This window comes from Typopeltis vanoorti, chromosome 2, assembly GCF_054136105.1.
Source record: "Typopeltis vanoorti isolate ZY-2024b chromosome 2, IOZ_Tvanoo_1.0, whole genome shotgun sequence".
Classification (NCBI taxonomy): Eukaryota; Metazoa; Arthropoda; class Arachnida; order Uropygi; family Thelyphonidae; genus Typopeltis; species Typopeltis vanoorti.
In genome coordinates, this window is record NC_143550.1 from 184,548,540 (window position 1) to 184,620,628 (window position 72,089).

Genomic DNA, 72,089 nt, shown 5'->3' on the forward strand with positions numbered 1-72,089 from the left:
AATATCCCAAGTGATACCACTGAAGCAAGATACTCCAGAATGAAGCCTAAACTTGAGATGAAAGAAAAACCTTAAAGACTCTTGATTGAATGTGTGATATAGAGCCTCTGTAAGTTATATCGTTTTGTATATTTTCTCTTATAATCTAGGAGATATATTGTATATGGACTGTTAAGAGTTAGTTTATTAGTAATTAGACATGTCCATAAGAGAGTCAGTTGGCACGTTAAAAGACTATATAAAAATCTGTAAAAATAAAATAATTTAACAGAGTTAACTACCTCTTTGTGAGTAAACTCTAAGTTTAATAAGTTGAATTTGTAAGCAGAGAGTAAATAAGTGTTTGAGTTAACACGTTCATTGCCAAGCTGAAAATTGGAATTTCGTGTGGAGGCCAAATTTTTTTAAATTAGTTTTTATCATCATCATTATCATCAATTTCCTGCCATGTACCCTCAAGGGGTGTACAGGATATGATAGTACTAGATGAAACAATTACAGTATTACTAACTTCCTATCTACAATTTTCCTCCAAATCAGTCTGTTACTTGTCAAGACTCCAACAATATCAGATCTTATATTTCTATCGTCTACCGCACTTTGTACCGTATCAATCCACCTATATCTTGGTCTTCATCTGGGTCGTTTTCCTGCCAACCTGGCTGAGAACACTTGTTTTGCTAATCTTTCTTCGCCCATTCTATTTAAGTGACCATACCACCTGAGATTCGCTCTGCTAATCCATTCCTGGATGCTGACAATGTCAAGTTCTTTCCTAATATCCTCGTTTTTAATATGATATTGCCATTGATGCCATCTGTTCATGCCTCTAATCTTTTACTTGACCAACGACTGCGGTCTCTAGTCGTTGGTCAAGTGTTTTACTTCTGACCAGGCTCTCAGAACCATAAGTTAAAACTGGTTTGAACACTGTCTTGTATACAGCTAATTTAGTGTTCCAACTAATTTCTCTCTTATTCATATGAATTTATTCAATTGACTTCCCACCATACCAGCTTTGTTGATTCTGTTGTCTATTTCTAGATTCAATTTAGCATCTTCACTAAAAATCGTGCCTAAGTAGCTGAAATGTTTTACTTGTTCCATAGGTTCTCCATTCACAAAACAGTTGACATTTTCACTGATTCTGCCTATTTTCATTGTCTTTGTCTTTTTATTGCAGACTTTCATACCATATCTATTACAACAGTTATTCAATTTAGTCAGAGAATCTTGCAGACTTGTAGCGGATTTATTTAGAAGTATAACATCATCCGCATAAAGCAAAGAGCTGACATTAACATCTCCAATTTTGATATCATGTTTAATACCACTTTCCTTCATAATGTGATCCATGTAGATAATGAATAACAGATGGGATAATGTACATCCTTGTCTGACACCACATTTAACATTAAACCATCTTCCTGTACTTCCTTCAATTCTAACTGCTGACTTCCAACTCAAATAAAGACTAAGTATTGCTTGATATAATGCCCCATCGACACCATATAACTTTATCGTACTGAATAGCTTCTGTCTTGGCACCTTGTCATATGCCTTTACCAAATCGACAAAACTTAAATACAGATCTTTGTTATATTCCCATGCTTTCTCAACTATTTGTCGTAAAGTGAAGATCTGATCCTGACAGCTTCTATTTGGCCTGAATCCAGCTTGTTCTTCACCAAGCTTTTCTTCCACAATTCTTCTCAAACGTTTCTCAAGTATAGTTGCATAGATCTTGCCAGGAACACTCAGTAGAAAAATACCTCTGTAATTCTCACATTCAGTTTTATTTCCCTTTTTATATATGGGTACTGTGAGAGCTCTACTCCAATCATCGGGAAATACCTCTGTCCAGGCTTTCTGAACTAAGCAGTGCAGCCACTGTAAGACTTTTATACCACCATAGTTCAGCATTTCTGGTCGAATATCATCCACTCCCGCTGCCTTTCCACATTTTAAGCCTTTGATGGCTTTTTCTACTTCAAGTATGGACATGTATTCCTGACTGCATGTCTGTTCAGTGTTTTTTACCACTGTGCTGTCATCACTGCTTCTTTCATTTAGCAGTTTTTCAAAGTAATTACTCCATACTTCAAGGATATCCTTTTCTTCCATTTTCATGTCACCATTATCATCTCTAACTCCTTTTGCAGCACTCTTTCCTCCATTCCTAAGCTTCTTCAACAACCTCCAGAATATCTTACCACCTTCTTGATATTTATTTTCTATATTCTTGCCAAAGTCCTCCCATGACTTTTGTTTAGCTAGTTTTACACAGTGTTTAGCATTCTTGCATTTGTCTCTGTATTCTCTAAGAGCACAAGCTGACTTATTTGCCAGGAACTTTTGATATGCTTTCTTCTTTTCCTTCACTACCAATTTAGCTTCCTTTGTCCACCATTGAGTTCTAATTTTTCTATCCTTGCAGACAACTTCACCACATGCCTCTCTAGCTGAGTCAATCAGGGCTTTCTTCAAGGCTTGCCACTGAATCTCCATGGTCTGATTCCTGTTCTCAAACTCTTTCATTTTTTCTTCAATAATCTTTGTGTATTTTAGTCTACAGTTCACATCTGAGAGCTGCTCAACTTTTATTCGCTTTAAAACTTTCTTACATATTATTCTTTTCAATATGAAATTCAATTTTATCCTGCTCAAGACTAAATAGTGATCACTTCCAATTTTAAATCCTCTGTACACTCTGCGTCCTGCACCAGGGAGAAAACATCACTATCAACAATAACATAGTCAATGAGACTTTTCTTATTCCTTGCCTCTTCTCTCCATGTGAATTTGTGCACATTTTTATGTTGGAACATGGTGTTAGTAATAACCAGTCCATGACCTGAGCAGAAATCCAACAGATATTTGCCATTATTATTAGCTTTGCTCTTTTCTCCAAATTTTCCCAAAATATTTTTGTATGTCTCACAATCAATTTAGTTTTTATTGTGCTCAAAATAAGTTAAATATATTATTTATATGCTTTTATTATTATGTACATAGGATTTATGTACTCTAAATATCTATTATGCGATATCGCGTGATATGTAATTCGGTCAAATAAGTTATATATTTTACAAATAAAAAATATTTAAATAATAATTATAACTTTAATTACCAGTCTTTTATAATCACATAGAATTTTTAAAAATAACGTACAAATAGAAAAAAATAATTATTTTTTCGCTGTGGCCACTATTCTATTCTGCTTAGAAACTTGATAGCGACGCGACGCGATAACGCGTGATCGGCCGACCGGTGAGAACTCAGACCACGCGATATCGCGTGATTGGCAATGAACGTGTTAAAGAAATTATTTACTGTTGAAATAAAAGGTTTCTAATTTGTGCTAAAGAATTTTTATAGATGGATAGAGAAAGCAAACTCCGTATTGTTTAATTGTTGTATATTTCATAGTAATGTAAATAAGATGTGCTTAGATTTTTTTGTTAAAGTAGTGCTGCCTGATTGTTTATTTTTACAACTGCACTGTTCCTAAATAAATCGGACTTGTGAACAGGAAACTAAGTGAGATAGTCAAAGCGTAAAGTAAGTAAAAGAATAGACCACCACTGTTTGTGTAAAGTTTCATTGAAGAATTTGTGTTAGAGAGAGAAATCTGCCAGCTGTATTATTGAGTTTTATGCTAATTAAATGATATCTCAGGCATAAGACTCGTAGTGCAAAGGGTAGATAAACATAGTACGCAGTAGAGTAAATGAGAAAGGATGAGAGAGAGAGAGAAAGCTATAAAGAATTAGGAATAGAATAAAGATAAAAAGAAAAATATTTTAAGAATAACGGTACATAAGGTATAGAAAAAAAATAAAGACACTTAAAATAAAAAGATATTACATCATCATCAATTTCCTGACATTTACCCTCAAGAGATGTACAGGATATGATAGTACTACATGAAAAATTTACATCATTACTAACTTCTTACCTACAATTTTCTGCCAAATCAATCTGTTACCCGTCAAAGCTACAACATTGTCAGATCTTATATTTATATATCTATCTTCTAAGGCACTTTTTACCATATCAATCCACCTATATCTTGGTCTTCCTTTGGGTCTTTTTCCTGCCAACCTGGCAGAGAAAACTTCTTTGGCTAATCTTTCCTCGCCCATTCTGTTTAAGTGACCATACCACCTGAGATTAGCTCTGTTAATGCATTCCTGGATGCTGACGATGTCAAGTTTTTCCTAATATCCCTCGATTTTAATATGATATTGCCATTGATGCCATCTGTTCAGGACTCTCATATCAGCGGCCTCTAGTCTTTGGTCAAGTGTTTTACTTCTGATCCAGCTCTCAGATCCATTAGTTAAAATTGGTTTGAACACTGTCTTGTTTAACACAGCTAATTTAGTGTTTTGACTAAATTCTCTCTTATTCCATATAAATTTATTCAGTTGACTTCCTACCATACCAGCTTTGTTGATTCTGTTATCAATTTCCATATTTAATTTACCATCTTCACTGAAAATCGTGCCCAAGTAGCTGAAATGTTTTACTTGTTCCATAGGTTCTCCATTCACAATGCAGCTGATATTTTCATTATCTTTGTCTTGTTATTGCTGACCTTCATACTACATCTATCACAACAGTTATTCAATTTAGTCAGGGAATCTTGCAGGCTTGTAGCAGATTTATTTAGAAGTATAACATCATCCACATAAAGCAAGGAGCTGACATTAACATCTCCAATTTTGATATCAGGTTTAAGGGGTGCTTAAGAATCAAAGCTGTATAACTGAAAGGAGACCTCTACATAGTCTTTAAAGGAATGTGGAGAACCTACCAGGATACTGAATGAACGAGGATGGTCTGGCAATTTGGGATTTAGTCAACCAAATTGTATTCTTATTGGCTTAAACCCAATATTAAAAGATATTACATATATAGGCAAAAAAAAATATATATATATATATATACATACAAATTACAATGACACAGATAGCAGTAGATTTTACACAACATATAACATCAATGATTAAAATTATGGTAAATTAGCTTTACAGTCTGTATACTAAATGGAAACAAAAGCTAAAATAAGTTCTATAGTGAATTTATTTTACTTAGTGTAAGTTACAATAGATGTAATGAAATACTGCAAGTAATGATTATTGTGATAATGAGTGTCATGTCTTCATAGGTTCACCAGCAGCAGAACCATCTACTTTAAAGTTCCGTTTTTCCAGCTCTGTTCTGAAACAAAACAAAAAATAATTAAGATATCCAATTTATAACATTGCATTTTAATTACAATGCCACTGATTACTAATAAATTACAAATACTAAAAAATATGAAAGACATCATACAATTGACTCTTGTTATATCAAGAACTATTATACAAATACTGAAATATCCTGATAAAATATTGCTTCGTAGATGCAATATTTTAAAGAAAATTAAAATAAAAAAATCATTTAACAAACTATTAAGGGTAGTGTCATAGTCCCTATGAGTCTGATATAGAAAGAGTTTAACTGGATGCAGTCTATTCTCTTTATTGCAATGTAATATATCGATTCACTGGCTATAATGAACAAGTGAAAAGTCATTCCTATAGAAACAATCCTAATTTAAAGGACATTCATTATAACAAGTTTCCTTTATAATATATATATATATACACATATATTATAATTTATAATAAACTGCCTTTAAATCTTCATGTTTATTGTGAAAATGAACTGTACAAATACATGTCAATTAACAATAATACTTCAAAAAAGTATTCTTATTATATCTTAATCATATAAAATATGCCTTATCCGTTTGTTGATAATTGATAACAAACTTATTAGTATTAGGAAAATTTAATATTGCCACTTCTTTGGTTTCTTTAGAAACTGTTTTTTTCAGCTCCCATTGTACCCAATCCAAAATATACAAGAAAATAATGTAGAAAAATCACCAGATGACAATTCATTCGGTGATTCCTAGTTTAAATGTTTATGTCATTCAGTGCAAATATCAAGAGTGATGTCTGCCCTAATTACATTCACTCTCCAGCTAACAGACTGCAGGGTTCAAATAAAATGGCTTGATGTTTGGTCTCTAGAGCAAGATTTCCAGATTATATTTAAAAAAAAATTTTCTCTTAACCCAGCCAATGGCATTGATGTACTACAGGTTTACAATGCCATTGGCTGGGTTAAGAGAAAATTTTTTTTTCTCTTAACCCAGCCAATTCTCATCCTCTTTCATTCCAGGAAGTGGAATGAAAGAGGATGAGAAGTTAGTTGAGTAGATTTGAAGCTCTGGCAGTAAATAAATGTGGACCAGCAATGTTTTAAAGGCTTAAAGGAAAATGGAGAGATGATGTTAGCCAGTTCCCCACCTGCACACCCATTTACAGAAGCACAAGACAGGAACAAAGCACCTCTAAGAAAGTTACAGACCCTGAGAGGATCCTCAATTAGATTTCCCTTGATAGTACACAAGACCAAACCTGATAATAATGCATCAAGAGGCTTCTCAAGCGATTAACACATATTTCTGATACCATCTACTCAACCGAATTATAACTGAAGAGGGTCAAAGCAATGTGTTCAGTCATTTCTTAGGTCAAGATATAGCAAAGAGAATGGGTGATCTGTGTATAAGCAGCATATTCAAGAGTCTTCCTAATGCATGCCATCTATTATCTTTCCACCTTGATCAATTATGGAAAAAAAACCTTCAAAAAATAACAAAAAAACAGAATACCCACACTTAACCACCTTAAAATTAATTTCTATATTTATGGCATTAACTAAAAAGGTAATGATACATCACCAATAAGATCAGTTTTTTTTTTTTTACTGCCTACACTTTAATATAAGTTTTTTTTTTTTTTTTTGACACAAGAATGTGCCATTCTAATTTAGTGTTTTGAATAATTTCTCTCTTATTCCATATAATTTATTCAGTTGCCTTCCTACCATACCAACTGTTGATTCTGTTGTCTATTTCCATATTTAATTTACCATCTTCACTAAAAATTGTGCCCAAGCAGCTGAAATGTTTTACTTGTTCTATACGTTCTTCATTCAAAATGCAGTTGATATTTGCAATGCTTCTGCCTATTTGCACTGTCTTTGACTTGTTATTGCTAACTTTTATACAATATCTATTACAACAGTTATTCAATTTAGTCAGGGAATCTTGCAGACTTGTAGCAGATTCATTTAGAAGTATAACATCATCAGCATAAAGCTGAGATTAACATCTCCAATTTTGATATCAGGTTTAATACTACTTTCCTTTATAATATTTTTCTTATTTTTAATATATCGTAGTTGCTTGAGCTAGTTAAAACTGTCTATAGACTTTAATTTCTAGTTCACGCATAAAACTCGCAATTAACCTTAATGCTTAACTTAGGAAAAGCCTCTGGCTGGAGCCAAGTCCTTAATCTACTTTGTCATATTTCACTTGTATTGATCCTTAATTTTTTTTTATTTTTTATTTTTTTTTTACTGCACTATTACGGATCGTGTAAAAGAATTGTTATTCCTCCCCTTACATACAATAGAAATATTCAGCTAAGCACAAAAATAACTCTTAATTTTACTCTATTTCAAGCAACTCCTATTAATTAATCAGTCGTGGCTATTACTACTCATAGGTCACACAGGTTCGGTATTTTTATGAGAAGTGTATTGGCTAAACAAGATCATGCAAGCTATTAACAAAAACAACATGTTTATTCTTACCAAGACAAATTATATACAACATTCAAACAACACATATCACGTGTCTGGTTCTAACTAAGGCAACAAGAGTACACTGGAGACAATATTTCTCACCTAACTCTCCACAAAATCAATTAAGCATTTTGCTTAAGCTTTAAGACAAAGAAATCATAATTACACATAACTTTTCAGACCCTTGGATGATACTTAACACACTTAACTTTCTCTCACGTTGTAAACAATAAAAGGCAAAACTCAAACCACACTCACTCTTAGCATTACATAACATAGGAAAATCTGTAGATATCTGTATTCAACTATTCACACTCAAACTAAAATACGACTTTCCGATTCTTTCTAACACCTTCTATGCCACTAAATAACAGAACCAACATTTGTCATTTGAGCTTCACAATCTAGAATATTACTTGAAATATTCTACTTACAATCTTTCTAGTTCATTACGCAGTCCTAGATCCTAAAGGCTTACGGGCACGTTTCACTTCTTCCTAGCTAACTTTTGATCGGGTACTAGGACATGGCTGTGATAATTCTCCCGACCTTGTGCTTCTTCTCTAAAGTTCACTGGGTTTACTGGAGGGTTTTCTCCGTCAGCCATGCTATTGCTGGGTTTTGGCGGGGAAAACTCAAAATCCTGTGACCTTCGCGACAGTTTCTAGCCTTAGGTCTCCTGGCCTAATCCTGTCTGAGCTTAATTTTAGTTACAAATCTAGTGGTTCTTATTCAAATATTTTAACATTTAGTTACATTTATCTCAGTACAGTGAGTTATACATTCTTTTACTTACAAGTATAATATGTAATCTAAATTGGCCATGTAAAATCAACATAAAAAAATATTTCTATTCTTTTTTCTATAAGAGATTTTACATTTCATAATGTGACCCATATAGAGAATGAATAACAGAGAGGATAACTTACATCCTTGTCTGACATCAGATTTAACATTAAATCATCTTCATGTACTTCCTTCAATTCTAACTGCTGACTTACAACTCGAATAAAGATTAAGTATTGCTTGATATAATGCCGCACTGACACAATACAAATGTAGTGTTTTGAATAGCTTCTCTCTTGGCACCTTGTCATATGCCTTTTCCAGATCTATAAAAAAACTTAAATACAGATATCTGTATATAACAGATTGAGAAATCTGTTATATGATTTCTCAATAATTTATCATAAAGTGAAAATCTGATCATGACAGCGTTGAACCCAATTTTAACTTATGGATCTGAGAGCTGGGTTAGAAGTAAAACACTTGACCAAAGACTAGAGACTGCAGATATGAGAGTCCTGAGAAAGATTAGGGGGCATGAACAGATGGCATCAATGGCAATATCATATTAAAAATGAGGATATTAGCAAAGAACTTGACATTGTCACCATCCAGGAATGCATTAGCACAGCTAATCTCAGGTGGTATGGTCACTTAAAGAATGGGATAGGAAAGATTAACAAAACAGGTGTTCTCTGCCAGGTTGGCAGGAAACAGACCCAGAGGAAGACCAAGGTATAGGTGGATTGATATGGTAAAAAGTGCCTCAGAAGATAGAAATATAAGATCTGATAATGTTGGAGTCTTAACAGATAACGGATTGATTTGGAGGAAAATTGTAGTAATGATGTAAATATTTCATGTATTACTATCATATCCTGTACATCCCTTGAGGGTACGTGTCAGGAATTTCATGATGATGTGCCATCCTACACATTTGTAATATTTCATATTCCATGTAGAACACACATAACCTAAATGCATTCTTTTTGACCTCAATGGCTTAATGTTGCCTTACTTCATCTTTAACATTTCTGATGTAAAACTTTCCAAATTCATTATTCCTAGGTAATTTTAATATCAACTATTCCTAATATATTCCCTATTTGAAAATCTACCATACAAAAGTATTTGCTTTTAGTAATGATCTAATGCAAGTCCTCCTTATCAGTGAGAATGCCTGATAATCCTCTCCACTCTCACAAACACCCTAATCCTTTCTTAACCAGTTCTCTTTTCAAGTATACTGTAGAAGTCACATCATCTTGCAGTAACTCAGACTATAATTTTGTACATTTCCCTTCCTACAGAATGTCTTTTCTCATAGTCATTCTTAACCCTGTGTCCTATGATACTACAATTGGCAGTTGTCAGGGATGACCTCTGAGGCTTTTACTATTCTTTTGCATGGCCAGACCACTGTTTCCACCCAAGCTTGCTCTTGAGCAAGTTACAGAAATCATATGGCAGGTGATGGATTAATTTCACTCTGTGCAAGATCATCTTATTTATTGAAGTCCTGATTTGGGTTTCAAAAAGTTCCATCTTTGTCTCAAGAAGAAGGCTATCAGATTATCTGTTAGTCCACCCATGGTAATAATGTTGAAAAGTTTACAACTTTTTGCAGATGGAATTTAGATTAAAAAAAAAAACTCACTGAAATGGAGCTAAGCAGGCCGGTGGCACAATGGTAGCGCATCTGACTCCCAATCAGAAGGTTGTGTGTTCGAGTCACGTCTGGCTCATTAATTTTGCCAGCCTGGTTGGCCAAGTATCCACTCTCCAGCCAAAAGGCTGTGGGTTCGAATCCCACTGTAGGCATGGATGTTCGCAATTGTAAAAATAGTAGTGGTTCTAGTGGGCAGTAGATGGTGTTGGTGTAGTTGTGACTCATTGGTAGATTGAGTGATGGAGACAGAGATGTAGAATAGGTTACCTCCATTGATGAGTCCTTAGACTCCCTGGAGGTGTCACGTAATAATAATAATAATGGAGCTTTTCTTTTCCAGGTTTAACTAACTATGCTATGGAAAGTGTCAATCAATACAGAAGCTCAGTATCAGATAAGCCTCTGTGGTGTTGGTACTGACAGATATCCTTTGGTTACAAAGAATCTTTATAACAGCTTTGCAACTGCAGATGAATTACCGTATTTTTCTGACGATAAGACGCACCCTAAATCTATGAGATGATTTTCAGAAAAAAATATTTTATTATATAAAGATATTTACAAATTCTTATTTATTTTTATTTATTGTTACAATCATTTGTATTAGCAATATTCAGTTCATCTTCACTCTGGGTATTATCATTTGTCTCGTTAACGTCACCGTTCGTATTACTTTCGTCTGAACTATTGTTGTCACTCCCTTCAAAAACTGCATCATCTTCGGTACCATCCATTGCATTACTAATCCCGCATTTCTTAAATGACTTTATAATCATCTCTTCTTTCACAGCTTCCCATGAATTTTTCACCCAGGTACATACTTCTGAAATTTTTTGCCGTTTCATACGTCCTGTTGCTGTAACATTGTGATTTGGCTTTGCCATCCATTTGTTCCACTCTTCTCGCATAAAATTTTTGAATGGGTATTAATAGATCCATCCAAGGGTGGTAATTAACTTGTAATGCCTCCAGGAATGACAGCTAATTCTGTATTCATTTCTTTCAGAAGTTTCTTTGTTGATTCTGTTTTATGCGCTCTAAATTGATCCCACACTAACATCACAGTCTTTTTAAACAACGTACCTGGACGTTTTGCCCACATCTTTTGTACCGATAATTTCAATCCTGTTTCGTCCATCCAGCCTTTATCTTGAACGTGGATAATAATGCCACGAGGAATTTCATCTCTCGGTAATGTTTTTCTCTTGAAGATTAAGATGGGGTAGTTTTGTTCCGTCCGCACAACAAGATAAAACTACGATGTAGTGAGTTTTTTTGTGACCTGTTGTTTTGATCACTATTGATTTGGTTCCTTTTGAATCTACTGTCCGATTTGAAGGAACATCAAAAGTTAGAGGCACTTCATCCATGTTCGCAATTTGATTACACTCAAAGTTAAATTTCCTTCTCTCTGATATGACAAATCTATGGAATTCTATAATTTTAGCTTCATAGTCAGCCGGCATTTTTTGGGCTAGAGTGGTTTTTGTACACATGCATAACCCGTGCCTTTTCATAAATCTAAAGCACTAACATGGTGATCCGGTAAAATCTAAAATTCCATTAGCAGTTGCCCATCGTTTTGCTTAAAAAATTATTATTTTCGTAGAAACAGATATTCCCATGTTTCGATGATTTGTTACCCAATTTTTCATTTGTACTTCTAATTCTGGCCATTTTTCTAGGTGCGAATGGAATGTTTTCTTGTGTTTACATAGCAGTTTTAATTGTTCCTCTTGTTTTCTCCACTCACGAACCATTTTTTATGTTGGTAGACCAAAATGTCTTTCTGCTGCTGTTTCCATATTGTTTTGCATCATTTATCACATTCTAAATCGGTGATTCACCCACATGCAGCGAGATAACTTAGGTTATCTCCTTCAGTGGCATACTTACTAATTTTATTAATATATTGCGCCAATAATAGAACTTCGCTAACAGCTTCGGTACAGTGTATAGATTCATATTTTAATGTTACTTTCGGACCATAAGACTCACTCCAATTTTCAGTCAATTTTTCTATGTAAAAAGGTGCATCTTATGGTCCGAAAAATACGGTAGCTAGTGTATTTAATTAGACTAGATATTCTCTGTATAATGATCCATTTAACCCATATATAACTGTAGTGTTTTGAAAAAAAAAAAAAAAAAATTAATGTGAACTCCTTGTACCATCTACAAAACTCAAGTACAGATCCTTGTAATATTCCCATGATATTTCAATTATTTATTGTAAAGTGAAAATCTTGACAACCTCTATTGGGCTTGAATCCAGCTTGCTCTTCTCCAAATTTCACTTCCACAATCTTTCTCAAGTATGCTTGCATAAATCTTACCTGGAACATTTAGTGGAAAAATCCCTTTGTAATTCTCCCATTGTTTTATACCCCCCCTTTTCCCTCCTTCATACATGGAAACTATTGAGCTCTACTCTGATCTTCTGGATTATGCAGCGTAGTCGCTGCAAAACTTTTATACCTTCATACTTGAGCATTTCTTGTTCAAATATCATCTGCTCCAGCTGCTTTTTCAAGTTTTGATAACTTTTCTACCTCAAGTAATTTGAGTAATTCAACTGCTAATTGTAGTATCAGAGAACACAGTTAAGAATGACTATGAGGAAGGGAAATATACAAAATTATGGTCTGAGTTCCTGCAAGATGATGCGACTTCTACAGTATACTTGAAAGGAGAACTGGTTAAGAAAGGATTAGGGTGTTTGGGAGAATGGATAGGATTATCAGGCATTCTGGCTATTAAAGACAACTTGAATTAGATCATGACTTAAAGCAAATACTTTGGTTACTCATAACTCATTGCATCCAAAGAATTGACAAAAATCATCCCTTTCTTATGAATCTCTTGCTTAATAAGATTAAGCATCAATTTGACTCCTGCCCTATTTATTCTTCGAACTCTCAAGACACAATTTGATATCACATCATGTAAGTATTGTTTAAATGCTTCCCATGCACTGTCAATATTCTTCTCATCCAGTAACTGATCCCATTCCACTGAACTCGGTATACACTCCTCAGTTGGTCAGAATTTCCTGCTTTGTAGTTCAGCATACAACCTTTTCTGAATGGAACATTTATTAACTTAGTCACTTCCCAAGCGAGTACTGCATGATCACTGTCACCAACCAGAGGCAGAATAATTACGTTTTTAACTGAAACGCCCTCTGACACTAATCAAATCTAACACTATTTGATCTTGAGTTCCTTCTGTTACATGTTGCTTGAAGAAGTCCCACTCAATAAATTCATTTTCATTCTTCTCATGAAATTCTATTGCTACCCAGTCAATATTTGGATAATTAGTCACCCATTATGATTACTCTTTTCACACTCATCTTTTCTATTCGGCAATGCATTTCTTCATCACTAGCAACTGATCCACCAGGTCTGTAACAACACCCCACTATGTAATTGGTCTTGTTAGATTCCACCTTGCACCAGATGGCTTCAAACTCACTGCCACATGAAATACTGTTAGTAGTCATACTACAATCATAGGACTCAACTCTGACTGGATTCAAGTCATCCGATATCACTAGCAGCATGTCCCCTCCTCTCCTCTCTATCCTTCCTAAAAATACTGTACCCTTACACTCGATACCAGTTAGTATGTCTGATTCTGATAGCCAGGTCTCGCTAATGCCTACAATCTGAGGTCCTGACATATTGACCAAGGCAACAAACTCTACCCCTTTGTTTCTGATACTCCTAGCATTTTTGTACAGACATAATAATCTACCTGCATGTTCTTTTGTATACGCTTGTCTGCATGACACTGTTATAGTTTGCCATTATAACAATCTAAGTGGGATAGCCTCCATTTCTATGCCTCATCCACATGGCTGTGTTTTTGGCTTTCCAACCCATATATACTCTGAATGTATCACCAAAGTAATCCTTACTGGCAACATACATTCCCCACACTACTCTGAACTATATCCCTTAACTAAGCCCTGGTTCTCCAAAAGATGTGCCAAGACTGCACAAAAAAAAAAAAAAAAAAAAAAAAAAAAAAAAAAAATCAAGCATACCACAACTGGCTTACATCAAGAACTCCATCCTCATTTAGTGATTATATTCAAGTCCAAAATAGACGCAAGAACACTATCAATGCTACCAAAAAACAGAATTTGCATTAACCCTAAACATTCCCCCAAACAATAGCTTTCCCTCCCTTTTACTCTTTTGAAAAAGCAAAAGGCATATAGTAAATGTGCAGATAAACACACACACAGTAAATGCCCCTTCTGTCCTTTCACCTGAAAGAGATCAGAAAATTATTGTACAAATTAGACATAAAAAAAGTCTCCTGGATCTGATGGCATTCCTCCAATTTATTCCTGAAGGTTTGTGCACTAGAACAGACTCCTATCCTATGTTTATTCTATTCCACAGCCTGGAAATTGGCCTATGAGGGTGGTCTGAAAAGTTCTTGCCTCGAACATAGGTGGCAACACTATCACCATGATTTTTTTATAAGTTGGTACATCTGTCATAAGCAACCATATGAAATTGCAAGTCATTCTATCAAGTAGTTGGTTTTATACGGCTGTCTGAAGCAAAAGTGTTGTCTGTATCTATTGAAATGGATAAAATTGAGTATCGTGTAGTTATAAAATTCTTTGTGAAAGAAGGTTTAACGCCAAAAGAAATTCATTAGAAATTAATAAAAGTTTATAGGCACTCTTCTCCTTCAGTTTTGACAATTAGAAATGGGCAGCTGAGTTTAAACATGGCCGTACCAGCCTTGAAGATGATCCATGTGAAGGAAATCCAAAAAGTGTAACACCAGAAATCACTGATCAAGTGCATATTGGATGACCGGTGAGTCAAAGGTGTGTGAAATTGCTCAGACTGTAGGCATTTCAAAAGAACATGTAGGATATATTTTGCATGAAGAATTGCAAATGAAAAAGCTTTGTGCAAGATGGGTGCTGTGTTTGCTCACAGTAGATCAAAAACGCACTCGTATGAAAATCTCTGAACAGTACTTAGAGTGTTTTAACAAGAATAAAACTGATTTTGTTACAATGGATGAGACTTTGATTGACCATTACACATCAGAATCCAAACAGCAGTCAAAACAGTGAACAAAAGCCATTTGTTCAGCACCACAAAAAGACAAAGTTGGTTCCATCAGCACGAAAGGTCCTGACTTTAGCATCTTTAGCATTGTGACTTTAGCATCCAAAATCACATGGGTGATTTTGGATGCTAAAGGCATTTTGTTTATTAATTATCTTGAAAAGGGTAAAACAATAACCGGGGAATATTATTCCGAACTTTTAACCAGACTACACGAAAAAATTCATGAGAAAAGACCCGGTTTGCAGAAGGGAAAAAACCATCTTTCATCAGGACAATGCACCTGCCACAAAGGTGTTTTGGCAATAGGAAAATTAAGGGATCTGTACTGTGAATTGTTGGAACATCCACCCTATTTCCCAGATTTGGCTCCCTCTGACTTCTATCGCTTCCAAAACTAAAACTCTTCCTCGCTGGTCAACGTTTTCCTTTGAATCAAGGGGTGATTGCAGCTGTAGAGGGATATTTTGCAGATCTTACTGAGAACCACTACAGGGACGGATAATGATGCTGGAGCATCGCTGGAATAAATGTATTAGTTTTAAGGGAGATTAAGTTGAAAAATAAAAATAATTTTGAATTTGAAAAAAAATAAATAATAATTTATTTTTTTTTTGTTAGGTCGAGAACTTTTCAGAGTACCCTCGCATGTTCAACCCATCTCCAAGAAGGGTGATAAATTAGTGCATCAAACTACCATCTATCTTAGTCACCTCGGTAATGGAGAAAACTCTCCATTACCGAGGTGACTGAGAACCATCAATTCTCAACTCCTACACTAACTTGAATGCACTCAGCTAATAAATGACTACCATTATGGATTCTGTTACTGAACAATCGACAGGAGATCTACTCATATATCAGCCATCTCGGAACAAATGCAATGGAGAAGTCTGGTGAATCTCAAGTGGTTGCATTTGATATCTACAAAGCTTTTGACTGGGTCTGGCACAAAAGCCTACTATGCAAACTTGTTTGGTCTCTCCCATGACCTTCTGTAATTGGATTGCTAGCTTTCTGACTGGACACATGCTATGTTTGATGGTAGATGATTATCTATCCTCTCACCATTCGATTAATGTTGGGGCTCAAAAAGGTTCTGTTCTCTCAATAACCCTCTTCCTTCTATACATCAATGACCTACTTTTGACCTTCAACCCAATACAGTTATGCTGATGATAGTACATTACACTCCTCCCTTTCATTTGACAAACCTTGCTCTACACAAATTGCCTCAACCTACAGAACATCAACCACCACTGCCCTCAATAGTGATCTCCATGCCATCTTTAAATGGTGTTCAGATAACCTCGTCTATTTCAATACTAGCAAAACCCAGTTCTACCTTATTTCCCACGAAAAAGAATCATTTTATTCTAGTATTATCCTTGACAACACTCAAATTTCTAGACAAGATGAGGTTGCTCTTCTTGGAATCATCTGACATCAAGTCTCTCCTGGCATAAACACATTACAACCATCGTCTCCTCGGATTCCAAAACACTAAGATTTCTCTTTCATTCAGAACATTACTTCACTGCAACAAATCACAAAACCACCAGGCTATTGAATACTGCTCTCGCATTTGGGATGGATCCCTAAAATGCTTGACTCATTTTGCAATAGACTGATTAATAACCTATCTCTTACCAACTCACTCTTAACTTTCATAGAGGCATTTGATTTCTGCAACATGTGTTGCAGAAATCGACAGTGCTATTGCTGTATTGTGGAACAGTCTTCCAACTTATGTGTTTCCTAAGGAATGCAATATACAGGCTTTTAAATGAAATGTAAATAAGTTTCTCTTTCTACTTTCACAACCCACTACCCATGCATGGTATTAATGTACTATAGGTTGATTAACCAACCTCTAATGTATGGACTCAACATAAAAATGTGCACAGTTTGGAAATTTATTTATAAAAAAAAATCTTTGTTAACTCCTTCATTATATTCTGGAGAATCACTTAAAAATGGTTTCATGCAAAATCAGTATTTCAAAATTACATACCAGAGACTTTCATTCAAAATAAATAAACTGGAAACATGTCATATAGGAGAATTAAATTTTCTTTGATTAATGAAATCAACTGTTTTAATTAAAAATTTATAAAATAAAATTAAGTACAACGTTCTAGGATATTATGCTCTCATAGTACACATCTATTTATATATAAAAAAAGGAAATAAAGCAATGAGAAATACAGAAGAATTTCCTGATAAGATTTATAAAAGCAGACTTGAGAAAAGGCTAAGAAAAATTGTGCCGAGAGAGAAGCTGTTCGAAACAAGTTATTTCGTATAAATGGGACACATATCAAGCAATATACAGTCTATATCTCTGCTGTATATCTTGCAACTCTAATATTCGAAGCAGTCAGTCTGTCCAGCGCTTTCTTGATCTACCAAATAGTCTGTGTATTTGATTTCCAGTCTTCTGCTAGTTTAACTATTCTTTTTGGGTGCATCCTATTAACATGTTGATTCCATTCTAATCTACTCTTTTTCATCCATGTGTCCATGGGTTGCAGTTGACATTCTTCACAAATTTCATTTTTTATTCTATCAAATTTTGTTAATTTTTCTTAATGTTTTCATTTCACATGTTGTATTTATCAGTTGTATTTTTGATGTTTCTATCCTTCTTTCACATGCATACATCAATACTGATCAAACTACTGAATTATATAGTCTTACTTTTGTTTCTTTTGTTAGATCTTTATTTTTCAATATAGTTGATTAGACAAGGAATAAGAAAAGTCTCATTGATTATGTTATTGTTGATAGTGATGTTTTCTCCCTGGTACAGGACACCAGAGTGTACAGAGGATTTGAAATTGGAAGTGATCACTATTTAGCCTTGAGCAGGATAAAATTGAATTTCATATTGAAAAGAATAACATGTAAGAAAGTTTTAAAGCGAATAAAAGTTGAGCAGCTCTCAGATGTGAACTGTAGACTAAAATACACAAAGATTATTTAAGAAAATATGAAAGAGTTTGAGAACAGGAATCAGACCTTGGACATTCAGTGGCAAGCCATGAAGAAAGCCATGATTGACTCAGCTAGATAGGCATGTGGTGAAGTTGTCTGCAAGGAGAGAAAAATTAGAACTCCATGGTGGACACAGGAAGTTAAAGAGGCAGTGAAGGAAAAGAAGAAAGCATATCAAAAGTTCCTGGCAAATAAGTCAGCTTGTGCTCTTAGAGAATACAGAGACAAATGCAAGAATGCTAAACACTGTGTAAAACTAGCTAAACAAAAGTCATGGGAGGACTTTGGCAAGAATATAGAAAATAAATATCAAGAAGGTGACAAAATATTCTGGAGGTTGTTGAAGAAGCTTAGGAATGGAGGAAACAGTGCTGTAAAAGGAATTAGAGATGATAAAAGTGAAATGAAAACGGAAGAAAAGGATATCCTTGAAGTATGGAGTAATTACTTTGAAAAACTGCTAAATGAAAGAAGCAGTGATGACAGCACAGTGGTAAAAAACACTGAACAGACATGCAGTCAGGAATACATATCCTTACTTGAAGTAGAAAAAGCCATCAAAGGCTTAAAATGTGGAAAGGCAGCAGGAGTGGATGATATTTGACCAGAAATGCTGAAGTATGGTGGTATAAAAGTCTTACAGTGGCTGCACTGCATAGTTAAGAAAGCCTGGACAGAGGTATTTCCCGATGATTGGAGTAGAGCTCTCACAGCACCCATATATAAAAAGGGAAATAAAACTGAATGTGAGAATTACAGAGGTATTTCCCTACTAAGTGTTCCTGGCAAGATCTATGCAAGTATACTTGAGAAACGTTTGAGAAGAATTGTGGAAGAAAAGCTTGGTGAAGAACAAGCTGGATTCAGGCCAAATAGAGGCTGTCAGGATCAGATCTTTACTTTACACCAAATAGTCGAGAAAACATGGGAACATAACAAAGTTCTGTATTTAAGTTTTGTCGATTTGGAAAAGGCATATGACAAGGTGCCAAGACAGAAGCTATTCAGTACGATAAAGTTATATGGTGTCGATGGGGCATTATATCAAGCAATACTTAGTCTTTATTTGAGTTGTAAGTCAGCAGTTAGAATTGAAGGAAGTACAGGAAGATGGTTTAATGTTAAATCTGGTGTCAGACAAGGATGTACATTATCCCCTCTGTTATTCATTATCTACATGGATCACATTATGAAGGAAAGTGGTATTAAACATGATATCAAAATTGGAGATGTTAATGTCAGCTCTTTGCTTTATGCGGATGATGTTATACTTCTAAATAAATCCGCTACAAGTCTGCAAGATTCTCTGACTAAATTGAATAACTGTTGTAATAGATATGGTATGAAGGTCAGCAATAAAAAGACAAAGACAATGAAAATAGGCAGAATCAGTGAAAATGTCAACTGTGTTGTGAATGGAGAACCTGTGGAACAAGTAAAACATTTCAGCTACTTAGGCACGATTTTTACTGAAGATGGCAAATTGAATATAGAAATAGACAACAGAATCAACAAAGCTGGTATGGTGGGAAGTCAATTGAATAAATTCATATGAATAAGAGAGAAATTAGTTGGAACACTAAATTAGCTGTATACAAGACAGTGTTCAAACCAGTTTTAACTTATGGATCTGAGAGCTGGGTCAGAAGCAAAACACTTGACCAAAGACTAGAGACCGCAGATATGAGAGTCCTGAGAAAAATTAGAGACGTGAACAGATGGCATCAATGGCAATATCTTATTAAAAACGAGGATATTAGGAAAGAACTTGACATTGTCAGCATCCAGGAATGCATTAGCAGAGCGAATCTCAGGTGGTATGGTCACTTAAATAGAATGGGAGAGAAAAGATTAGCAAAACAAGTTTTCTCTGCCAGGTTGGCAGGAAAACGACCCAGAGGAAGACCAAGATATAGGTTGATTGATACAGTACAAAGTGCCTTAGACGACAGAAATATAAGATCTGATAACGTTGCTTGACAAGTAACAGACTGATTTGGAGGAAAATTGTAGATAGGAAGTTAGTAATGATCTAATTTTTTCATGTAGTACTATCATATCCTGTACACCCCTTGAGGGTACATGGCAGGAAATTGATGATGATGATGATTGATTTAGACATTCTGATATTTTATTACCTTTCAGGGATTGTTCTTTTACTTCATCACACATATACTTTCACTTTTCACAGTTATTCCTAAGTATTTAAATTTCATTACTTGGTCTAATATTTTTCAATTCAGTCTAATTTGCAACTAATCGGTCCTTTTGCAATTACCACTGTTTGTCAGCAGAGCTGTAAATCATCAATTTCCTGATATATATATACCTTCAAGGGGAGATGTCAGGCTACTATTATCTGACACCTCCAGGGAGTCAAGGACTCATCAAGGGAGGATATAAATCACCCAAACCAGCTATCATACCTTCCTTTAAATTCATTCACACTAGATGCACTCACTACCCGTAAGAGTGAATTATTGCACTCATTAACTGCTCTCTGGGAGAAAAACCTAGCTCTTACCCTTTCTTGACTGCAAATAAATTTAATATCCATGAATGCCTCCCATGTTCTCTCCCCACCTTCCATATAACGAAAAATTCTATCATTTGATAACCTATAACACCCATTCAAAAGTTTATAGACCTCTATCATATCATCTCTCTTTCTCCGGTTAACAGAGGCTGCAATCCACATACTCGCAATATGTCCTCATAATCTAGATATAATCATTGTAACTCTTCTTTGCACCCTTTCCACAGATTCTTTATCCTCATGGAATCCAGGAGACCAAATCTGCACTGCACACAATAATCAAGGTGTGGTCTTATCAAAGAGGCAAAATGACTTCCTTATCATTACAATGTCTGCTTCAACATCGCAATTATACTCTGAGTTGTATTTGCAATTATTGCTATGTGACCTTTAAACTTTAAATTCCTATCCACCAATATGCCAAGATCCCTTGCCTCTTTAGTTTCTTGTAACATAATCCCACTAATATGCTGCTGGAACTCTAATCACAAAGTGCATAACTTTACACTTACCAATATTAAATTGACAGCCATTTTTGTTTGCCCAAATTTGCAGTCTATTCAAATCATTTTGTAATTGCTCAACATCAGTAGCATCCCCAATTGCCTTCTTATCTTCACATAATCTGCAAACAATTGCACATCTGATGTCATTAATTTATAGATTAAACAATAATGGCCCAAGGACTAAACCTCGAAGTACACCACTGGTCACCTTAAATCTGGCAGATTCACACCCACTGTATACCAGTTTTTGATATCTGTCTGTCAAATATCTGCTGATCCAAGTCAAGAGTATATCCCAATCTCACATTCTAGAGTTTATGAAACAGCCTTTCGTGTGGCATCCTATCAAATGCCTTAGAAAAATCCTACATTACCATAGTGCAGCATTTCCCAAACTTTTCCTAAAACGGAACACTTCACAAATCCTGAAATTTTAACGGAACACCTTGGTCATTTTGTAATATATTAATTAATTATTAACACATTTCAATATTAATAATTAACTATGGCATAATCATAAAGAGTATTAGTACACTTATGTATATGGTGTGACATGTTGACAAATATAAATTACATTTAAATTAGTTATCAATCACTGGACTAATGAAATCTTGTAACATATTGTAGTTCCCACAGGCCAACATCATTAAATTAATTTGTGCTGATTTTCATTGATATATCCCATTCTAATCACCAAAAATTTATATTATAAATACTTATGAGTGAATGCAGACTTTCTCTCCTGTGTGCTAGATGTTTTCCCCTCCTTCTGTACATCCTGGAGATCGCTTCACAGGCTGATGGTGAATGAATCGCTATCTGTTGCATCACAAACACCTTCAATAAAACACCTGATATTCAATTTTGGTGTTAAGTGATTTCTTAACACTAAAATTAAACAAAGTCTCTTGTCTCTTATCATCATCATCATCATCAAATTCCTGCCATGTACCCTCAAGGGGTGTACAGGATATGACAGTACTACATGAAAAAATTACATCATTACTAACTTCCTATCTACAATTTTCCTCCAAATCAGTCTATTACTTGTCAAGACTCCAACATTATCATTATTATTATTATTATTATTATTCCGGGAAATTCCAAGGAGTCGACAGACTCATCGAGGGAGGCCCTAACATCATGTCAAGAACAACTATTCAACATTCACACAGTATCTATCATACCTTGCCTTGAACTCATTCACGGTCGTAGCACCCACAACAGACTCTGGAAGCTTATTCCACTCATTTACCACTCTCCAAGTAAAGAACCTAGCTCTAACACCCTTGTCAACCACGCTCTTGCCCAGCTTCCATGCATGGCCCCTAGTCCTCCCACCACCAGTCATATTTTCAAAAATATCTTCTGGATCAATCTTATAAAAACGCTTCAGTAATTTGAATGTCTCAATCATATCACCCCTCCTTCGCCTATCGTCCAATTTCTGCAACCCACAAATCTTCAACCTATTCTCATAAGGTTCATTCCACAGACCTGCTATCATCTTGGTCACTCGTCTCTGGACCCTCTCCACTTCCTCCCCATCACGAAGAAACCCTGGTGCCCATAGCTGGGCACAGAAGTCCAGATGGGGTCTTATCAAGGCTCGATACAGAGGAACAACAACTTGTTCGTCTCTGCATGTTAAAGTATTTTTCAGAAGCCAAGTGATTTGGTGAGCTGTTTTAGTTACTTTTGCAATGTGCCCCCTAAACTTCAACTCCCTATCCACCAACACTCCCAAATCCCTGGCCTCATCAATCTCCTGGAGTATGATTCCACCAATGCGATATACTGCTGCTATTCTTTTCACCCCAAAGTGCATAACCTTACACTTTGCCACATTAAATTCACATCCATTTTTCCTAGCCCAGTCCTCCAAACTATCCTGTAAAATTTTGACATCTTGTGCACTCACAATTGCTCTACCCAACTTTGCATCATGATCAGCAAACAAGTAAACACTTCCTCTCAGATTCTTTCCAATATCATTGATGAACAAATTGAAAAGCAGTGGTCCAAGAACAGAGCCCTGTGGCACTCCACTAGTCACAAGACGTCTTTTAGACTCCACTCCTGAATAAACCACTCTTTGATATGTCTCCTTCAACCACCCTCTTATCCATCTCACCAACCCTATATCTATACCCATCTGCTCCAGTTTACTGATTAGGGTTCCATGTGGTATCCTATCAAAGGCCTTGGCAAGGTCCAGTAGTATCACTGTAAACCCATTACCCCTATCCAGCTCAGCCGTCACTGTGTTATAAAATGTGAGCAAGTTACTGAGGCATGATCTACCCTTCACAAAACCATGTTGTCCCCCATACAATATCCCATTTTCATCTATCCAATCCTGTATTCTTTTCTTGGCTAATTTCTCTAAGACCTTGACAATGATTCCTGATATGCTAATCGGTCGGTAATTTACAACAGCAGTCTTGGAACCACCTTTATGCAGTGGAACTATTTTCCCCTCTTTCCACCCGCTCGGGACTAACCCAGACCCGAGACTCAAATTAAACAAAATGGTCAAGGGTACTGACAATTCTTTAGCTGCTTCTCGTACAACACGAGCTGGTATACCATCCAATCCCACAGATGTATTGACATTCAGGTTATGCAATAGACTACTCACCTCCACTTCATTAACCACAATTCCCGTATAAGCTACTGGTTTATTCGTTTCTGCAATGTCACCACCTGGATGATATACTTTTGCAAAGTGCTCACTCAGTAACTCAACTATCTCAACTGATTCAGTTACCTCCCTACCATCAGCATTCTTTAAAATCAATCTGCCATGTACATTTTTCCTTTTACTTGCTACATATCTAAAAAACTGTTTAGGATTCTCTTTAGCCTGCATGTCCAATGTTCTTTTGTAATCCTTTTTTGCTTTTCTTACCACACTTGTTACCCTTCTGGCATGCACTTTTTACCGTTCATGTGCCTGCCGGTCACCTTTCTCCTTAAATTCCCTCTATATTTGTTTCTTTTTTTGCAACTCAAGCTTAATGGTGTTATTCATCCATTTAACCCCTACTTGATTTATTATTCGGACTCTAGGTATACAGTCAGCCATTGCTTCATGCAAGCACTTCTTAACTACCTCCCATGCACTATCAACTTCTAGTCCTTGCAGTTGTACATGCCATGGCACTGAACCAATCAAACTCCTAAGCATGTCATACTTTCCAGCCCGATAATTGCACATGTACCCTGTCTTAATTGAAAATTCTACACCTTTAGCCACCTCCCAAGTTAAGACCCTATGATCACTCTCACCGATTGGTGGCAATGTGGTCATATTTGTTACAGCCAAATCCTCAGATGTAATTACTAGGTCAAGCACTCTCTGACCCCTAGTATTTTCCATTACATGCTGTCGCAGATAGTTATCCCTTAATAACCGCATAAAATCCAGTTCCTTCCTCCCGTGTGTCCTCTCCTCACTCCAATCAATGCGACCATAGTTGAAATCTCCCATAATAATCACCCTCCTTCCACCCATTTCTTCTATTTGCTTGTGCATACTGTCACCACCATCTTTTCCATCACCTGGTCTATAGCAGCACCCAATTGTATATTTAGTTCTGCTAGCCACAATCTCACACCAAATGGCCTCAAATGTGCTCTTTTCTCTATCCTGCAATTCAACTTCTATTCTCCTTGGCTGGAGCTCATCAGCTATCATCAACAATACTCCTCCCCCCATTTTATTCTCTCTGTCATTCCTGAACACACTATACCCATCACATTCAATCCCACTAGTTATATCATCTACAGTCAGCCATGTTTCACTAATACCTATAACCTGTGGTCTGGAAGTGCCAACCATGGCAAAAAACTCTTCCTTCTTGTTCCTAATACTCCTAGTATTAGTGTACATGAATTTAAGACCCCCATTAGCCCCAACCCTACCTTGATACCTTATATTAACTATCCCACTCATATTTGTTGTCCTTATTTGCTCTGGCATATTATATTCATTCTTACATTCAACTGCCTCCATAAGGACTGTATCTCTACTCCCCCCCCCCTAACAAATCTAGTTTCCCTGAATTTGCACATCAACTACATTCAGCAACACTTTCTCAAGTCTTCTTACACCGTAACCATTCAAATGCAAGCCATCCATGTTATATAGATCCTTTCGCCCATCAAACTCACTCCACACATCCATAAATTCCACACCACTCGTCATACATGACCCACGCATAAATTCATTCGCAATTATAGCCCTCCTTTTAAACATATCACTGTCATACCGTGGCAAAAGACTAATCATTCTAACTCTCTCACTCTTTTCTTTTGCTACCTCAAACAATTCATTCAGGTCTTCTATCATTTCCATTTTATCTCCTTTCAAATCATTCGTACCTGCCACAACAATCATTTCTTTCACCCTTTCCTTTTGCTCACTAATAGACGCAGTTACGTCCTTTATGGTCGCACCAGGTTGGTAAGATTTTGTCAAATCCTCTACTAACACACCTCGTACTAACGAGTCTCCATACAGCACTCTATCCTTCATTTTGTTCATGTTCACATTCATACGTCTATTTTTCCTGTCATACCTTTTATTATTGGTTGGTTCATTCAGTCAACTTTTGTTCATGCACTCTAGCTGCTGTTTTGCTCTTTCTATCGCACTATTCAACAACGCGATCTCACTCAATGCATCTATCACATCTTTTTTGTTCTCTGAGAAACCATTTATACTATCATTCACACTTTCTACATTCACACTCTCAAAATTTTCATGTACAACCTTGCCGGATCTTGTCATATCCCTATTTCCTTCATTCTGAAGGTTGACTAAAATATCACACTCACGATCCGAAATACACTTCAATTCCTCATTCTCCCTACATTTTCTACACACATTCAATCCTTTATTATCATCTAACCACACTCCGACCGCACTCCGCAAAGCGTACATTTCATAGCTAGTACACTGACTCATTTCTTTTATGCTACCGTTCTTTGATAACGATGGCGAACCTTCATTACTGGCCGCCATTTTCCTTTGCACAGGTGCCATCCTTATTTGCAACGTGTTTTGTCAAATTATACGTTATAACACACCAAAAATAGACGCACTAAATACGCAAGGCAAACAAAAAAAACTACACAATATTAAGTAATTTGTATCGATAACTGAAAATGATACTTATCTTATCTGGAGCTTGCACGAACACTACACATTACGAATTCATCTAGCGGCGACTTCCCGACATAGATTATGTTATAAAACACTTTAGTACACTAACCACGCTAATAAAGCTCCAATAATATCTATCGTCTAAGGCACTTTGTACCGTATCAATCAACCTATATCTTCGTCTTCCTCTGGGTCGTTTTCCTGCCAACCTGGCAGAGAACACTTGTTTTGCTAATCTTTCCTCTCCCATTCTATTTAAGTGACCATACCACCTGAGATTAGCTCTGCTAACGCATTCCTGGATGCTGGCAATGTCAAGTTCTTTCCTAATATCCTCATTTTTAATATGATATTGCCATTGATGCTATCTGTTCACGCCTCTAATCTTTCTCAGGACTCTCATATCTGCGGTCTCTAGTCTTTGGTCAAGTGTTTTACTTCTGACCCAGCTCTCAGATCCATAAGTTAAAACTGGTTTGAACACTGTCTTGTACACAGCTAATTTAGTGTTCCGACTAATTTCTTTCTTATTCCATATGAATTTATTCAATCCACTTCCCACCATACCAGCTTTGCTGATTCTGTTGTCTATTTCTATATTTAATTTACCATTTTCAGTAAAAATTGTGCCTAAGTAGCTAAAATGTTTTACTTGTTCCACAGGTTCTCCTTTCACAACACAGTTGACATTTTCACTGATTCTGCCTATTTTCATTGTCTTTGTCTTTTTATTGCTGACCTTCATACCATATCTATTACAACAGCTATTCAATTTAGTCAGAGAATCTTGCAGACTTGTAGCGGATTTATTTAGAAGTATAACATCATCTGCATAAGGCAAAGAGCTGACATTAACATCTCCAATTTTGATATCAGGTTTAATACCACATTCCTTCATAATGTGATCCATATAGATAATGAATAACAGAGGGGATAATGTACATCTTTGTCTCACACCAGATTTAACATTAAACCATCTTCCTGTACTTCCTTCAATTCTAACTGCTGACTTACAACTCAAATAAAGACTAAGTATTGCTTGATATAATGCCCCATTGACACCATATAACTGCAGCGTATTGAATAGCTTCTCTCTTGGCACCTTGTCATATGCCTTTTCCAAATCGACAAAACTTAAATACAGATCTTTGTTATATTCCCATGCTTTCTCGACTATTTGTCGTAAAGTGAAGATCTGATCCTGAGAGCCTCTATTTGGCCTGAATCCAGCTTGTTCTTCACCAAGCTTTTCTTCCACAATTCTTCTCAACCGTTTCTCAAGTATACTTGCATAGATCTTGCCAGGAACACTCAGTAGGGAAATACCTCTAATTCTCACATTCAGTTTTATTTCCCTTTTTATATATGGGTACTATGAGAGCTCTACTCCAATCATCGGAAATTCGTCCCTCTGTCCAGGCTTTGTGAACTATGAAGTGCAGCAACTGTAAGAATCTTATACCAACATACTTCAGCATTTCTGGTCGAATATCATCTACTCCTGCTGCCTTTCCACATTTCAAGCCTTTGATGGCTTTTTCTACTTCAAGTATGGATATGTAATCCTGACTGCATGTCTGTTCAGTGTTTTTTACCACTGTGCTGTCATCACTGCTTGTTTCATTTAGCAGTTTTTCAAAGTAATTACTCCCTACTTCAAGGATATCTTTTTCTCCTATTTTCATGTCACCTTTATCATCTCTAATTCCTTTTACAGCACGCTTTCCTCCATTCCTAAGCTTCAACAACCTCCAGAATATTTTGCCACCTTCTTGATATTTATTTTCTATATTCTTGCCAAAGTCCTCCCATGACTTTTGTTTAGCTAGTTTTACACACTGTTTAGCTTTCTTAAATTTGTCTCTGTATTCTCTAAGAGTAAAAGCTGACTTATTTACCAGGAACTTTTGATATGCTTTCTTCTTTTCCTTCACTGCCTGTTTAACTTCCTGTGTCCACCAGGGAGTTCTGATTTTTTTATCCTTGCACACAACCTCACCACATGCCTCTCTTGCAGAATCAATCAATGTTTTCTTCAGAGTTTGCCACTGAATCTCCAAGGTTTGATTCCTGTTCTCAAACTCTTTCATTTTCTTTTCAATAATCTTTCTGTATTTTAGTCTACAGTTCACATCTGAGAGCTGCTCAACTTTTATTCACTTTAAAACTTTCTTACATGTTATTCTTTTCAATATGAAATTCAATTTTATCCTGCTCAAGACTAAATAGTGATCACTTCCAATTTCAAATCCTCTGTACACTCTGGTGTCCTGCACCAGAGAGAAAACATCACTATCAACAATAACATAGTCAATGAGACTTTTCTTATTCCTAGCCTCTTCTCTCCATGTGAATTTGTGCACATTTTTATGTTGGAACATGGTATTAGTAATAACCAGTCCATGTCCTGAGCAGAAATCCAACAGATATTTGCCATTATTATTAGATTTGCTCTTTTCTCCAAATTTTCCCAAAATATTTTTGTATGTCTCACAATCATTTCCTACTCTGCTATTTAGATCCACAACAAGGACCAACTTTTCCTTTTTCATTGTGTCAGTTGCTTTTTCTAAAGCCTCAAAAAATTCCCCCACTTCTACCTTAGTAGAACCTTCTGTGGGACCATAGGCACAAATAAGTCTCATTGTCCAGTTCTCCATTCTCATATTTGCCCACATTACTCTACTTGAAACTGACTGCCATTCAAGAAGATTAGCCTCGTATTTTGTGTTGAATACTATGGCTACTCCTTCTTTTCCTTGATTGTCATTGCCTGAATATAACATTTTGTATTTATTGCTCAGAAAGATCTCACCAGTTTTGGTCTTTTTTGTTTCAGTCACTCCTATTATGTCGATCTGGTACTTATCTAATTCCTCAGCTAGCTCCATTTCTTTGCCATTCAGGCTTCTTACATTGATAGTACCGATCTTTAACTCTGGTGATGTTGAGTTGGGGTTTGTTTTCAGATTTGTTCCAGTAGCTGACTTTTCGCTGTTCGCCCTGGTTCCCTGGCGAAAACAACGGAGGCCTTTTTTAACCGGGCGATGCCCCAGCCGGCATGAAATTTTGTCATGTTGTACCATCATTTTTTATTTTGGTTTAACCAATAAGAATACAATTTGGTCGGCTAAATCCCAAATTGCCAGCCAATCCTCGTTCGTTCAGTATCCAAGTAAATACCCAACAGGGTGCTCCATGAGAAGGTGAGGATTGGACATTAGGTCAGAAGCCCTGGTCGGTTCTCCACATTCCTTTAAAGGCTATGTGTGGAGGTCTCCTCTCAGTTATACAGCTTTGACCCTTAATCACCTCCCTTGTCTCTTATTCATATTAAAATTTATATCTGCAGGCCTATTACTTTTAAAAAATCAAGGCATTACAGTTTGAAACTTTCACTCTACAATACGAACTTGTGAATAAAGTATTCAGTATTACTAGATTTGAGAATCAGATAGAGACTACCTTGATCTTCAACTTTAGTGGAAAAATTTTCTTTATACTTCCCTGCTGATTGGTCACTAACATTTGCAACACAGATGTTATTTCTTTCAGTTTTGAGAACAGAGGATACGCCACCCATTGTTGTAATCGGCTAGCAGGCAATTTTTACGATCGGTCATAAACAGCGGTATTCTCTTTCCCGATTGTTGAAAGATTTCGATGTGTGAAAATTAACTATAATTCATGAACATTTCTGTTTAAAAACATGCCGCTTGGTCACTGACATTTGCTACATAGATGTCATTTCCTTCAGTTCTGACAAGCGAGGATATGCCGCCCATTGTTATAATCGGCTTGCAGGCAATTTTTATGACCGGTCATAAACAGCGGTATTCCCTTCCCCAAATGTTGAAAACTTTCGATGTGTGAAAATTAACGATACACAGATGTTAATATGCATTCTGGGTCTGAGCTTTTTGACATATTCACAAATATTATTCTCCTCAGAATATTTCCATCATCATCATCAATTCCTGCCATGTACCCTCAAAGGGTGTACAGGATATGACAGTACTACATGAAAAATTTACATCATTACTAACTTCCTATCTACAATTTTCCTCCAAATCAGTCTGTTACTTGTCAAGACTCCAACATTATCAGATCTTATATTTCTATCGTCTAAGGCACTTTGTACAGTATCAATCCACCTATATCTTGGTCTTCCTCTGGATCGTTTTCCTGCCAACCTGGCAGAGAACACTTGTTTTGCTAATCTTTCCTCGCCCTTTCTGTTTAAGTGACCATACCACCTGAGATTAGCTCTGCTAACGCATTCCTGGATGCTGCAAACGTCACACTGTTATGTTGGAAGACTTAATATTATTATCGCTCAATTAAGAATTCTAATAATTCGCCAGAAATAAAGGAACTTGTATAATATAGTAATTTTGTCTAGTATGATTTTATTTAGTATTGTGGAATTTCAGTGTTTAAAATTTAGTAGTTACTTAGTCGGAATTTGTATGTGAACAACTAACCATTTGCTAGCCAAAAGAAAATTAAAATACTAAACTAAATGTGAAACAGCCAGCTTAGGTATATCTGCTATGCAGAAAGGTGCTTCCCCGCCCCCCCTTCATTCCACTGTAAAGTTACAAAGAGTTTCAGTAGGTTGCCACGAGTGGCGCTATGTGCTGGGAGATGCAAGGAGCATATGATGACAGAAGGAAACGGCGCGTAGTTTAAATGTGATGGTATTGCTACGCACCAGACTTTTGAGACATTTTCCTGCTGCTGAAACCTGTGCCACAGAATGTCCGGCTGGTAGGTTGCCTCCATGTGGTTCCCTTTGTAAGTGGAGAATATGGTCGTGTGACAAAGAGAAACTACCAGTCAGAGACAAAAGAAAGCCCAGCAGATTTTAATGGTGGAAAACAAGAGTGAAGAATTCCAATCGAAGTACGAGAGGGAAATTCAAGGTAGTAGTCTGATATAAGATCTGAAGTGGCCCAGAGAGAAAATGCTGTAAACCGGTAAGGTGAACTTTATGTCTACTATTTAGTGAATTAAATGTGAAGATCTGAATTGTGTGCTGAAAGACATTCCTAGAACTGTGGCCGATAAATTTGAAAGAGAATATGTCAGTGACTTGTAATACATGTTTGAAAGAGAATTATTTAAGTTTTGTTCAGATTTAGGAAAGAGATAAAATGTGTAAATTGGATAGGACTGTTAAGGAAAGTCTTGAATGAATTCTTATATGTAATAAATAGAGAGATGAGATTAAGTAACTGAAGTTTAAGATTTAAAATTCTGTGATATAAAATTTAGATTTATTCCAAGACATGAATTTTCAAGAGTGTTTTATTTAACTATGTGCACGAGAGTGTGATGATTTATGTGTATTTTATTATTATTATTTGACACCTCCAGGGAGTCCAAAGACTCATCGAGGGAGAGTGTGCCAACAGCATCGAACGATTGGTCCCCTTCCAACTACTAACCGCGCTCAAACTTACTTAACTGAGCCATTAGTAGCAGAGGCTCTAATAAGAATACAATTTGGTCGGCTAAATCCCAAAGTGGCATCCCATCCTCGTCCATTCAGTACCTAACAGGGTGTACCATGAGAAGGTGAGGAATGGACATTAGGTCAGAAGTCCTAGTCAATTCTCCGCATTCCTTTGAAGGCTATGTGGAGGTCTCCCCTCACTTATATAGCTTTGACCCTTAAGCACCTTTTCAGATCCCCAAAATTTAAGTATAGATCCTTGTCATATTCCCATTATGTCATAGTGAAAATCTCATCATAACAACCACTATCTAGCTTGAATCCAGCTTATTCTTCTCCCAGTTTCTCTTCTGCAATTTTTATCAGCCTCTTTTCAAGTATGCTTGCATAAATCTTACCCAGAAGACTTAGTAAAGAAATTCCCCTGTAATTCTCATATTCAGCTTTATTTTCATTTTTATAGATGGATACAATGAAAGCTCTATACCAATCATCTACAATTCAACTTTCTGACCAGGCCCTCTGAATTATGAAATGTAGGCACTGCAAAACTTTTATACCTGCTATTTTAACACTTCTGTGGGTTCTTAAGGGTCAAAGCTGTATAATTAAGAGGAGACTTCCACAGAGCCTTTAAAGGAATGCAGAGAACCAACCAGAGCTTCTTACCTAATGTCCAATCCTCAACTTCTCGTGGTGCAACCTGTTAGGTATCTACCCAGATAATAAACGAACGAGAATGGGCTGGCAATTTGGGATTTAATCAACTAAATTGTATTCTTATTGGTTTCAACCATAATATTAAATAATGGTACATGACAGAATTTCATACCGTTGTTTTTGCCAGGGAATCAGTGCAAACGGAAAAGTCAGCTACTGGAATAAAATTCTAAAACACACCCCAACTCAATATCACCAGAATTGAAGATCGGTAATATCAATATAAGAAGCCTGAATTGCAAAGAAATAGAGCTAGCTGAGGAATTGGATAAATACCAGATCGACATAATAGGGATGACTGAAACAGAAAAGACAAAAACTAGTAAGATCTTTATGAGCAATGAATACAAAATGTTATATTCAGGCAATGACAATCAAGGAAAAGAAGGAGTAGCCATTGTATTCAACACTAAATGCAAGGCTAATCTTCTTGAATGGCAGGCAATTTCAAGTACAGTGATGTGTGCAAATATCAGAATGGGGAACTGGACAATGAGACTTTTTTGCTATGGCCCTACAGAAGGTTCTGCTAAAGTAGAAGTGGAGGAATTTTTTGAGGTTTTAGAGAAAGCAGCTGACACAGTGAAAAAGGAAAAGTTGGTCCTTGTTGGGGATCTAAATAGAGTAGGAAATGATTGTCAGACATACAAAAATATTTGGGGAAAATTTGGAGAAAAGAGCAAAGTTAATAATAATGGCAAATATCTGTTGGATTTCTGCTCAGGACATGGACTGGTTATTACTAACACAAAACCAACATAAAAATGTGCACAAATTCACATGGAGAGAAGAGAAAGGAATAAGAAAAGTCTCATTCACCATGTTATTGTTGATAGTGATGTTTTTTCACTGGTGTAGGACACCAGAATATACAAAGGATTTGAAATTGGAAGTGATCTCCATTTAATCTTGAGCAGGATAAAATTCAATTACATATTGAAAAGAAGAACATGTAAGAAAGTTTTAAAGCGAATAAAAGTTGAGCAGTTCTCAGATGTGAACTGTAGACTAAAATGTACAAACATGATTGAAGAAAAAATGAAAGAGTTTGAGAACAGGAATCAAATCTTGGAGATTCAAGGTCAAGCTCTGAAGAAAACATTGATTGATTCAGAAAGAGAGACAGGTGATGAGGTTGTCTGCAAGGATAGAAAAATCAGAACTCCATGGTAGACACAGGAAGCTAAAGAGACAGTGAAAGAAAAGAAGAAAGCATATAAAAGTTCCTGGCAAATAAGACTGCTTGTGCACTTAAAGAATACAGAGACAAATGTAAGAAAGCTAAACACTGTATAAAACTAGCTAAACAAAAGTCATGGGAAGATTTTGATAAGAACATAGAAAATCAATATTAAGAAGGTGTTAAGATATTATGGTTGTTGAAGAAGCTCAGAAATGGAGGAAGGAGTGCCATAAACAGAATTAGATATGATAAAGGTGACATGAAGACTGGAGAAAAAAGATATCCTTGAAGGATGGAGTAATTACTTTGAAAAATTGCTAAAGGAAATAATCAGTGATAGCACATTGGTAAAAAACACTCAGCAAGCATGCAGTCAGGAATAATACATATCCATACTTGAAATAGAAACCGCCACCAAAGGCATGAAATGTGAAAAGGCAGCAGGAGTAGATGATATTCAACCAGAAATGCTCACGTATGGAGGTATAAAAGTCTTACAGTGGCTGCACTGTGTAGTTGAGGAGGTCTGGACAGAGGGACAAATTCCAGATGAATGGAGTAGAGCTCTCGTAGTACCATATATAAAAAAAGACAATAAAACTGAAGAGAATTACAGAGGTATTTTTCTACTGAGTGTTACTGGTAAGATTTATGTCAGTATACTTGAGAAACTGGTTGAGAAGGATTGTGGAAGAAAAGCTTGGTGATGAACAAGCTGGTTTCAGGCCAAATAGAGAGTGTCAGTATCAGATTTTCATTTTATGACAAATAGTTAAGAAATCATGGATATAACAAAGATATGTATTTAAGTTTTGTAGATCTGGAAGAGGCATATGATAAGGTGCTAAGAGAGAAGCTATTCAATACGCTACAGTTATATGGTGTCAATGGGGCATTATATCAAGCAATATTTAGTCTCTATTTGAGTTGTAAGTCAGCAGTTAGAATTGAAGGAAGTACAGGAAGATGGTTTAATGTTAAATCTGGTGGCAGACAAGGATGTACATTATCCCCTCTGTTATTCATTATCTATATGGATCACATTATGAAGGAATGTGGTATTAAACCTGATATCAAAATTGAAGAAGTTAATCTCAGCTCTTTGATTTATGTGGATGATGTTATACTTCTCAATAAATCTTCTACAAGTCTGCAAGATTCCCCGACTAAATTGAATAACTATTATAATAGATATGGCATGAAGGTCAGCAATAACAAGACAAAGATAAAGAAAATAGGCAGAGGCATTGAAAATATGAACTGTATTTTGAATGGAGAACTTATAGAACTAGTAAAACATTTCAGCTACTTAGGCATGATTTTTAGTGAAGATGGTAAATTAAACAGAATTAGACAACAGAATCAACAAAGCTGTATGGTAAGAAGTCAACTGAATAAATTCATAGGGAATATGAAAGAAATTAGTCAGACTACTAAGTTAGTTGTATACAAGACAGTGTCCAAACCAATTTTAACTTATGGATCCAAGAGCTGGGTTAGAAATACAACACTTGACCAAAGACTAGAGATCACAGATATGATAGTCCTGAGAAAGATTAGGGACATGAACAGATGGCATCAATGGCAATATTGTATTAAAAACGAGGATATCAGGAAAGAACTTGATGTTGTTAGCATCCAGGAATGTGTTAGCAGAGCTAATCTGAGGTGGTATGGTCACTTAAACAATGGGAGAGGAAAGATTAGGAAAACAAATGTTCTTTTTTCAGGTTGGCAGAAAAAAGACCCAGAGGAAAACCAAGATAGAGGTGGATTGATATGGTAAAAATGGTACCTTAGAAGGTAGAAATATAAGATCTGTCAATGTTGTAGCTTTGACAGGTAACAAATTGATTTGGAAGAAAATTGCAGATAGGAAGTTAGTAATGATGTAAATTTTTCATATAGTGGTATTATATCCTGTACATGGCTGGAATTTGATGATGATTGAACATTTCTGGTTGAATATCATCTACTCCAGCTGCCTTGCCACATTTTAAATATTTGATGGCTTTTTCTACTTTATGTATTAATATATACTTCTGTTTGCATTTCTCTTGAAAATGTTATACTAGTTCTATCACTACTTGTTTCCTTTAAGTCTTCCAAAGTAATTACTCCAGAGGGTATATCCTTATATTCAGTTTTCATGTTACCTTTATCGCTGATTCCTTCTACAGTAGTTTTTTCCTCCATTTCTAAATTTTTTCAATAGCCTCCAGAACATTTTGCCACTGTCTTGATATTTATATTCTATATTCTTCTCAAATTCTTCCTATGAGTTTTGTTTAGCTACTTTCACACATAGCTTAGCTCTTACTTTTTTCTCTATATTCTTTGAGGACATCTGCTGACTAAGGATCTAGTATAATATCCTTATCTTCAGTTTTCATGTTACCTTTATCCCTGATTCCTTTTACAGTAGTTTTTTCCCTGCATTTCTAAGCTTTTTCAATAGCCTCCAGAACATTTTGCCACTGTCTTGATATTTATATTCTATATTCTTCTCAAATTCTTCCTATGAGTTTTGTTTAGCTACTTTCACACATAGCTTAGCTCTTACTTTTTTCTCTATATTCTTTGAGGACATCTGCTGACTAAGGATCTAGTATATCCTTATCTTCAGTTTTCATGTTACCTTTATCCCTGATTCCTTTTACAGTAGTTTTTTCCCTGCATTTCTAAGCTTTTTCAATAGCCTCCAGAACATTTTGCCACTGTCTTGATATTTACATTCTATATTCTTCTCAAATTCTTCCCATGCGTTTTGTTTAGCTACTTTCATACATAGCTTAGTTCTTACTTTTTTCTCTATATTCTTTGAGGCCACTGCCGACTTACTAGGAAGTTTCTGTTTTCTTTCTTCTTTTCTAGGACTGCTTCTTTAACTAGAAAGAAGCAGTCTATCATGGCAGACAACTTCACCACATACCTCTCTAGCTGAATCAATGTTTTCTGGGTTTTTTCCTTTTATTTCTCTTGTCTTCTCTCCATGTGAACTTGTGCACGTCCATGTGTTGGAGCATGGTGTTAGTAATGACTAGTCCATATGCTAAATAGAAACATTTCTATATGCCTATTGTTATTCACTTCCTAGATCTCCAACAAGTACAACTTTTTCCATTTTCTTTTTCAGCTGTTTGCTCTAATGACTAAAAAAATTCCTCTCCTTCCTACGGAGATCGTTCTGTGGGACCATAGGCACAAATAAGTTCCATTTCCCCATTTTGAAGTTTGTCCACATAACTCTGCTTGAAAGTGCCTTCCAATCAAGAAGTTTATCTCCATGTTTGTTGTTGAATGCTATTGCTATTTCTTCCTTTCCTTGATCATTATTGCCTGAATATAACATCCTATACTTATTTAGTAAGATCTTACCTGTTTTTTTTTGTGTTAACTATTTCCACACTGGTATTTTTCCAGTTTTTCTGGCAGCTTGATTTCCTTTCCATTAATACTCCTTATATTGATGGTGACCACCTTAATTTCTTCTGATCTTGGGTTGTTGTTCTTCTGGAAGTTGAGCTGAGTCTGTTGCAGTAGCTGACTTTTCATTGCTTGCTCTGGTTCCCTGATGAAAACGGCAGAGGCGGGCTATAAGTCAGTAGTTAAAACTGAAGGAAATACAGGCATATATCAGATGTATGAAACGTGAAGAAACAGAAGAAGAACAATAAAAAAAAATTTCTCACCTAAGTTGTTGGCTAAAATCATCTTCAACATTATCATCATCCCAATTGTCTTCCCAGACATTTATATCTTGATCATCTTCATCTTTCCCTGTCCAATCTATATTTATAAATGAATAAAAAATGAATATTAAAAAAGAAAATCCAAAGTCAGGAATGAAAACTTTCTATCATAGTTGCTATACTTATAGCATATTTAGAATGTGGGTATGGTTAAGGGTGTATATATGAACATGGGCTAAATTATAACTGAAAAGGCAGCTGTTAAATAAACTTAAATGCTTGCTAAAGAAATTATATGAAAAAACAACAAATAAAAACTGGCTGATATCATCATGCAGGTCACTGACTCCTCTAATGAGTCAATGACCATCATAAGGGAGAGCCTCTTCCAGGTCTCTGAATACCGAAATATCTATTTTTCATTGAAAAAAATTATTAAAGATGCACTCACAATATCCACCGATTGCCCATACCACGTGCTACAGTGTACAAGAAGAAACTGGAATGCACATACTTTCTAAGCAAACCTTTAGTCCATTTTCAGGAATGACTCAAAGGTCTATCACTCATACACACCTGCCCCAAGCTGTAAAAATTTCACCATTCCAATTATCTTCTGACATTTATACTAAGATTTCCTTACCAACTTGTAAGCTTCTATCATATTTCCTCTCTTTCATCTTCTATTCCATAGACTTAAAGTATCATCTTGGTTACCTATTACTAGACGTTTTCACTTGTCTCCTCATCCAATGAACCAGGTGACAATAACTGAGCACAGGGCACAGTAGTCAGTTATGGTCACTTGATGTTATCTTGCAGAGTGGAAGAATATCAACTCCTACAAGTTAGTGTTTCTTCGACATTGCAGTTAATTTGATGTGATAACTTACCACCCTAGAAATGTAGCCCTAAACTTGAACTTAGTAACATTAATCTTACTAAGTATAATCTTGAACTTAGTGTCATTTGCCCATAAAACCAACCTGTCCATATTGACTTGCAAGAATTGTGTATTGGAAATGCATCACTGGCAACTTTTTGACCTTTTTTAAACAAGGAATAAAGTTGCTTTGGCAGCAGAAGTTGGGCTGTTTTCACCTTATTAGAGAATGGTGATAACACTATGACATAGCTTATAATCTTGAGGCTTCAGTCATGCAAGTACTAGAAAGTTTTATTATTATTATTCCTGATACCTCCAAGGAGTCCGAAGACTCATCACGGGAGGACATCTTCAACTGTCTCTACACCTTACCTCTACTACGAATCAACGCCATCTACCGCCCACCTCCAACACCACCACAACTAGTAATTTTTGTCTGTAAATTGCGTGTGTTCTGAAGGGCCGATTTGTATGTATGCGGGATGAAAAACCCGAGTTTCCGGGAGAAAAAACCCTGCTACCTCCGTATGAGATCGGCTAACTCACCATCGATTAAAATCGACCAGATAAAGATTCCTCCCGTCGCGACGAGAATCAAACTTAGGCCTATTCCAATCGAAGGGCGCAATGTACCGTCGTTCTTCCAATTGCGCTACGGAGGCGCTTTGTTCAATGAAAAAGAAGAATACATAAGAGATTAATGAGAGAAGGCTGTTAATGTACAGAAGGAAGAGCATGGATAAAAGGACAGGACAGAGATCTGATGACCTCTGGCATTAGTGAAGAAATATGCAGAGAAAAATGTTGAATGTGATGAAACATTAAGTTATTCTGTGAGCCAAGGAAGGAGAAACTGATTTTCTGTATGGAAAATGGTGGATGAGTGGAATGCACTAGCAGTGTGTACACATATAACAAAGGAGTTGAAGTTCAGATATGTGGGGACTGTAGTACGTTTGGATTTAGATGTTGCAGTTATATCACTGATCCTTGGTCACAAGAGCCTCTTTTGAGATAAGAGATTCTACCTCTTATCTCGTGAGAAGGCATGGTGAGTTGCGAGGCTTTATATACCATGAAGTCTAAGACATCATAATATTGCAAAACCCTTAAAACTTAAAAATGCTCTGTAGACCATTGATAAAGCTAAAAAAACTATAAAAGAATCAGATATGAGGTGACATAAAAACTAAAGATAAGACCATTCCACATGTCTGCAATAAGTAAAAAAAAAAAAAACAGTCAGCACTGCATGAACACTACTCGTTATTATATGGGTACTCCATGGAGTCAAAGACTCATTGCAGGAGACTCACTCTATCCATTAACACAATACCTATCATCAGTGCTTTTTTTCTGGGAAAAAAGGTGCCGTACTCATCATGAAGATACTATTACAACAACTTCCACATTTTTAATATATCCTCTGATATACCCTCGACGTCTCTAGATCGCTTCTTGCTTTTGGTATCAACTGCAGAATGACAACCTCTGAGCAGCCATGAGTTCACATATTGCTAGGGTTGAACTGGGTGAGAGGTCCTACTATCCTGATGAACATCAGTACAGAAGTTGTCCGTACAAGCAGAGATGACCTACATGAAGTTACTATAAGATTCATCTGAGAGGAAACCCCCTTCACTGGAAGATATTGTAATTGTGCCCAAAGTGTGAATTAGAGGAAGTAGTATGTCCGGGACTTTATTTTCTTGAAGATATTCATGGAAACCATGAACTGCTTCTCTTTCATTTAAGCGAAATTTGCGTGCTAACTTTTTAATTTCAGCTTCACCAAATGTCAGATGCTTCCCAGGATTTTCTGGCCAATACTTGGAATCTAAAATCTTAGCACATTCAGACAAATCAGCATCATCTCCTTCAAGCAGATGCTTTCTTTCAGACTTTTATAGAAAGCAGATGAACTTATTACAGGACTACATCTTTCATTTATGTGGAGCTCAATCCCTTTGAACTAAAAGTCCTTCTGACTTTGAAGAGAAATACTGTAGTACGGACCAGGATTTTCAATTGTTTCTTCAAAAAGTTGAACTGTATTCTTTATCTTCCTGTCTGCTTTGTACAAGTCAATATTTCTCTCTTGTAAATCTAGGCTTAGTTCACTAAGTTCTTGGAGAGCATCACACAAGGCCCAAATCAAGAACAAACCCACATGACGCTATTTTTCTTAAAAGGCCCTCATAAAGAAAGCGATCTGTTTTTGCTTCTGCTGTCTTCTTTTGCCTCCAGAAAGTGATGGACAAGGGCCTCAAAGTCTTGCCACACTGCAGAAACAATGTGTAAGATGCAACCCAGCGAGTGTTTAAAATTCTGCCAATTTTAAGAAGTTGAAGTTCTAGAGTCGCTGCACATTCTTGTAGTTCCCTAGCATTCTTGGGTGAAGCATGATAAGTCACATAAAGTTTGTCCATGAAACTCTTAAAGCGATTCACTCCTGCCAAATTGTTCACTGTGTCACTAACAGACAATTCCAGGCGATGGCTAGCACAATGCCAGAAAATAACACTAGGAAACTTCTCTTACATTAGCCTCCTTCCATTATGCACACCAAACAACACGACTGCACATCACAAGTTACAGACAATAAATACTCCTTTAAGTAACCTTCAGATAATCCTAAACACCCAAGATGACTAATTAAAGAGTTTAGAATTCCTCTAGCAGTTACATCTGATAATTTGATCAAATGTAGGAAAAGACTGACAGGAGCCGAAAGTTCAGGAAGAACCACACAAACAATAACAATCAATGTTGTTGTGTTACTCACAGCTGTCGATTCATCAATAAGTAACAATAGTTTGTTCTTGGAGTTCACTATATTATCTATTAATGTTTTCTCATTTCATTTGCAATATGGCTCACAATGCTAATGCAAGCATTTGCAGAATGAAGATTATATACCATGTCTAGGTCATTAAGTTCCTGTAAATTTATTTAGTCTTCAAAGTTGTTAAATGATTGATTTCTCCTCGCAACTTTGTAAGCGGCTCAAAACACGTTTTCCTGTTATGTTTTTATTATGAGACAAAGCATTAACTGTTGTTTGCGAGATTCTCCAAAATGACTGATTTTAGCATTTGCCCACTCCGCTCAAATTTTCATTCCCATGTGTTTATCGACGGCAAGATTTCCGACATCACGACACACTTTACAGTGCAACATTATATTCTTGACATACAGCCACTTGTTTCTCTCGCAGAAGTCATTTTTCTGCACAAGTGTCCAACATTCGGGTCAATCATTATCAGAATCTGCTTCCTTTTGACCACATGGATCTTCGGTCTTGGTTTCATGATCCTCTTCACCAAGGGTATTTTCGGTGCTAGTTTTCTGTTTAACAGGATCACAAGTAGATTAAACAATTTCTGCTTCTTCAGCCTTCCTATTTTTACTCATTGGCATAAAGTAACTACTTATTTTACTAATTTTGAACAATGATTGCACTGATTTAACTTAGATTAATTCAAAAAACTCACATGAACACCTGCCTGTTGCAGAGTGAATCTAGAACTAATAAACTGATATCGGAAGCAATCGGAAGTGAACACAACTTCCTGTTTCCGGTTGCGTACCAACCTATGAAACAGGAAAGCAGGGTACTAACTTATGAGTAATCAAAACTGAAAATTCAATTCGTGAACACAAACGATACTATCTACCAGAATATTTATAATACATTTTGCTGTCAATAAATCACAAATTTTTAAAAGCTTAAGAAAAAAGGTGCTGGTACTGCATACCACCAGAAAAAAAGCACTGCCTATCATACATCTCCTTAAACCTATTCCCTTGGAATGCTCAAACACTTCTCGCAATCCATTCAACTCATTCACCACTCTGAAAGTCAAGTACCAAGTCTACACACCCTTACCAACCATACTCTTAGATAACTTCCAAGTGTAACCCCATGTTTTCCTCCTACTCCCTGTGTACTGAAAAAAATTTCTAGTGTCATTCTTATAGAACTTCTTTAATAGAAAAATCTTTAGTAAGTTTTTATAATATCCTCTCTGTTCCACCTGTCAACTAAACTCTGCAACCCACACACTCTCAATCTATTCTCATAAGGAACATTCCACAGACTTGTCACCAGCTTGGTCACTCATTTCTGAATCATATCCACTCTCACCCCCAATTCCCAAGAAACACAGGTGATCAAATCTGTGCACAGTAGTCAACATGTGGCCAAATCATAGCTTTATAAAGAGAGATAACAACCTCCCTATATTTACTTATCAATGTGTTCTTCAGCATCCAAGTAATCCTCTGAGTTACTCTGCCAATTATTGCAATATGTCCTCTGAATGAAAAACAAAGAAACTATTAAGGTATATTCACCATTTGCAAAGCCATGTTGCCCCTCAGAGTATCATATTCTTATGCACCCATTTCTGAATTCCCTTTCTGACCAAATTTTCCAGTACTTTTACCACCATTCCTGAGATACTGATTGGTCTATAATTAGCTACTGCAGTCTTAGTGCCTCCCTTATGCAAGGGAATTATTTTGTCTTCTTTCCACTTTGGAATTCTGTCAGAGGCACTGCCAGTTCCCTTGCACACTCTCTCAAAATGTGAGTAGATATCCCATCTAATCCCACAACTATATTCACATTGGGATATTTTGCAATATCCCAAGAAAATTTGATCATCTTTTCCTTGAAACATGTGAAACAGTATGAAATAGTCTGAACCTCAACCTATCAGACTGCATGTCTATCTGCAAGTTTTGAAAAGTGATCACTATCATTTGTTCATAAGTTTGTTTTTTTAAATTAACAATTATTTTAAATTCTTTTTATCTACACACTTTTTATAATTGTTCCTCCGAACTCTAATAGTATAATCATATACTTCATCTGCAAATGAAACATAAGCTAATAAACTGAAATGTGAACACCCATGATTTATGACTCATTGTGATTCATGCTTTGAATGTGGTTGATGTGTCCACATAAAGTTGGATTAAATATATTACAGTTTTTGAATAAAATTCTATATCATTTTTGTTACATGTATAATCCATGAAAGTTATTTAAATATGTCTAGTGTACATTCCATTAAAAAACTATTTAATAATAAATCAAAAGGCAAAAAATGTTCAAAGTGCTCTTTGCACCAGTTCAACCAAGCCAATCTCATTTTTTTTGGATAACAATGGATTTTCATAGGGTGCCTGGCTATCAGTCCCTGTCAAATGAGTCTTCTCCTGATATTTACAGAGCTTGCCACAACTCCTATTTGTTTCCTCCAGTCCTGTTTCAGTTCTCCAGATGATGCACAGCAATATTTGAGGCAGAGCCACTTTAGAACTCTATTATTATTATCACCTCAAGACCTCATGGAGTCAAAGACTCATCTGGGAGGTCCTTTTATCGCATACACAGCCCATCAAACTCCCTGCAGACACCATACTCTCAGGCAAGGCATTCCAATCATTTACAACTCTGCACAAAAAAAACCTACCTCTCACTCCCCTACTCACACCCTCTTTATACAGTTTCCAGGGATGACCTCTGGTTCTCCCCTGATCTCCCACTATTTTCTACAGAACTTCTCCAGCATTGATCCTATAACAACCCCTTAACAACTCTATCATATCTCCCCTCTTCCTCCTGTCCATCAGACTCTACAAATTGCATCTTCTCAATCTTTCCTCATACTTGACATTACAGAGGTCAGAAATTACCTTAGTCAGTCGCCTCTGGACCCTTTCCAACATCTCTTCATCCTTCTGAAAACCAGGTGATCAAATCTGGGCACAACAGACCATGTGTGGCCTAATCAAAGCCTTGTACAACAGAACAAGAATCTCCCTACTTCTACAAGTCAGTGTCCTCTGCATCATTCCCAGAAGCCTTTGTTTTCCAAATTTTAAAACCTTACATTTTGCAATATTGAACTAACATCCCCATTTCCGTGCCCAATCACTCAATTTATTCAAGTCCTCTTGTAAGGCCACAACATCTTCTCTACTCCCATTGGTTCGTCCAAACTTTGCATCATCTGCAAACAACTGAATATCTCCATCCAAATCTTCACCAATATCATTAATATACAAGTTAAACAGTAACGGCACTAAAACAGACCCCTGAGGCACTCCACTAGTGACTTTCCTTTTCCTGGATATCACTCCCCCATACACAACTTATTGATACCTATCAGATAGCCAGTCTCCAATCCAATGCCCTAATCTAATATCCAACCCCATCTGCTTTAGTTTGACTGTCAACTTATCATGAGGTATTCTATCAAAAGCCTTTGCAAAATCCAAGTATATTACTGTGTATCCTTCTCCTCTGTCCAAGGAAGCAGTCGCTTTATTGTAATAAGTAAGTAGATTACTAAAACATGACCTCCCTTTAGCAAATCCATGCTGTCCATCAAAGATAATACCATTATTGTCAACCCAATTCTGGATCCTAGTTCTCACAAGCTTCTCCAACAACTTAACCACAACACCTGACGCACACAGATAGGTCTATAGTTTGATGCTTGAGTTTGATCACCTCCTTTATGAAGTGGCACAATCTTGCCCTCCTTAGGAACTTGACCGAGTGCAAGACTCATATTAAAAAAAATATGTCAAGGCAGGTGTCAACTCCCTGGCACATTGCTTCAGAATACGTGGTGATATATTATCAAGTCCCACAACCTTATTAACATCTGGTTTGCTCAACTCCCCATATACCTCTTGCTCCCTTACAGTCAGTCTCTCCTCCACATTATCAACTGTTCTCAATCTCTCCATGAAGTCACATTTCACAAGATTGAAAGAACTTTATGAACTGCTCATTAAGTATCTCCACCACACATTCTGCAACAGCTGTCTTTATACCATTTTCTCCAATCAATGCTATCCTTCCATAATCATTCTTTCTTTTGCTGGCTACATATCGAAAGAACTCCTTAGATATGTAGTTCTTTTTTGGCTTCATTAGCTAACTGCTGTTCATACCTCTCTTTAGCTACCCTCACCAACCAAGTCACCCTCCTTGCCTGGTCTTTGTAGACCTCATGGAATTGGTTATTTCCACTTCTCTTATGCTGCCTTCACAATGCCTTTTTTCTCTGTATCACATGCTCAATCTCTTTATTCATCCATCTCACACCCACCTTATTTAACCTTCTCACCCTTGGGATACATTTAGAGACATTGCATCGACCAGAGAGTTTTTGAAAATCCCCCAATCTGCATTGATCTCTTTTCCAGCTAACTCCACATTCCATGCTACACTCCCAAGCTGTCTCTTGAGCTCTTCATAATCCCAGGCCCCTTGTAGTTCCACATATACCCTTTTCTCACAGAGGTCCTCATACTGCTGGCAACCACCCAGGTAATCACCTCATGGTCACTTTCACCAATTGGTGGATGATTTGACACCTCATTTATAATTACATCCTCTGATGAGATGACCAAATCCAAGACCCTTAATCCTCATGTGCCCTCTGTTACATACTGTCTGAGGTAGTTATCCCTCAAAATCTCAAGAAACTCATTTTCTTTACTTCCAGTTGCTATCTCATCATTCCAGTCTATATTGCCATAATTAAAATCGCCCATAATGATCACTCTTTTCTTATTTGCTTGGCTAATTTGATTATACATTTCATTATCACCACCATCCACATTACCTGGTCAATAACAACAATCAACCAAGTATTTGATTCCATTCACCTCTATCTCACACCATACTGCTTCAAAACCACTGGCCCTATTTCCCTCTTGCATCTCTACTTTGTATAGCACTCCCTTTTTACTCCTTCTATCCTCACAAAACATATCATACCCTTCCATCTCTATTCCTGTCAGGATGTTGCCCTCTTCCCACCATGTCTCACTTATTCCAACAATCTTTGGGTGAACAGATGCAATTAGTGCAACCATTTCATCTGCCTTGTTTCTTATACTTCTAGCATTTGTATACAAACACGATAGCTCATTTCTGGATCTACAGCTAGTTCCACTGATACCACTCACTCGATGTAATCTCTCCATGCTCGACTGGGGCCATTTCCCTTTCTGCTTATACATTTTAGAACCATTTTCAATTTCAACTGTTTCCTCTTGATCCCAGGTCATCCCATTCCTTTCCACACATGCTCTCACCTCCTCTTGGAGCATCCACCTTTCTCATGCTGTGTCCCCCTGTCCACCCTGAGCCTCCCCATTTCCCTGCTCCTCTTGCACACCCAGTCTCTCATTTTCTATACTCATACCACTCACTTCCTCATTCATAACCACCTCTTCAATCTCTGCTGCTCTTCCACATCACTTCCCACTTGAACTGATTCATTCTCTCTCTGCTCACTTCCAGTAGCAGTCTCTCCAAGCGACTCATACCATAACCACTGAAATGCAGTCCATCGCCCCCATACAGTTCACTTCGTCCTTCAAACTCATTTCATACATTAACAAACTGTACTCCCGTCTCCTCACACATTTCATCAAGCATATCATTCATAATCCTTGCTCTCCGCCTCATCTCACCACAGTCATACCTAGGCAACACGCTTACTACCCTTCCTGTCACACTATTCTCTTTTATCCTTCTAAGCAGTCTCCTGATATCCATTCTGATGTTCTCTTTGTCCTCTTTCAAATCATTTGTACCTATTAAAACCATCGACTCCTTTGCTCGCTCCCTCCTCGTATCCAATGCCTCAATCACTCTACTCATTTTGCCACCTGGAAAACATACCTTGTGCATCTTATCATCCAGCACACCTTTAATAATGGAGATGCCATACAACGCCACTCACTCATCTTTTGTTAACTCTTTTGTGTCATCATGATTTGTTTTAATTGTTTTTACCCGAATTTTCTTAATTTCATTTCACATCCATTTCATCTCTTGCCTCATCCAATCCAATGTAACTTCCGAATCTCGCGTCACATTCTCTCTATCATTTAATCTTTCTAATTTTCTAACTCTCGACCCCCCCCCCTTCTCACTTTCACTCTCATTCATCCTCTTGAGTTTCCGTACTTTCGGTCCAACATGCACCCAACTTTCGCTGTCATTCATTCTTTCGATTTTTTCCACTTTCGATTCTTGTGCTATTTCCGGTTTCATTCATTCTCTCAATTTCATTTCCTTCCACCATGCTTGCCTCACTTTCGTCCATTTTAACATCCGTTAAGGTTTTCAAATCACTTGTTTTCTTTTTTACTGATTTTTTAAACATTTTTTTTTTTCACCTCTCTTTCACACCATCCTTCTCTTTCGAATGTACACTCATTTTCCTCGCAACATTCTCGCTAACACTTTCTGTCATCAATTTCATATTAGCATTCATCAATTCCTCGTTCAGGTCACACTCAATCTTGACATGGTGTAGACAATGGCTTTTTTCCTACCCCCTTCTTTCATTCAACAGATCTGGTTTCCTTTACTTTTGACAGTAGCTCTGCCACAGTACATTGACTACAGGACGACACTCTTTTAGCTATTTCATGAGAGGAATAGCCTTCTCTATTCAAAGCGTGAATCTCACTTTTTCTGTGAGGTGTTAACTGCATTGTGTTGAGATCATTGGCCACAGTGATCTCAACACAAAATTATGAAAATTCTGATACAATAGCAGCAACTATTACTATACAGAAACCTGGAAATGATAAATGATGTAATAATAAAAAACAAAATATCTAAAGTAAACACCAATGAATATGACCATTTAACTATAAAAAGGTATTTCTTCATGTGTCAATCTACCCAGATCTTGGTCTTCCTTTGGGTCTTTTTCAGATATCTTAGCAAAAAAAAAAAAAAAAACACTCGTATTGCTAATCTTTTCTCTTCCATTTTGTTAGAGTGACCATACCACCTGAGGTTAGCTCTGCTCACACACCCCTGAATGCTAAAAATATCAAGTTCCTTCCTAATATTATAATTTTTAATGATACTGCCACTGGTGCCATCTGCTGACTATCCTAATCTTTCTCAGAACCTGTCACATCTATGGTCTCTAGTCTTCGATCAGGAATCTCACATCCATAATTTAAAATTAGTTTGAAAACAATTTTATACACATGTAGTTTTGTGTTTAATCTAATTATTATTATTCTCCTTATTATGGGCAACCTCTCTCGATGAGTCTAAGGACTCATTGAGAGAGGCCCTAAACATCATGTCAAGAACTATTCAGCATTTGCACACAGTATCTATCATACTTTGCTTTGAACTCATTCACAGTCATGGCATCCACAACAGACTCTGGCAGCTTATGCCACTCATTCACCAATCTCCAAGTGAAAAAAACCTAGTTCTAACACCCTTGCTGAGTTTCCATGGATGGCCCCTAGTTCTCCCACCACCAGACCTGTTCTAAAAAATTTACTCTGAATTAATCTTGTAAAAACCCTTCAATAATTTGAATGTCTCAATCATATCACCCCCTTTTCTGCCTATCAACTAATTTCTGTAACCCACAGATCTTCAACCTGTTCTCATAAGGTTCATTCCATAGACCAGTTATCATCTTGGTCACTTGCCTCTGGAACCTCTCTATCACCTCCCAATCAAGAAGAAACCCTGCTGTCCAGATCTAGGCACTGTAGTTAGATGGGATCTTATCAAGGCTCGATAAAGAGGGACAATAACCTGCTTGTCTGCGCTCGTCTTCAGTTATTCATTGGAAATGTATTCAACTGACTCCCCACGATACTAGTTTTGCTATTCTGTTTCAATTTCCATATTTAATTTGCATTTTCACTAAAAATTGTGCTTAAATAACTGAAATAGTTCACCTCTTCTATAAATCCTCCATTGGTATGGTGTTGTTTTCAATGGTTCTACCTATTTTCGTAGCATGTGTTTTTATTGCTAATTTTCATATCAAATTTATTACAGTAGTGGTTATTCATTTACAACTTAAATATAAGTTGTAAATGAATAAACACATATGCAAGTAAGCTTGCATAAATCTTACAAGGAACGTTCAGCAACAAAATTCCTCTAATTCACATCCCCCCCCCTCCTTTGTAGATGGACACTATACACTTCTCAACAACCATAAAATGCAAATTCTCATCTATCTCACAGACAATCAATATAAAATCACTATGGACACATTAACAGCATACAGTTATCCAGGAATTCCTCCTGACAATGAGAACAAAAAGAATCTCGCTCACAGATTGGTACATTCCTGAAAATTACTATCACCTTAGTGTGTATTTATGTTACCTTTCCAGATCTATATCTCCTTTTCTCGAAATGTTCCTTAAATTTTGAAGACCACATTTGCTTGGTCCATCCTCATAGGTTCAATAGTCTACATAGCTCATTGGGTTTTGATGGAGCCCTTTGGTTGAAAAGACCTATGTTCAAATCCCATCTATGATTGGATGAACATTTATCAAGGCTTTTCAAGTCAAAGATGAGTTAGCCTGTCTCATATGAATGGAAAGTTTGTTTTTTTTTCTCCCAGAAATTCAGATTTTTCATCCCATGAAACACATAAACCAGCTCTTTGAACACACATATCAACATATATAGGATACTAATTGTGAGATGGAAGAGATTAGAACCTTGCCATCTTAAATTTCTACTACACATTATAGATCACAAGTAGAGATCAATAATAGTGAACCTCCTGGATGGAGATAACACTTAACAGATCATAAGCACAATAAGCCTGTGCACAATTTCATACACCAATTAACAGATGTTCAATAAAAACAATGTTCAGAGTGAAAGAAATTCTAATTCCTCGGAAGTCAAAAGAGTGTGACAAGTTTACAAAGAAATGAAATTTATGTTCCCTTTTCTCCCTATGCCCAAAAAATAACATATATATTTTATATGTATTTAGGTATTAGCACAAGTAAGAGATTTATTTTATTTATTTATTTTACGAGAATTAAGAGGATCAAGTTTGGTTTGCAAGAAACATCAAAACCTTGACGATAGACTGGAGAACAGTATCCGAATTGTAGATCTTCAAGTTTTATTAATTTATGTATAGCTTAAGGTTTATTAAATAAGAAAGTAGCATAACATTTGCCCTCTTCAACTTCTGCAGATGCATTTCTGCTGAAGTTCCCATTCACTGTACTCCAGTGGAAGCTTGCCTTTGATAAAGCTTCTACTGTCATGTCCTTTATTAGGGTTCTTTGGTGGGTACTTTTTCATGGAATATGAGTGGCGCTGCTCAGTGGAAAGGTGGGCCTATCATTGAGTAAGGCACCACTGTGGGTTCTGCTCGGTGGAAGACTGGACCTGTTAATGAATGAAACCACTGCTGAGTTAAATGATCTTTCAGGTCACTCATTCAGGTTTAGAGTGATCTGTGGGACCACCTAGTTATTGGAATAGATACTTTATTTACATAGTGCTGTAATCAACAAATCTGCTTTAAGCAATGAGTAAAACTGTGGATTGGATTTGTAATCAGATGAATATCACTGATATACTCAAGAGAGCAAATGAAAAAAAACAGAGCACTGTGGTACCAGCTAACCATCCTTTGTAATACAATGAGAGAGAAAATATGTTGCAAACGACTGCTACAAACACAAAAAGAATTCTAGTAATGGGCTTATATGCCTTAGGGATATAAATGGAAACCACTAGAATTTTTTCAAATATTTCTTGGTTACGCTTTTCCATGTATACAGAATTTTTTTTTCAATCATATTTCTTAATATGTAAAACTCATTGCATAAGGTACCCAAATCAAAGTTTTAAGAATTTAATATTTTTTCAAGTATTATTTAGTAATTACAATGATACGAAGGCAACGTATACAGCTTTTGCTAGCCAGATTTATAATTTAAAATCCTCCCTCCATCTCTAAAACACACCCATGAAACGCAAAAATCCCTGAAGCCCCCATCTTCAGGAAAATCGCTACGCCACGCTACATTTCAAACTGTCATAATCATCCAACTTCCATGGAGTCACGAGACGCATCAGAATGACTTGTGAAATATTCGGATTACAAAGGTGAAAAGGGAAAGAAATAAGGTTAATCAAGCAATGCAAAACATTTTCGCAAACCTTCTGCAGGAAATTCTTCGAATTCATCATCTTCTTCCAATAAACCGAGATCGACTTTTTTACTCTGATCGGTCATTTTCATTCAGTTAACAAAACTCACTTATCATTATGTTATATACTCCACCTACGACCTCTGCAAAATATACACAATGAATTTCATAATTTCAAAATATATTTGATGTATTTTTTCATCATTTCTTATTTATTTGATATATGTGAAATATACTTCATCTACCGTATCTAATATATATGATGAATTACTATACATCAAATAAAATTGCAAAATATAATTATAAATAATAATAATATTATTAATATTAATATTAAATGGACACCTCCATGGAGTCGAAAGACTCATCGTGGGAGACACACTTTTTCTGTTAATGGGTTCATTAACAGTTCTGTTAATGAACCCATTAACAGTTCTGTTAATGAACCCATTAACAGAAAAAGCACTCACAACTGGAAGTTGGCACTTCCAGACCACAGGTTATAGGTATTAGTGAAACATGGCTGACTGTAGATGATATAACTAGTGGGATTGAATGTGATGGGTATAGTGTGTTCAGGAATGACAGAGAGAATAAAATGGGGGGAGGAGTATTGTTGATGATAGCTGATGAGCTCCAGCCAAGGAGAATAGAAGTTGAATTGCAGGATAGAGAAAAGAGCACATTTGAGGCCATTTGGTGTGAGATTGTGGCTAGCAGAACTAAATATACAATTGGGTGCTGCTATAGACCAGGTGATGGAAAAGATGGTGGTGACAGTATGCACAAGCAAATAGAAGAAATGGGTGGAAGGAGGGTGATTATTATGGGAGATTTCAACTATGGTCGCATTGATTGGAGTGAGGAGAGGACACACGGGAGGAAGGAACTGGATTTTATGCGGTTATTAAGGGATAACTATCTGCGACAGCATGTAATGGAAAATACTAGGGGTCAGAGAGTGCTTGACCTAGTAATTACATCTGAGGATTTGGCTGTAACAAATATGACCACATTGCCACCAATCGGTGAGAGTGATCATAGGGTCTTAACTTGGGAGGTGGCTAAAGGTGTAGAATTTTCAATTAAGACAGGGTACATGTGCAATTATCGGGCTGGAAAGTATGACAAGCTTAGGAGTTTGATTGGTTCAGTGCCATGGCATGTACAACTGCAAGGACTAGAAGTTGATAGTGCATGGGAGGTAGTTAAGATGTGCTTGCATGAAGCAATGGCTGACTGTATACCTAGAGTCCGAATAATAAATCAAGTAGGGGTTAAATGGATGAATAACACCATTAAGCTTGAGTTGCAAAAAAAGAAACAACTATGGAGGGAATTTAAGGAGAAGGGTGACCGGAAGGCACATGAACGGTATAAAGTACAGGCCAGAAGGGTGACGAGTGTGGTAAGAAAAGCAAAAAAGGATTACAAAAGAACATTGGACATGCAGGCTAAAGAGAATCCTAAACAGTGTTTTAGATATGTAGCAAGTAAAAGGAAAAATGTACATGGCAGATTGATTTTAAAGAATGCCGATGGTAGGGAGGTAACTGAATCAGTTGAGATAGTTGAGTTACTGAGTGAGCACTTTGCAAAAGTATATCATCCAGGTGGTGACATTGCACAAACGAATAAACCAGTAGATTATACGGGAATTGTGGTTAATGAAGTGGAGGTGAGTAGTCTATTACATAACCTGAATGTCAATACATCTGTGGGATTGGATGGTATACCAGCTCGTGTTGTACGAGAAGCAGCTAAAGAATTGTCAGTACCCTTGACCATTTTGTTTAATTTGAGTCTCGGGTCTGGGTTAGTCCCGAGCGGGTGGAAAGAGGGGAAAATAGTTCCACTGCATAAAGGTGGTTCCAAGACTGCTGTAGTAAATTACCGACCGATTAGCATATCAGGAATCATTGTCAAGGTCTTAGAGAAAATAGTCGAGAGGAAAATACAAGATTGAATAGAAGAAAATGGGATACTGTATCGGGGACAGCATGGTTTTGTGAAGGGTAGGTCATGCCTCAGTAACTTGCTCACATTTTATAACACAGTGACGGCTGAACTGGATAAGGGTAATGGGTTTACGGTGATTCTACTGGACCTTGCCAAGGCCTTTGACAGGATTCCACATGGAATTCTAATCAGTAAATTGCAGCATATGGGAATGGACATAGGGTTGGTGAGATGGATAGGAGGGTGGTTGACGGAGAGATATCAGAGAGTGGTTTACTCGGGAGTAGAGTCCACAAGACGGCCTGTGACTAGTGGTGTGCCACAAGGATCTGTTCTTGGACCACTGCTGTTTAATTTGTTCATAAATGATATAGGAAATGATCTGAGAGGAACAGTTCATTTGTTTGCGGGTGATGCGAAGTTGGGTAGGGCAATAGTGAATGCAGGTGACGTCAAAATTTTGCAGGATGATTTGGATAGATTGGAGGTTATGCATTTTGGGGTGAAAAGATTGGCGGCAGTTTACTGCATTGATGGAACCGTGATCCAGGAAATTGATGAGGCACGAGATTTAGGAGTGTTGGTGGATAAGGAATTGAAATTTAGGGGACACATTGCAAAAGTGACCAAAACAGCTCATCAAATCACTTGGTTGCTGAAGAATACGATGACAAGCAGAGACAAGCAGGTTATTGTTCCTCTCTATCGAGCCTTGATAAGACCCCATCTAGACTACTGTGCTCAGATTTGGTCACCTAGGTTTCTTCTTGATGGGGAGGAGGTGGAGAGGATCCAGAGGCGAGTGACCAAGATGATAGCAGGTCTGTGGAATGAACTGTATGAGAACAGGTTGAGGATTTGTGGGTTGCAGAAATTGGTTGATAGGCGGAGGAGGGGAGATATGATTGAGACATTCAAATTACTGAAGGGTTTCTATAAAATTAATTCAGAAGATATTTTTGAGAACAGGGCTGGTTGTGGGAGGACTAGGGGACATCCATGGAAACTGGGCAAAAGTGTGGTTAGTAAAGGTGTTAGAGCTGGGTTCTTTACTTTTAGAGTAGTGAATGAGTGGAATTCGCTCCCTGAGTCTGTGGTGGATGCTGTGATAGTGAATGAGTTTAAGGCGAGGTATGATAGATACTGTATGAATGTCAAATAGTTGTGATGAATATGATTTGGGGCCTCCCTCGATGAGTCCAATGACTCCCTGGAGTTGCCCGTAATAATAGTAGTAATAATAGTAACTAACTCTGGCAACCCACTCCATTCGTTTACCACTCTCCAAGCAAAAAAAAAAACTAGTCCACATATACCCTAACTGACCACACCTTGATTCAACTTTCAGGGATAACCCCTTGTTCTAGTCCCTCTAGCCAAACGCTGAAACATTTCCCCTGCATCTATCCTATAAAATACTTTAAGGAACTTAAATGTTTCTATCATATCCCCTCTTTATCTCCTATCAATCAACTTCTGCAATCTACATACCTTCGCTCTATCATCGTAGGACACATTCCGCAGGCCACTCGCCATCGTGGTCACTCACCTCTGAATCCTCTCCATCATTTCCATATCCCAAGAAACCCAGTGGACCAGACTTGAGCACAACAATCCAGATCTAGGCGTATTAAAGCACCATAAAGAGGAACTACAAATTCCTCATCTCTATTTGTTAATGTGTTATTCACTGTCCAAGAAATATTATGTGCTACCTTAGCAATATGTCCTCTAAATTCTTTAACTCTCTGTACCACCACCAATAAATCTCTAACTTCACCTATTTCTTGGAGTACAGTGTCATCACTGTGATGAATAGCTTGTAATATATTTATCCCAAAGTGCATAACTTTATATTTCCTGACATTAAAGTGGTATCCATTAAGTTTTGCTGATACTGAGAGCTTACATAAATCGTCCTACAATCTCTCTCCACATCGCCTTGATTAACTTACTCTACCTAATTTCTCATCATCATCAAACAACTGAACATTTCCTTTTATATTTCCTATACTATTTATGTATAAAATAAACAGCAATAGTCCCAGCACTGAACCTTGTAGCAAACCTGCTTTCACCTCAATTCTTTCCCTCCATATATCACTTTTTGATATCTGTCCAGAAACCACCCTCTTCTCCACTTAACCAGTGTCATATCCATCCCCATGTGCTCTAATTTGCATAAGAGTTTTTTATGTGGTGTTCTGTCAAATGCCTTTGCAAAATCCAGCAAAATCATCGGGCAGCAGCCATTTCCATTATCCAAATCAGCTGTTTCTTTATTATAAACAGTTAGTAAATTACTAAGGAATGACCGACCCTTCAAAAAGCCATGTTGACCCTCATGCCATATCATATATTTATCTACCCATTCTTGAATTCTCTATTTTACCAATTTTTATACTTTTACCACCACACCTCAGAAACTGATTGGTCTATAATTTGCTACTGTAGTCCTAGAACCTCTCTTATGCAAAGGAATAATTTTGCCTTCTTTCCACTCCCTTGGAACTCTGCCAGAGCTGAGACAAATTAAACAGCTTAGTGAAAGGCATTGCCAGTTCCCTTGCACATGCTCGAAAAAGCTGAGCAGATATCTCATCTAATCCCACAGCTGTATTTACATTGAAATTCTACAATATCGTAAGGATATTCAATTCATCCAACTCTGTTCTGGCATTAGTGTCTGTTGAAGTGGAAGTTGAAGTTGAAGCAGTAACTTCAACATAAGTTGAAGCAGTAACTTCACTAGGAAGATATATGCGTGCAAACTGGTCAAAAGGTTCCGTCTCCTCGTGACCATCATCACCACTCATTAAGATTAATCATCCATAATCATACTTCCACTTACTTGCCACATAATGAAAGAAATCTTTGGGCTTTCCTTTAGCCTGTTCGGCTAAATTCTTCTCATAATTTTTACAATCTTCTCATGCGAACCTTGATATGTAAGAATAAAGAAGTAATTTTGCCTCTTTATAAGGCTTTGATAAGACCACACTTGGATTACTGTGCTCAGATTTGGTCTCTCAGGTTCCAAGGGAATAAAGAAGCTGTGGAAAGGGTGCAAAGAAGAGTTACAAAGATTATAACCGGATTATGAGATTTAGATTATCAGGACAGATTGCGAGTATGTGGATTGCAGACTCTGGTTAACAGGAGAAAGAGGGGTAATATGATAGAGGTATATAAACTTTTGAATGGATGTTATAGGATATTTCAAATGATGAAATTTTTCGTTATATGGAAGGCGTGGGGAGAACACGGGGGCATCCATGGAAGTTAAGGTTGTTCTCAGTCAAGAAAGGGGTAAGAGCTAGGTTTTTATCTCAGAGAAGTGAGTGAGTGGAATAATTTGTCCTTAGGGGTAGTGAGTGCATCTAGTGTAAATGAATTTAAGGGAAGGCATGAGAGCTGTGTTGGGTAATTTACAGCCTCCCTCGATGAGTCTTTAACTCCCTGGAGGTCTCAGATAATAATAATAATCATCATAATAATAATCTAATTTTACCTTCCTTTTCCATGATGGTCACCTTTCTTGCCTGGGCCTTGTACTCAGTAGCATCGACAGGGTGTAGCATAGAGGCAGCCTGCCTCACGGCGCGGCTTAATAAGAGCACTTGTTCAGCAATATTGCGGTAGGCGCCGTCGCTACGCTAACTGGAATTGTTAGCGTAGCAAGTGCGGAAAGAAGTTTTTCCAAGCTTAACTGATTAAAAATTATTTGCGAACACAATGACAAAAGAAAACTAGCAAATATATCAATAGAGTCGAACATCAGCTTATAATTTAAGTTTAGAAGATCTTATAAACAATTTTATTGTGCGATATCCCCGTAGAGCAAACACTTAATTAATATTATTATATAATTGTAAAAAAAAAAAAAAAATCTGCTAACGCGTTTTTATTCCCGTATACGGGTGTAGGCGAGGCCATTTAGCCTTATCTAACTTATATAATTGTTTTGCATTAATTTTTCTCTTGTAATAAAACCAAAATAGCAATTGGAAATTTTCTTATTTTTGTCTTATAATTCATCAGGGGTGAAATTTAATTGTTTGCTTCAGGGCGCGATATAATCTGGCGACGGCCCTGTTGGTACTGTTCATGAGTTCGTTGGTCACTTTTATTTTTATATACCTTCCACAGCATTTTCTTCTTCTGCAGCTCATGCTTAATGATATTACACATCTGTCTACCTCCGACACCATTAACCCTCCTTACACGAGGTATACAATTAACATCCCATGCACTATTAACATCCTTACCCTGCAATGTTTTATTCCATGGTACAGATTTAAGCTTCTTCCTAAGCATGTCATAATTACCTACCTTGTGGATCCACATATACTCCTTCTTGATAGAATGTTCCTCATGTTTAACAATTTCCCAAGTCAAAGGACTACATGGTCACTTTCACCAATTGGTGGCAGTTTTGTCAACTTGGTTATGGATAGTTCTTCTGATTCAATAAAATGACCATACTCTCCCATCCTAGTCCCCTTCATCACATGCTGAATTAAGTAATTATCTCTCAGCAGGTGTATACGGTTTTCAATTGATCAATTTTGCCTCATAAAATGAACTAACCTTTACTAACACTCTATTTCCGCATAAACCTTCCAGAAGATGGACATGGACTTCCCCTGATGGTAAAACACACAACTAAATTGACTTTATCCGTGTAAGCCCAAGATTTAAAAACTCCATCAACCTCACAAGCACCAGATCATTTTCTGGAGCCGACATTGGCAGCGACCACAACATGGTCATCGCAACAGTGAACATGAAATGAGGGAAAGATTACCTACAAAATGAACTCGTAAAAGATATAATATTGAAAAATTAAAAGATCCCCAAATAAATACACTATATAAATACAAATTAAAATATATGTTTGATACAAACTTCAAGAAATATTATAGTATCGAATCTGAAACCAAATACTTCTCACAAAAGATAACTGAGACAGCTGAAGAAATCCTTGGATACAAAAGGAAAATAAATAAATCATTATTATTATTATTATTATTATTATTCCTGACACCTCCAAGGAGTCCGAAGACTCATCGCGGGAGGACACCTACAACTGTCTCACCCACTACACCGAACCACTACTACGAATCATCTCCATCAACGCCATCTACCGCCCACCTCCACCACTACCACAACTAGTATGTTTTGTCTGTAAATTGCGTGTGTTCTGAAGGGCCGATTTGTCTGTATGCGGGATGAAAAACCCGAGTTTCCGGGAGAAAAAACCCTGCTACCTCCGTATGAGATCGGCTAACTCACCTTCGATTGAAATCGACCAGATAAAGATTCCTCCCGTCGCGACGAGAATCGAACTTAGGCCTATTCCAATCGAAGGGCGCAATGTACCGTCGTTCTTCCAATTGCGCTACGGAGGCATCATGGATAACCTAAAATATTTTGGACCTATGCGATGAAAGAAGATATTTGAAATCATATTATTCCTGGAGCCGACTCAGATAAGTGGTGATAATAGAGAACAGTATGAAAATATTACTAAGATTATTAAAAAAGAAACCAAACATGCTAGAAACTTATTGATAATGGATGAATGGAAAAATATAGAAGAGGACTTAAATAAAAATAATTCCAAAAGTGCTTTTCAAATTATCAATAAGTTAACCAGACCTTTTATCGCAATTAATTGGAGCATAAAAGATGAAGATGTAACTCCTATCACGATAACAAGAAAATAGTTGATAGATGGAAATGTTATGCAACCAAGCTTTTTCAAAAGGACCCTCAACTGACCGATGATCTTTGGACGGAATTTTGCCAGGAGGTTCGGAAGAAGGAGATTACCCGATATTAAAAGAAGTTATTGCAGCAGTTAGCTCCTCAAAAATAGGAAAATCACTGGGAAGTGATGGTGTCACAGTGGAACTGATAGGCGAAGGAGGTGACATCATCATAGATACCTTGCTAAATTTATTCCAGGACGTATGGAACACAGAGACTTGGCCTTCTGATTGGCGGACTTCTGTCCTTGTACCTATCCCCAAAAAGGGAAACAGCAATAAATGTAGAAACTATAGTACGATAAGCCTTATTAGTCATCCAAGCAAAATCCTGTTAAAAATACTATTGTCAAGAAGTGAAAAGACAATAGAAAGCAGACTATCATATGAACAAGCAGGTTTCTGGAAGTCCAGAAGTACAATTGACCATATTTATATAATACACACACTAGGCGAAAAATACATAGAACATAAACAAAATAATCTGTCACAAATTTTTAGATCTTCAAAAAGCTTTTGACTTATTATGGCACGAGGCATTATGGAAAATTTTAGAACATTATGGTATTGACAACAAAATCATTAGGATTATTAAATCTCTTTATTCCTCATCTGATATGAGAGTTGAAATTAAAAATTACAGGAGTGAACCGTTTCGGGGAGAATGGGGTGTATGCATCTTGCCCCCTCTTCTTTTTAATTGTTTTCTGGAATATGTCATACATGAAGCTCTTTATGAATATGACACTGGAATAGTAGTTGGCGGACTAAGAATAAATAACTTACGTTTCGCTGACGATATCGATCTTCTGGCAGAAAGTGAAGAAGATTTACAAGAGATAACCAGCCGTGTTTTCTTTTTAATTAAACATTATAAAAAATACGGATTATTCATAAACCTAGAAAAAACAAAAACAATGATAACTTCAAAATCAGACAATGAATTCTTAAAGATAGAAATTGGCAATAAACAAATTGAGAATTTAAAGAAGTTCACTTATCTAGGAAGCACGTTGAGTCAAGTTGGTCGTTCAAAAACCGACATTAAATACCGAATTGCTAAGGCAACCGTGGCCCTGCAGAAGTTAAAACCATTCTGAGGAGATAACAGAATAGCAATCACAACCAGACTAAGACTAATTGACACCTTGGTGAATTCTGTCCTCTTGTATGGTTGTGAGGGCTGGACTTTATTGAAGGAAGAATGACAGGAGACTCCTGTCTTTCGAAATGAAAACTTACTGAAGACTTTTGAGAATTCCCTATACCGGTCACGAAATCAATGAAAATGTTCGAACACTGATTGATTCAATAGATGGGAGAAAAAGGGAAAATATTCTGCAGTCATCAGAAGTATGAAATGGTTCGGACACGTGAAGAGGGTTAATGGAATTCCAAAGCAAGCACTAGAAGGAATCATTCCTGGATTAAGGGTTAGGGGCGGACCTCGATTAAAATGGACTGATAACATTAAAAAAATGGACAAATTCCTCCCTTTCCAACTGACATCAAGAACAAGAGACCGAGAATACTGGAGGAGGCTAACAAAGAGTATCACCTACTAGCCATGAATAACCCAACGGTTCATTTAGGACTATGGGAGAAGAAGAAGAAGAAGGTGTATAAATTCTATTTCCTTTCTGCCTTATGACCTTTCTTGCTTCCAGTCTATATTTCCATAAATGAAGTCCCCCATAATAATTACTCGAGCTGTACTTATTGCTAATTTAGCGATTCGTGTCATCTGTGGAATTCCCTATAGCAACAACTAATTGTATATGTCTTATTGGTCTTATCCCACCAGCTTACTTCAAATGAACAGTCACCCTCACGTCTGTCTCCTATTCCTTTTGGTTGCAATTTATTTGATATCATCACAAGTACCACCTATATCATATCTGAAAATTCTAAACACTTCATATACAATCCCTGTAACTACATTATCTGCTGTTAGCCAAGTCTCAGTAATGTCTATAACTTTTGGCTAGGGTGCACTAGTCAATGCCAAAAACTCGTCCTCCTTATTCCTGATACTTTTGGCATTAGTATTTAAAAAATCCCTTTGTTTCCCCACCCACCTTTGCTTTCTGAATTGACTAACCTAGTCACTATATTTGCTTGAGAGACTGGATTCCTCACTTGGTCATTCTCACGCTCACTCGCTTCATCGTTGCCTTCACACAAACTCACTTGCTAACACCCTAATTGCTAAGGTTTCTCAGAATTTTCATGTCAGCATGCTATCCAGACATCTAACACCAAAACCATTCAGATGTTGTCAATCCACATTGTAGAAATCCTTCTTTCCGTCAAACAGAGACCACAGATCCACAAATTTACAAAATTTATTTTGCACAATCTACGTATCGACTCATTAGTTATCATCGCCCTCCTCCTTATTTCGCCTCTATCATAGCGTGGTAGGATATTTACAATCTTCACCTTCTCGCTCTTCAGTTTTGAATCTTCTAACAGCTCCTTTACATTCTCCCTCATATAATGCGTCTTGCCTCTCAAATCAGTTGTACCAACCAAGACAATCATTTCCTTTGACTTAACTTATTGCATCCGGATGGCATGGCTAATATCGTGAAATTTTGGAAAACACGATTTTGTCATACCTTCGTTAAGTACTCCCCTGATTATTGAGTCTCCATACTTAATTTTCTCCTTTACCTGACTTTCTTGTTTGTTCGGTCGGTCTTCATTGTTGTTTTGGATCACCTGCCTCTTTCTTTTTTCAGCCCTGCTTAACTTTTGCCACTTCTGCAGTTTTTCCAATGTCGCGCTTTGTCTGATAAAGGATAACATTTAGGCTCTCTATTTCTTTATTGATATCCATTTTGTTTTTGTCTATTTCCACAGCCGCACGTTCGATATCATTAACATCATTTTCGATTTTATCGTCGGTATTTGTTGCCTTCTCGTCACCTAATAGACACTCACTTTTAAAACACTTAACACATATTCCCTCTTCAGTTTCAACTTCCTACTATATATTCTTCAATTTTTCGATGCATTCATTTTGCATATACTGCACTGAATAATATCCAGCAAATTCAAATCTCCGGATAACGTGGTCTTTGCCACTATTTTTCGTCGCGTTGGTGCCATGCCGAAAATATCAGTCAATATGAAATGAGAAACTAGAAATGCGGATTTCGAATGTGTAACGACGTTTCATCCTAATTGCACAGGATTTCTTCAGGTATAAATATACGCACCAGAAGACAAAACAGTAAGGACTATCAAAGGTTACAACTATTATCTAGTTACAGAAGGCCCTGATATTTTTTTAAAAATATTCTTAATTGTATGTTGCATTGTTCAGCTAGTTGTGCCTATTGCCGCATGCATGTTCATGTGTTTGGCTAATAAAGTCTAGGATGCATTCAGGCAAGTTGATATTTGTCTGAATATATCCTAGTCATGTGCATCAAAATGACCAGATAAGTTTTAAAAATTAATAATAAACATAAATAAATGAACAAATAAAAATAAAAGGTTTAATGCCACTTTCAAATACATTGTTGATTAATATTTAGAGTTCTTATCACCAAAAACGAATGGGTTGGGTCTATTGAAGGTTGCAACGTTTATTTCTTTAGGAACTCACCAACCATTAAAATGTAATGGAGTGAAGACAGGGAGCGGCTGTGTCAGATTTTGGCTATGTGCCAACTAAGCAACAACAGAGAACAGCTTTTTCTTCCATACTGGCTTGATGAACTTCATAATCTGTTACGATGTTGTCTCAATGACTCCCGGTAACTACGCTCAATTTCTCCCCTCCTTGACAAGCTTTTTTATTTTTATTTCAATATATTTCGTGTTTAGATCTGATCATGCTTCTATAATCGCAGTTTATTATACATATCTTTAGTCTCTTCCCCCAACAAATTAAACATCTTAAACTAAGTTAATGCTATCCCAGAAGGGCTTCTAACGTGACACCCGCACAAAGAAAATCGTGACAGAACACTACCATTCTTGTTATAGTAGACTTGTTCGTTTACAAGGGTGTTTGAATGAATATAGCTATGAAAAATTATTATTATTATTATTATTATTATTATTATTATTATTATTATTATTATTATTATTATTATTATTATTATTATTATTATGAGAGCGCGCTTTAGCAGTAAGTAGTCGCAAGCACGCTATTTCGATGCTCCCATATTTTAAATTGCAAAGTAGATATTTTCTTGTGAATTAAAATTTTAAGTACATCAGGGAATTCCGTTCTTCAAAACGAACATATTGATGTAAAAACCGTAAACATCTGTTAAGTAATAAGTAAAACATAAATATTCAAAGTTCGGAGTATACGTTGGTCAACTACGCGAGAAAAGAACAAAGGAAGTCGCCATATTAGAAATTACAGCAAGATCGTGAAACAAGAAATATGAAGTAATACAAATGCCAAGAAGACTTAAAGGGAGGGGAAGAAAACTACATAACATGTAGGAACTGCCTGAGAAACATGCATTTTCTATGTTCAGGAGTGTCTGAGGCTACTTGGCAGCGAAAATCAAACAAGAATCTTGACGGATGGAAGTGTCCCCATTGCAGAGACAACAAAGGAATGTTGCTTTCGACCGCAGGCGGAAAACAGCACATGCAGAAAACAACCACAGGCAGTAAACAGCTATCAACAACAGAGGGAATTAAAAACAAAGAAAACAACAACGGAAACCCAGGTAAGCCAACTTTAGATGCATTACTTGAAAATAGATTAAAAAAACCTAAAAGACTGTTTAATCGATTTCGTTGGAGAACTATTTAAAAAACATACCGCACAAATTACAGAAAAATTCAACCAATATGAGGAATTTATTAAATTTAATAATAGCTCGGTAAAAGATGCATTACAGACAGTTAGAGAAATTAAAAACTGCGTTAAAGAGTTAACGGAAAGACAGTATAATTTAATTAAAGAGACAACGGAACTACGGCAAGAACTAAACTCTTTAAAGTAACAGTAGGAACTCTCAAACCAACAGCAGCACAAAAATGATCTCCTCATAAATGGTCTCCCAGCAATAGCTACGGAACATCTAAGAGACACCGTAATGCAACTAAGCCAATAAATTGGCTCTCCATTTGAATCAAGGGACATCCAGTCAGTTCATCGGTTACCACAAAAAAGAAAAGAGAAAATAACACCCGTCCTTCTTCCATCGTAGTGCGACTCACCAACAGCCCAACAAAAACTACACTCATAAAAGCTAGCAGAATTAAAAAACCAGTAGTAAAGGATCTGGAAGGAGACCACGACAATACCCCAATATACTTGTTCGAATACCTAACGCCATATTATCAGAAAATATTCTACCATGCAAGGAAAGCAAAAACAGAAAACAATTACAACTTTATATGGATAAGAGACAGCAAAATATTCCTTAGAAAGACACAAGACGCAAAACCAATCGAAATAAAATCCGTAGAAAACCTCAACAGGCTGCCACATTGAAAGGAATATTGAAAACTCGTAAAGAAGGAACAGCACACCAACCAACATGAATGCAGACCATCAAGCAGACGTAATTACCCCAAAACATGATAATTGCACAATCTGAAATCAATAACAGAATTGAAACAAGTGACAATCCCCAAAAATGGACTATCTATTCTCCACATCAGCATCAGAAGCATTCAAAAATACTGGCTGACCCTGCAAGCATATCTGAAGGAAGATATAGACGAAATAGACATTTTAATACTGACTGAAGTGTCTATGGCAAACGAAGAGGCATCCACCTACCAAATGCCACACTTCCAACAACACAAACAATGCAGACAAACAAAACGAGGCGGTGGTATAATAATATTTACTAAACGTAAACTAGAAGTAACAGAAATAAACTATAAATTAGAATACGCAGAAAACATATGCATCGAAATTAAAAACATCAAACAAGAAAACTCCCTGATATTAAACGCAATATACAGACCACCCAACTTAAGCACCACAAAATTCCTAGAAGAACTAAACAGATGGCTTTCAGCCACGGAAGTAGTCACTTCAGAATATTTGATAATAATAGGAGACATGAATATAAACATTAGGAACATAAATAACAACACAGAACAATACCTAGCCCTATTATCGGCAAATAACATAATCCCATCCATACAGTCCTATACACGAGAAGAGATAGTCGGAAATACAACAACCTCATCCTACATTGATCATATAAATAAAAGGGCCCCTCCAAGCAGCCACACAGCAGCCGTCATAGCGTGCAAACTGACAGCCATTATTTCACAGCACTACAGTCACACACTGAACCAGAACCCAAATAACTCACTGAGACTACAAAAGAGTATTATAGCATTCTAAACAAAACAATAGTAAACGATGAAATCAGAAAAAGAGACTGGATTCAGATAGCATCTTTAAACTCTGCTGAAGCTGTATATAATAATTTTAAACTTGCATTTAACAAAATATATAACAAAGCATTAACAAAAATAAAAATACGCCCCCAACGAAACAAAATCCATGGATAACAGACAACATACTAACAGAAATACAAAGAACAGATGCCCTATGGAAACAACGTAAGAAGTCGCCGAACAATATCGCTTTAAAAGCTGAAAACAAAAGGAAACTGGATCTCCTAACAACACGGATTAGAACGGCAAAAAGAAACAATTACAGCAACAAATTAAAACAGATCAGAATGACATAAAGGAAACCTGGCACATGATTAATGAAATGCTGGACAATATACACAGAACCATTGCCTCAGAAACAATAAAACACAGCTTTACCTGCGACCTTATATCCTTCAAACAGTTGGCAAACAACTTTAATCAGCAAATCGTGAACTCTGTCCAAAAGCTACAAGAAAAAACCCTTCCTCATACAAACGAACATTCTCCATTAGGTCCACGAGCAAGCCAGTCGATGTGGTTCCCCACAGTAATAAAAGAAGAACTATCACTGGCAATTCAACAAATTAACCCTAACAAAGGACCGGTGATAGCCAGAATCAGACCAAAAGACATCAAGAAACACTCGACCAACCTACTTCCAGTTTTACAAAAACTGTTAAATAAAATCTTCGAAACGAGACACATACCTGAAACACTGAAGACTGCATTAATCACACCCATACACAAACAGGGAAAAAGAAACATTATAAGTAATTACAGACCCATCGCCACGCTGTCTGTAATCACCCAAATCATGGAGCGCATCGTGCATCGGAAACTCTCCACATACGTTGAAAAATTTCAAATCATACCCAAAACACAATATGGCTTTCAAAAAAAATAAACGAACAGCAACACTCCTGGAAGATTTCACAGATCTAATAAACGCTGCATTGCATAAAAACAGAATAACATTAGTGGTATTCATTGACTTAACAAAAGCATTTGACACACCAACACACAAAACCTTGTTAACGAAACTAACCCATATCGGAATTGGAGGCCGTCTACTCCAGTGCTTTAAAGCATACACGAAAAACAGAAAGCACACCACACGTACAGGATCAGAATATAGCAAAGAGGTACATGTAACCTGAGCAGTACCGTAAGGAGCTGTCCTATCTCCCATTCTATTTAACATATACACACACAAGATAAGCCATCTCCCCCTAAAAAGTAAAATCTTTCAGTTCGCAGACGATACGGCCGTAGTATACATTCACAACAATGCAAATATCGCTTACACAAATATGCAACATGACATCAACCAAATCACTAACTGGTTAACCGAAAATGGCATATATACAAACCCAGGAAAAACAAAGCTAATGGTATTCAAAACCCCCAAACCCTTCCCATAGAAATTAAATATTTCACTATCCAACATTCATCCTCCTATACGCAAAGCACAGAACCTAAAATCACAACCATCACACAGGCGAAAACAACTCGCCATCTCGGACTTCACTTCGATGATGACCAAAGTTGGAACAGCCATATAAACTACCTACATACCAAGCTTAGGATAATAGCAAGCAAACAGATTAAAAGACATTGCCCCAACACACATAAAAATAGTAATCTGTGAAGCATTATCTGAAAACATTTTAAGATATGCAATCACATCATATGCATTCTGCGCAGACTACAGACTTAACTGGCTACAAAGGTTGCAAGATAAAATGGTAAAACTGATATTCTTGGAACAACCCACACTTATGCAGGAAGCAAGGACAAAACACAAAATATTTAAGGTGAAACACTTATGCTACTACACAATCATGTAAAAACATTACTACAGCTCAACATATAGAGTAACCAGAACAACATATCACATAACAAGACCACAGTCAACAAACTACATAACATATAAGTACAACAATCAGAACGGCAAAGCCACCCGAAATTTCTACGTACCTGACATGATAAACAAACTGCCGTTCGACAACAGAATCCTAGGAACATACAGAGAGCTGAAACAGGCGCTATATAATTATTATAGCGAGAATGAAAATTAGAGCAATTCCTGTTTTTCTCTCTCTTCCCACACATGCACACCCACACAAACCTATGACAAATCCTCTCTCAAAAACCATCACTACAAGAACACAAAAAAACACACCACCAGTCTAAATCCAACCCCATTCGAACAACAACAACAAAAAAAACAGGTTAAACTGTAATAGCAGTCGAAGTCTTTCAAGCACATACCAACAAACAGTAAAATCAACAGCTGGCTTGTGACCAGTAAATTATCCATGAAACCACGATCATCTATCATCTATTATCTTCCTCGGATGAGCTCAGCTAAGCTTCGAGGAAGAAAATTATTAACTTGCAAGTATCTGTTATTCACAATTGTAATGTGTTATAAATATTATATATATATATATATATATATATATATATATAATTATTACAGCCTCTATGCATGCAATTTTTCTGAGACATAAAATAAATAAATAAATAGATTATTATTAATAATATTATTATTATTATGTATATTCTATATTCAAAAATTCTGTATAATCTTTATTGTAAATATTAGAAGAACATGTGTTGTAAATACATAATATAGAGGCAAAAAATTATTTTTAAAAAATTTTAATTGAAATTCAATGTAGAAAAGTAGCACTTTGTGCTGAATTCTGTAAAATTATAAGTTGCAATGTCACTCAAGATGTTTATTGTATGTGTAAATATTTTAGCAGATCAATAAAAATATTATCATATATGAAAAAAATTGTTATTATTATGATTAAGGCAGACCTTCTGGGAGTCAGGGACACATCGAGAGAGGCCACATACTATACGCACCTGCTATCATATTTATTCTTGAATTCATTAACATTGCTTTCCCTCACAACATCCAATGGCAATCCATTCCAACCACGCATCACCCTCTGAGAGAAATATCAAGCCTTCCCCTGCTTAGTGGCATTTATTCTCAGCTACCAAGGATGCCTGTTATCTTTTCCCCAATCTCCATAAAATGAAGAATTCCATCAACTGAAAACCTGCATGAACCATTCAGAGGTTTGTACATCTCAAATATATAACCCCTCTTTCTCCTGTTTTCTAAAGTCTACACTCTTCAATTTTTCAATCCGTCTTCATAATCAGTATTCCACAATCCTGATTATTGTTTTTAACACTCTCCTTTACACTCTCTCCACAATACCAGAATCGAAACGGAAACCAGAGACCAGACCTGCGTACAATATTCCAACCGAGGACTCATCAAGGCCCTGTTAAAAAGCAAAATGACATCCTTATCTTTACATGTGAACGTTCGTTTCAGCATTGCAATTATCTTTTAAGTTATATTGGCAATTTTTGCTACATGGTGCTGAACTTCAACTTCCTATCTGCTAACACTCCGAGATCCGTAGCCTCATCAGTTTCTCCTGGCATAATCCCACCAGTATACATTGGATATATATATATATATATATATATACTTTATTACTTTATTGACATTGAACTAGCCATCATGCTGTTCTAGGCTGGGTGCTTGACAATATAGTTGCCTGCTACCAGGACTACTGATTCTGTGTTTAGTTCTCAGCAAGTCGGTTATTTCATAGCTGTTTTCTTGAAGGGTCGTACCCCTAGTAGATTTCCAGACTTCCTGCACTGGCTGCCTGGATATCCACTCTTGTGGTCTACATGTTAGCGATTTTGCTGTGGTCAGCATTGCATTTTGTAATGATACCCGTGCCGTCTCCCTTTGTATTAGGCATTGAATCTAGAATTATTAGCTGGGTGGAGATGCATTTTGGTCGGCGTCCTCCTGAATTCTTGAAGATTATGTATATTGCTTCCTTAGCTGTTGTGTTTCCAGAAAAAGACCTAAATACAATGAATTCATCGTTAACCGTCAATAGTTAGACTGAATATTTCATGCAGTTGTCTCAGACAAGTTTGTTGCTTATTGACTTGGGTTGGATCTGCAATGTTGTCTGCAACCGTAGCAGTTTTATCGGGCACTTTGAGTTGCTAAGTTTGAGTTTTTTAGACGGCACCACTTCTGCTTATGTGTCGTGTGGCTGTGTAGATTTTGGTGGCTCTTCGGATTTTATGCGATACGATTTGTCTCTGTCTTGCTTTTAGGCTAGGCTTTAGTTGATTTTTCTACTTTCTTGATTCAACGCATGCTTTGTAATTGGCAGGGTGTAGTGCACCGCAGTTGGCTCATTTTGCTTGTCATGTTCTTTCTGTTTCTTGAGGCTGGCATTGCATGATTTTTACGAGTACTTGACACAACAAAAATACCATTAGAGTAGCGTTGGCACTGGATATTGGACGCCCTTTGGCGTTGAGAATCTGTCTTGATAACCTTGTCGCAGACAGTTGTGAGGTAAATGATCTAGCACTGGTCTTCACTAATTTTGACCAACGCAATTGCCATTGGCCGTTTATATGGACTTAGCATGCAGTTTACCCTGATGGGCTATAGTCAGCAATTCTATAGATCGACCGTTGCATCTTTGGATTTCTCTGATTCAGTGATGCCATGCTCTGCCCTCACACACACACACGCTTTCAAATTTTTTGCTTTTCAAGAAAGTGTGATGTGAGATTCTGTTTTTGTCCAGGAATTTAGTGATTGCGCGTTAGTCGGGGGTTATATTGGTTGCTTACAAATGCATTTCTTGTTATTCGTAGCCATATTTAACCGTAATATTTGGATTTTTAGAGCTAAGACTAGTGCGCTCCTTCGTTTCTTGTCTTAATAAGATTGGCTGTATTTTCTTCCCTTTTGTTGGGTTCTGCATTTTGTGCCCATGGCGTTTATTTCTTTTCAATAGTTGTTTCTTTATGCTCTTTTATTGACACTGACGTTGAAAACCATATGTGGCATATTAGTCTAGTTTCGTGCGTACAAGCCATTAATTTCAAGTATAAAGAAAGAACAAGCCATTAGGAAAAAGAAAATCAGGTCGTCCTCTTAAACGATTCAACGATGACTTCTAAGGCCAGAACAGGCCATGCTAGGCCTAAATCCTTGATACGCATGATGAGTTTCGAGCGCATTGGGAGACGGATTTGGTGCTTCCTTTGGGAAACTTAGCAGCCATATGTTCTCCAGTATCATCTTATTATTCTCATGCATCTTGAGTACCTGCTCATGGTCCAGGTGCTCCCAGTTTTAGGTTTATTACTCGCTCCTGCTTTGTCTGGAATGGTTAAAGGATACAGAGAAAGAAAACACGTTTTTCTTAAAAAATACACTTTTTTCAAAAAAGTGTATTCTTTTAAATATATATACGTCTGACCAACACGCAAAAGGCCAAAATTCCTATACCAAATTACTGCCATGCATCAAGAAGAGGATAAAAAGAAATGTAGAGTCTATATCCGAATGCTAGAGAGTTGATGAAATGAAGAATCGCTACCCAGTCCACAGGAGTCGCACAATACAATGCGATGGAAAGCGAATAATCAAATAAATGACTCTGCTATTGTCTAAGCAAAAGCATCAAAAACCAATTCACAACGACTGTTATATAGGTAATTCGTATATACAGGGTGGCCATAAAATAACTTTCCTTTTTGGAGGCATCTATAGCCAAAACCAATAAACAGAATGAAACCAAATTTTATATTGAGACTTTCGAAGGGATGGGAGAGATGACTTCTCCGAAAACAAAGATTTAGTACCAAAAGTCACCGATAGTGGAAATTTTGGCGCTGGTGGATCCGAAAACAAGTAGATAATTACATTAAAGGCAGATAAAATGGAATAATAACATTTCGACGGTGTAAGCGACAGCCACATCACTCATTCCAGCTGGATATGCGTCGCGTTACAATGATAATAATAATAATTAAACTAAAACAATATCTTGTGAGAGACAAAGAAATTAATGTACTGATTAAACTCACAGGAAATAATGTTTTATTCATCAGAATCAGGGTCCCCTGGACCACACACACACGTTTTTCAATGTGCTAACCTCTCTTGTGTACAACAAGTTGCACCGCAGTAGCAACGTCTGTTACTGTCTCTTCTTGCACTACTTTCCGTCCTCTGCCAGGTCTAACTCCTAGTGATCAAGTTTCTTCAAACTACTTAATCATAGCTCTCAGTGCTACAGCTGACATAGGACCGGTACGCAGATTATGAAGCCTTCTAAATTCCCGAAGGGCCGCTGCAGCATTGCACTGTTTGAGGTAAAAGAACTTGACAAGTAAAGCACGCTGAGGTAAGGTAGGACGTGTATTGAGCACAATTCGTCAGTCATGCGAATAACTGCCTGAACGTTCACATTCCCTTTTTAAGTGGAATTGTTGGCGCTGCTGTCATACGCAAGGTAAAATTTGCATAATCCTTTTTTTTAACCTGCGCTTACTGCAAATACAGTAATACCCCAACTTACGCTACCGCGACTTTCCTAAATCCGGAGTTACGCGGTTTCTTATATGTACGTATTCCCGTCCCGCTTCACGCCTCACCACTAGTCATATCTTTCCGTCACC

The 72,089-nt window shown here is 36.8% G+C and overlaps 1 protein-coding gene and 1 non-coding gene across 4 annotated transcripts; one reads left to right on the forward strand and one right to left on the reverse strand.

Moving 5' to 3' along the window:
• Positions 1-5,070: 5,070 nt before the first annotated feature.
• On the reverse strand, positions 5,071-51,564 carry Sem1 (Suppressor of exocyst mutations 1). Of its 3 annotated transcripts, none has more exons than XM_090409888.1 (3): positions 51,443-51,564; positions 37,536-37,632; positions 5,071-5,221 (listed from the first exon to the last, which is right to left on the reverse strand). In XM_090409888.1, exons 1-3 carry the CDS (start codon positions 51,522-51,524, stop codon positions 5,200-5,202), a joined length of 201 nt encoding a protein of 66 aa, XP_090266014.1. In that variant the 5' UTR covers positions 51,525-51,564; the 3' UTR covers positions 5,071-5,199. The 3 variants fall into 3 exon arrangements, with proteins under 3 accessions (XP_090266014.1, XP_090266005.1, XP_090265997.1); XM_090409879.1 differs by having other exon boundaries at positions 5,071-5,226; XM_090409871.1 differs by lacking the exon at positions 5,071-5,221 and adding an exon at positions 37,231-37,414.
• On the forward strand, positions 10,173-10,244 carry TRNAG-CCC (transfer RNA glycine (anticodon CCC)). The gene has a single exon. It is a non-coding gene; the product is annotated as a tRNA-Gly (tRNA).
• Positions 51,565-72,089: the final 20,525 nt, after the last annotated feature.

What these genes read in the sequence shown, in the direction of transcription:
- Sem1 (XM_090409871.1), bottom strand. Translation starts at nt 51,524, where the DNA reads ATGAAAATGACCGATCAGAGTAAAAAAGTCGATCTCGGTTTATTGGAA. An exon ending in CGAAGAATTTCCTGCAGAAG is followed by an intron (nt 37,633 to 51,442) that starts GTTTGCGAAAAT and finishes TTATAAATATAG; the next exon opens with ATTGGACAGGGAAAGATGAA. An exon ending in GATTTTAGCCAACAACTTAG is followed by an intron (nt 37,415 to 37,535) that starts GTGAGAAATTTT and finishes CGTTTTCATCAG; the next exon opens with GGAACCAGAGCAAGCAATGA.